Source organism: Salmo salar, chromosome 11 (assembly GCF_965601325.2).
Source record: "Salmo salar chromosome 11, fSalSal1, whole genome shotgun sequence".
In the NCBI taxonomy this organism is placed as follows: domain Eukaryota; kingdom Metazoa; phylum Chordata; class Actinopteri; order Salmoniformes; family Salmonidae; genus Salmo; species Salmo salar.
The window spans coordinates 25,904,168-25,976,256 of NC_138301.1; the positions used below are offsets into that span (position 1 = coordinate 25,904,168).

General features: G+C 41.4%; 4 protein-coding genes and 1 pseudogene across 4 annotated transcripts; all 5 read left to right on the forward strand.

Moving 5' to 3' along the window:
* Positions 1 to 13,005: 13,005 nt before the first annotated feature.
* On the forward strand, positions 13,006 to 16,510 carry LOC106563519 (neurotrophic factor BDNF precursor form). Its single transcript, XM_014129175.3, has 2 exons — positions 13,006 to 13,583; positions 15,105 to 16,510. Exon 2 carries the CDS (start codon positions 15,126 to 15,128, stop codon positions 15,933 to 15,935), a length of 810 nt encoding a protein of 269 aa, XP_013984650.1. The 5' UTR covers positions 13,006 to 13,583; positions 15,105 to 15,125; the 3' UTR covers positions 15,936 to 16,510.
* A 1,542-nt stretch (positions 16,511 to 18,052) lies between these two features.
* LOC106563518 (protein lin-7 homolog C) lies at positions 18,053 to 24,776 on the forward strand. The gene is made up of 5 exons (XM_014129173.3): positions 18,053 to 18,204; positions 19,495 to 19,613; positions 20,123 to 20,194; positions 20,277 to 20,486; positions 22,806 to 24,776. Exons 1-5 carry the CDS (start codon positions 18,168 to 18,170, stop codon positions 22,971 to 22,973), a joined length of 606 nt encoding a protein of 201 aa, XP_013984648.1. The 5' UTR covers positions 18,053 to 18,167; the 3' UTR covers positions 22,974 to 24,776.
* A 1,137-nt stretch (positions 24,777 to 25,913) lies between these two features.
* On the forward strand, positions 25,914 to 28,050 carry LOC106563517 (large ribosomal subunit protein P2). Its single transcript, XM_014129172.3, has 5 exons — positions 25,914 to 26,013; positions 26,765 to 26,888; positions 27,035 to 27,083; positions 27,310 to 27,405; positions 27,935 to 28,050. The coding sequence occupies exons 2-5, from the start codon at positions 26,766 to 26,768 to the stop codon at positions 28,009 to 28,011; spliced, it is 345 nt and encodes a 114-aa protein (XP_013984647.1). The 5' UTR covers positions 25,914 to 26,013; position 26,765; the 3' UTR covers positions 28,012 to 28,050.
* A 20,710-nt stretch (positions 28,051 to 48,760) lies between these two features.
* On the forward strand, positions 48,761 to 53,509 carry LOC100194637 (ferritin, heavy polypeptide 1-1). The gene is made up of 5 exons (NM_001139722.1): positions 48,761 to 48,924; positions 50,790 to 50,895; positions 52,001 to 52,147; positions 52,589 to 52,714; positions 53,093 to 53,509. Exons 2-5 carry the CDS (start codon positions 50,794 to 50,796, stop codon positions 53,249 to 53,251), a joined length of 534 nt encoding a protein of 177 aa, NP_001133194.1. The 5' UTR covers positions 48,761 to 48,924; positions 50,790 to 50,793; the 3' UTR covers positions 53,252 to 53,509.
* Positions 53,510 to 68,955: 15,446 nt separating this feature from the next.
* Positions 68,956 to 72,089, forward strand: part of LOC106563546 (mitochondrial glutamate carrier 1-like) — a 29,809-nt pseudogene continuing 26,675 nt past the window's right edge.

Here is a 72,089-nt window from a genome sequence, read left to right on the forward strand (position 1 = left end):
GGAATTAATATAGGCTAGCTGGATGATGGGATGGACTATGTGGGCTACTTAAGAAACTCTCAACAGAGACCCATGTGTTTGTTAAGAAGGATGATATTGGCAAAGCTTGCGTAAAAATATTGGAAGACATTTCTAAGCTCAAGAAATGCAGGTAAATGATGTATTGGGATATATTGTATCATCTGTGCGCGCAATGAGCGAGTGCGCTGTATTGTCTTTGAGGGCTTTAAGGTTGTGTATATTGCTAACCAGGGTTTTATGGTATGTATTGAATATCTTTTTTTCAAGTGTGGTGCCAATGAAAGCAACATGTGTGTACCTGTCGTTCTGCCCTGTACATGACTTGAAGAGTGCGACAATAACGCAGTAGGATCAGCATTGTTAGGTGTACAGCTATTTGGAGATGCTATTTGATTGAGCCTTTGTGGTGACTAGAGGCTTTTGGTATAGGTGCTGCTTTTCTTAAGGTCCGGCCAACATGTGATCAAATATTAACAGGACGGGCTTGGGGAGAAAAACGTTCACGTGACAAGGCGTTGGGTAGCAGTAGAGTAAAGCAGTATCAAATGGCACTTAACAAAACTATAGATTTTTTTTGCCCCCTTAGTTACCCTCGCTGTGTTATGCTTTCAGCACGTTGGACAGAGGCACCGGAGTCGTTGCATGGACTAAAACACCAAGTGGACATCAACTCTCTTTTGCTGTTCCCTTACCAAAGCTGGGGAATTTTTTGCAACTTTTGGTAAGAGTATGCTGAGGGAGCCCTGTGATCTAAAACGGAAAATAGGAGAAAAGCGCGTATCAATGAAGGGCTTGCGCTTTGAGATTTGTCTCGCCACTTAGAGCATGTGAAAGTTGAAATCTTAGAGCCGCTGTATAGGGCGTGCGTTCTTTTCAAGCTCCAGTCTTGGTATACCGCGTTAACTTTGTGAAATGCAAGTCTTGGTCTTGGAGATCTAACCACTGATAGTGGTTGTCAGCCCTTAAAAAGGTAAGAGTTCCCTCCAATGTGATTCATTGTTATTCATCCGCCATCCTTGTCATTATCGACTATATTGTTTTGTGGTTTCAAATTGAACTTGGATCCTATCAAATGCACCGTCATGGTATTGTGCATTGATTTGCGTGAAATTATATCCAGCTAATTATTTTCCAATTTGAATTACTATTTTGATTTGATTTGATTGATAACAGTCAGCGTTTATGGATTTATGCAGGGTGCTATTTCACCTCATCAAAGTTTCGTTTGAAGGATGTATATTTTTACACAGATTACAATATTTATCATTACTATGAGTACATGATGGAGCCTTAAATGAAACACGCAAAGCACTCGTTTAGGTTTATGCTGTAGACATTTAGCAAACGCTCTTGTTCAGAGTGACTTACCAAGGCTATGCATGAAGGGAAGCTTAATACAACTCGTAAACAGAACCTTTAGAATCACTCAAATATATTTTTTTTACATTTACTGCAACACAATCTAGGCTACGGTATCCTGTCTCCCAATCGAAATGGAACTTTGTAATGCGCAATTCATGAATCATTCTACCCGGCACTAAGCAGAATAATGGTGCATGTCCTAAATAAAATATTAGTCTCAACCCAGGCTACCTCCTTCTCACTGATTCGCTTCATATCTATCTATCTATCTATCTATCTATCTATCTATCTATCTATCTATCTATCTATCTATCTATCTATCTATCTATCTATCTATCTATCTATCTATCTATCTATCTATCTATCTATCTATCTATCTATCTATCTATCTATCTATCTATCTATCTATCTATCTATCTATCTATCTATCTATCTATCTATCTATCTATCTATCTATCTATCTATCTATCTATCTATCTATCTATCTATCTATCTAGGCCTATATGTATTTTTCATATCAAACTATTTTATTCCTCTCTCGACCCTAAGCTGCAAAAAATAGCTTACTCTTATCTGCTTAACATCTTACCATCCTCCGTCATCGCGATCAAATCACTTGTGTTTTTACTACGGCCGCTCCTCGGTTTCATTCATACTGCGCTTTCACTCTAGCGCTAGCATCACCTGCTACCCGTCTTTGTCCGCGCGCAAGTCTGTGCAGCCCACATTCGACCTGTCGGAGACAACTTCCACGTTTACAACAAATAGCAAAACCACAAATTATTGCACAATGATTTAATGAAATATGAATAACACACACATTACAGAAAAATCCTCGCATAGAAATCAGAGGAATTTCAAAGATGCAATCAGAGATATGAAATTACATGAAAGATAGGCGTGGTCAAACTGCCTATTCACAGATGTTAGGCTATGGCTGGCTAAAGGTGGTGCGAGATAAGATGGCTTGATAACAAATTGTCTGAAAGCAGTGTGTTTTTAAGACAGTATAAAATCAGACATGCAAGATTGCGATGATCTTCAAATTGATTAGTCCGCGACAATGTTTTTGCTGACTTAACAGCCAACGGACTTTAGAAATTCGTCTTGCGTGCCAGCGAAGAAACTGTGGATATTGTCTGTATTCAATCTATCTCTTTGTACGGCTTCAGTTCAAATATTCTGATTTCAGGATGATGCTATTGAATGGCAAACAGCTGCGCGAGAAACCCTAAGATATCAACGCCCACAAGCGCTCGCAGCCCTGTTTTAATCAAGAGGCTTCCAGTGGGGTTACATTTCAATGCATTATTGAGCCTATCCTCATTTATAGGCTACGTCTGAATTATTACAGCTTCATTGTGTTTTTAAATGACATGTTTAAGTTCAATTCTAGCTTGCTTTAGAGAACCAAATAAGGCTCTTTAAAACATAGTCCATGCGTGACTCATTATTTAATTAAATAATGTACTTAATAATTTAACGAATTGAGTATACTTATTAGGCTATTGCCTATAGGAAAGCAGGAGACCCGTTAGCTAGGATGACGCTGTGTGTTGTAACATATATCAGCTGCAACAATAAGAACAAGAGGAATCATGTTATTATTATGAATCAAATGTTTTATATAATAGGCCTTATAATAAGATGATAATTACTAGGGCTATGCTTAACGAATCGATCGCCTAAAACGTTTTCGTTTTATTTGTTGCAGTGGGTTTATGAATGAGTAGACCAGCGACAATATGACAAATTGGCTGCATACAAAGCAACGTGTATATTGTTATTTATTCGATTTTTAGGTTATCTGTTATATTTCTTAATTTGGTCAGCTTTTTCTTTTAATAATTTTCCCAGGAATAACATATTTTCTTCAGGAAAGTCGTAGCGAGAGGAGACGTGGGTTTATGTGTAGGCGTGCGGAGGGAGGGAAGAGCGGAGGCGGGATAGGGGGGGTCTGTGGGGTGGCACGACACACTTTGTATGTATGAAGTTTTTTTTTAGAACTTTCTGCAATGTACGTCATCGGATCAGTCCATAAATGGGGTTGTGTTATCTTACTGAGAATCTCCCTCAACCCGCCCCCCTCTCCGCACTCTTAGCGCTGCAGAGTTGGGGTGGGCGTCAATAACAAATCTGAGGATGGTGGGTTTCATTCCAAATAACATGAAATGCTATTGTGGCATCATATTTGACAGAATATGCGTGTTTCATTCTTTATAGATGACTCACAGGGGCGATGAGAGATATTTCTGTTTGCGTTCCTATAAAGGTGTTTAGTTTCCCGAGTCAACCTTTCATGAACTTTAAATGGTGAGGGCTATGAACATGTATAGCTGTAGCTGTAGCCTATAGCTCTCGGAAGTATTTTATTATTTTACCTGGTAGGATCTGAAGTAGGCTAATAGTTGATAACACTCCAGTTGGAACTCTGAGTCTCAACACAACATTTTTACAAAAAAAATCAGTTTTCCATCCTTTTTGTGCGTAATTGGATAGGGGATAGTTTAACATTTCCGTAACAGTAAAAAACAAAAACAACAAAAGGCTAATGATTATCATAATATTGATTGGCTAATGATAATAATATTACAATAACCGGATTATAATTGGCGGTGGCGTCATCATTTTCATTATCAACACCTCCACCCATCTAATTATCATGTCATCATAATGAGTTATGGCGGGTTGAAACGTTTGAATCCAGCTATTTATCTATTCAACGATGCCGAGACACATCTTGGTTAGTTTAAATCATGGGAATACACGATTACAATAGCTGATCCAACACAATATGTCGAGGTTGTTGTTTCCAAAACCAATACCTTGCTGTGCTGCTTGTCCAGTAATTGTAACCAACGAGACAAGAGTCTGACTGGCTGCTGGCATGACGCCACTGCAGGACAATTCGTTGTGTGTATGCGTGTGTTTGTGTGTGTCTAGTGGGTGTGTGTGTGTGTGTGTGTGTGTGTGTGTGTGTGTGTGTGTGTGTGTGTGTGGTGTGTGTGTGTGTGTGTGTGTGTGTGTGTGTGTGTGTGTGTGTGTGTGTGTGTGTGTGTGTGTGTGTGTGTGTGGAACAAAGAGGTCCGATGAATTGCGTCTGTTCAGAAAACAGAAAAGAGGCATAAGGGAATTGTCATATTTACAATCAACTCAATTCTGTTCTTACATGTAATTGATTAAAGAGAGTGCATTGTACTGAATGTGCTCAGAAAAATAGATGTAATTGTTAAAGCATTTGTTGTGCATGCATATTATGCATATGTCTCTGTACAGTAGCCTAATTAATATCTGTATACAGCATAACTTTTAGATGTCTTATGTGGCAAAGTTTGACTCAGGATACCTGCCATGAGTGTTTGAATATGGAATGGTATGCTGAGCTCTGCCACTGGTTGGCTTTCCACACTCTTTTGGTATTGACATCAAGTTGGATCCCTGTGTTATGGACAGGGGCGAGCGACTCATTTACCTTACCTATTGAAATACTTAGGTGTAGTGCTCAAATAAGAGCTCAGCTTAGATCCCCCAGACTTTCTGACAAACATTGTTCTGTGTCTGTACATTTCATTTGTGTGAGTTGGTGCTGCAGTCAATTTGACGAAACAAAGTGTGTGTTTTTGTTTTGTTTTGTTTGTGTTGTGGTGTGTGTGTGAGAGAAAAAGATATATGTGACTTCTTGCAAATTCCCCTGAACTGAGCTTGTTATGCATTATGCATTTTCTCATCCAGGTGTTCCCACAGGGTTTGGGCAGTATATACATAGACAGACTAGAGTTCAGACTTACCACTGGTTCTTAATAACACTATAGCCAGACATTCATTATGTTTCATGGGAAGCAGAGAAAGGGTTAATTGTACCCTGAAGTGTGAATGTTGATATAGACATTTACATTACATTTTAGTCATTTAGCAGATGCTCTTATCCAGAGCGACTTACAGTAGAGAATACATACATTTCATTTTATGCATTTTTTTGTTGTTGTACTGGCCCCCCATGGGAATCGAACCCACAACCCTGGCGTTGCACACACCATGCTCTACCAACTGAGCCACAGGGAGAGTAGCTAATTCTCAGCAGATATGCTTATGATAGCCATGTTGATGCTGCCACAGAGCCTTGTTATTCTATCGTCTGATTACTTCCAAGAGGTATCTTCTGAAGGTGTCTTAATTGAATGTTCATGTCACAGTGTGGATCTTGGCATCGCTGACTTGTCAGAATGATGTCACAGTTGGCAAGAGAAGATGTGAAAGATGTATGCCTGTGTGTAGTGTCATCAGTGTTGTTTTGGGCATCTGGTCAGTGAAGAGCAGGTATAGGGTGCCACAGTGTGTGCTTCTTGTGTTCGCTAAGTGAAGACTATCATGTTGTATGAGCCACACTTTAACTTCAAAACGTTATTCAATATTTCTAAATTATTTGTTTATGGACTTCAGAACCATCTATTTAAAAGTTGATGTCTGTTTTAGTTTTTAAAAGTTTAGTTCACCCAAAATACAAAATGAAGTTCAATGTTCACTTACATTGAAAATGGTGTAAAAGCTGGAGAGAGTGTATATTCCATACTTCAGATTTCTGATTACTGCCACCCTAAGGGAACCTATGGGAGTGAACAGGGCTCCATCGCCGTGCTCTAAATTGCATGCTCAGACCACCTCAAGTAGCCTAACTTTACATGTTTATATACAAATATTTTTTTAAATATCATGCTGCCCTTTTCTGAGTAGAAAATTGTTCAATGGGTAAAAGAAAGCATGAGTATACCGCTTCTGTCCAAGGATTGTAACGTTATGAAAGAGGTGAAACAAGGAAATGTTGGCTTGCCACACCATTCATGGTAAAGCACCCATCACTCTTGAGAACTCCTTTTGCATAGCAATGACACTTTTTGACAAAGATAACCCTAGTAGGAGATGTCCCACACGTAACTTTAAGAATTATGTCTATTTTCTGAAAAAGGATTGGTGATTGTCTGAAATCTTTTATTCTGAAAGTGGCATGATGAAAGCCAGTTTGGTTCACTGCTCAACATAATATAATGGTCTTATGTTAGCATGAGTAAGTGTGTCTGAGTTTTAGTTTAGGGGCAGTAAGTTCTGATCAGGCACCCAATGTAACCTTCATCAGACACATAGTGTACTGTGGGTGCAAGGGCTGATCATTTGCGCTGACACTTATAGTATAGCATAGGATAGCATTGCATAGGATAGCAAAGCATGGTACTCAGTATTGGTTAGCTCTTTCTGACTTTGCTTAATCGTGACCCAACTATGCATTTTAAATTCAGTTGCGATGCACTTTATTTCAGACACGCTGAAAATCATTTTAAAGTTCTACACAAAATGCTAAATAATCTCCTCAAACAAACTCTCATAGGTAACAAGTCTCATGAATTTTCTACTACTTAGAACGCCACCTTGCATTGTGCTGTATTTGCAGATATGAGAGAGAACATGTTGTTGTTCTTCTAATGAGATGCCAAGTGATTTATTTATCAATTACCTTTTTGGAACAGCCCCCGTGCAAGATCCTTTTTTTTGGAGTCATGTCGCTCAGCGATTGCTGATGCAACTCTTTGTCATCCAGAGTTTGCCCTCGCCTACTGTGATCCTTCAGGGAGGGCTATATTCATCTTGGCATGTCCCCAGGTGTGTTGGAGGTGGAGTGAATCACAAAGCAGGTGTGAGCATTCAATCCCATACTGCTATATGCCAAGTAAGAACCATCCACCTCATTAACTTGTACAGAGAAGAATCACGATGGCAATATAGCAAACACATCAAAATAAATCTTTCATTGGAGGAGGTCCAAGCCACAAGGACAATGAGCTGTTTCCTTCATTTGACTGAGGTTGAGCCCAGAACCATTTCCCTTCATAACTTGACTTCTCTAAAGAACACACACTGTGTGCTTAAGTCAAAAACTTTATTAATCTAAGTGAGACCTTTTTTTCCCTTTTCCAAGTTTATTGATTCAAGCCTTATTGAACACTTCTGGGATCTTCAGAATAACGTGTACATTGTCTTGAGTATATACCTTTAATATTGAGAAGCCTTGCATTTAATGATAAGACTTTTGCTTTCGTATGATTAAGTTATGTGTAATGAGAAGTTTACAATTTTATTTTAGGGGAAAAGGGAATGGATACAATTGGTATCATGGCAAAAAGTGTCTACCAGTAGGCTTTCCGCCTGCATAGATCCTAACAACTAGGACATGGAATCTTCTCATTATATAGGCTGCCTGGAAGCGGCGCTGTTCAGTAGCTCTAGTTCGCAATCAGCGATCAGTCCTTCACTTCGCGCAAATCGTGGTGCTGTCTGCGGTTCTGAATGTTTAGTATGCGGCGTGTTGATAGAGGCGCTGTCCGTGGTGCTGAATGTTTTGTTCGTGGTCACGCTGACTGCAACACTGTCAATGGTGTTGTTTTTCTCGCGCTGATTGCGGCGCTGTCCATGTTGCTGAATATTTGTGCACTTGTATAATGGCACAACGAGGGATTACCACAGATAAATTATATGTGCACGCATGATTATATGTCACGTTGGATAAAGGCGTCTGGAAAATGGCTATTTTGTATTGAATCTGCGGCTTCTTCAATTTAAGTTACAACAATTTCGAGAGCTAGCCTATTCGAATGCTTCTTTATCTTAACTTTGGACATTCCCTGAGATAGTTATATCTACTTGTAACCCATCGTTTTGTTGGTATAACATAGCTTACCTATGGGATCTGACGATGAACCATTTCAAAGGCTTAGGAAAACGAGGTCTAGCTAGGCAGGCTTACCTTTTGCATTTATAACACATCTCCTAGTCTATACAGGAACATTTCAGTGTATCCACTGCTAGTCGTAAATCTTCTGTAGACTTAATCAATCCCATACAGAATATACACTTAGTTATAACACGTTAATGAAATAATTATGTAGCAGTGTGTGATGTGTGCTTCTGTCCAATTTCACAACTAAAGTAGCGGTGCTCTCTAAAGAAATGCCATATTTCTGGTAAAATGCATGGAATAAGAATCTCTATTTTTAGGGAGGGTATTGGTTTTCTTATTTTCATGATTTATTTGGGATTTTTTTTATAATATATATATATACATATATAATACATATATATATATATATATATATATATATATGTATATAATATATAATACATTGATATATATATATATGCATAAGCCTTGGACATCTTATCAGATCTAATCACATCTTATCATGACACGCAATGTAGCCGCAGAATCAAATGCGTTATTATTTTTTTATGTACAGTACAGCTACAAAAATATCACATCTGATGTCAGTGAAACACGGAAGAAAGATCCATGGCCAATCCCTTCTTTATCCCACTCCCATCTGTCGACCAAAGGCGTATAATAACCATGATGAGAGCTAGGCCTGCTTTAGGACTCTGGTAACCGTGTTTGGTGGCAAGCAACCAGTCAGCCAGTGGCGAGTCACATGTTGCAACGTCATTATGTAGTAAGTTACTGTAGTTGCAAGGGATGCAGGCGTCATTTCAAGCTCAAGAGGTCTCTCATCGCATAGTGCCGTCGCGGTGCGGCGTATAGCATGCAACCCCTTCGGTTTTAAGCGATCTCCAAAGGAGCCGTGCAGCCATGGGAGTCCATTACCTCGACCATGCAATTTCCACCATCAATAATTTAATCTATTTGCTCCAAAGCTGAAGAGATATCCCGAAGCTGTCGGACAGTACAGGGAAAATATAGCTTAAGTAATTACACAGGGGGTTGTCCAAAACATCCCAGATGACACGGTCCTGTTGAATGGTCTCCTTTACGACTGGGCAGTAAAAGGTATGTTTTTCTAAACTTTTTTGATCATGTTCGCTCTGCTGTGTCGATGCTCGCTTGTTTTGTGAGTGGGGAGATGTTTTAAAAGTATTGTAATCAAGTTGGGGATCATGCAGGCGCACCGACTCGGTCGCAGTTTGAGAGAGGATACGTGTAACTCTATCCTCTTGTTCATTAATAAAAAACGGCGTTATTATACTGATTGAATTTCTAATAGGGACCACGAAAGGGGTCAGTGGAGGTAATCATTTAGTTTTCTGATGTATTTAGCTGATTAATTAATGCGAAGGGTTGTACATTTAGCCATGTTGGCTATTGCCACTGTAAGAAATAGGCGAGTAGGCTACATTGCATACCCACATGGGCTGTAGGCCTATTGTAGATTATTCCTTTTAACCCATAATCCATAAATGCAATGCATCTAAATGTTATGTTACATAATATAACATCGTAATTCAGATAACACATTTTTTAGCTATCTGTAAATTGACTATCTTTTCTAAAAAAAATAGACAGGTTTGTAAGCAAATTATGAAAACAAAAGTTGAATGTAGTCATTAAGACTTTATAGGAAACTTGAGACCTATGGTCAGCTATACCCTGCAGTGTTGGTCTAGCTCTCTCTTAATCCGGATAACCTCACAAGGCAAGGCGAGGATGAATATACACATTTTAAAACGAATCCCTACATGGAGCAGTCGCGCAATTATCAAGGAGCACGCAGAAAATACACAATTATGACATTTTATGCGCTCAAGTTCGAGAACAAACCAACGGCGCCGCGATACTGCTGTTTTACCAAGTAAACCTTGTTAATGTTTGGTGTAGAGATTTTTTTAGCTTTCTGTCTGAGATTGTTGCTGTTTTGTAGTGTAGTCTAGTTTGTCTCGGGACATTGCATCAAATAGTTCTGAAAGTAGGTTCCAAATTTGGCACAGACTTGGAAAACTAACTAAATATGAATTAATACCATACGGTTAACACGATTTTCTTTTTGTTTAGTAACCTTTTGCTTTTTCAGTCTACAAGTGTTCATGTTTTCCTTTTTGACTTTGTTATCGCCTTAAAGTAAGTAAGTAAGTGTGTGTGTGTGTGTGTGTGTGTGTGTTCGAGAGAGAGAGAGAGAGAGAGAGAGAGAGAGAGCAAGGATGTGTCTTAAGAACATTTCATGGTCTAATACGCCATCTAGCGCAAATATATGGAAACAGCTTGACACCAGTTTTAAAGTAGGACTTGGTGTAGGTCTAATGTGCTGCTGTTGACCATTTATCTTATTATTATTAATATACACCACTTGCAATCAAATTCCAATCAACATCGTTTTAAGATACTACTGATTTCTTTAAATATGAGTATGTGCAGTAGGCTAATAAGCTAACTTGAGCACTGTTGATGAAAGTCATTATCCTCAAGACATGTCTTTCATCGCGTTACTAAATGTAATTATCCTAAGGGTTTATAAGGGCTATTTAAGGGTTGTAAAAATCCCAAAGAGAGCATAGAGTACTGGGCTTGTCGACCTATGTGGGGACACTGTCTGACAGTGTCAATAAATTCATTGACATGTAATGTAGACCTTATGTTTATTTATTCATTAAGATGGCCTACACTGGTATTCCAGGCTAGCAATTGGCAACTTGTCATTTTGACAGCCAATGTACACATAATAAAATATTGTTAGGCTGTGGTTTTGAAGCAGTTTTACCTGTGTGACCTGCTTGGCAGTCACGTTGACAGGCTAGCATGCTGCACCACTAATTAGTAGTAAGTGCAACTTGCGGATAGACATACAGGAAATGTTGCACTTATTAGAGTACTACGTTTATCAGGAGGTGGCTTAAGTATGAAGTGGGTAACCTTTGAATATTATGATAGTTATATATATATAGGCTATTGGACCTGTCTTTTGTAAACTGCCACATTAATGACACTCACTGGTTCTTTCCAGAGGAAGTGGTGGAGGACAACGCCCACATTGTCTATCAATGGAAAACATGCCACTTGGGCCTTCATGATCTACTGGAACATATTCCAACAGTCTTAACATGTCTTGTTTTAAGTGGTCATTACATTTATTTTATGATTCTTATCCATTTCAAGATGCTATTGCAAGTGTCAGATGGGGAGCAGAACTCTCAAAACAGGCATCCACGTGGTGTCTTGGTTGGATCTGTTAGCTATTATGGGGAAAAAGGATAATGGTGTAACATTTGTATATTGTGACTGAGTCCTCTAGTATGTTTCCAAAATATATAGTTCATATAAATGAAGCATTATCTTTTAGGTAGGTTTATTTGGAGCACATCCAAAGGTCATATTTGAATGGACTGGATAGGAAAACATGTTGATTGGTGCAGCTATAGCACAAGCTGATGTACAGGGATCTTAGATCATCTGGAGACTGGGTATTTTCCCCCTCGTATTGACTTACTTGACAATGTGTTTTCAAAGTGAAAACATCTGAAAAAGAGAGGCGTGTTAAGACAAGAATCTTGAGAAAATGACTCTTTGAAAAAGAAAGTTAGTATGTATTGCCACAGAAAATTTGCCCACATTCATGACTGTGTAAGTTAAGTGTAAGTGAAATATGAAGTCAATATTGTCATGTGCTGAGTTTTGTACATGGTTGAAACACCATTGTGTTTGTGAATCCACTCCAGCATCTGTCAAAGGGAGATTTTTCATTATAATCCCCACCTGGCACGAAGAGCAAACACTGCAAGGCACCAAGCTATCTCTAAACCCAACCGTATAGCCGTGCCTGCCTCTCTCACAACAATTGAACAGGTGCTCATCTGAATGTGTCATCGCAAAGCCCTGCCACTATGTGGAAATCTGTCACCTTTTATCTATAAACGTTCTGAATGCACCAAATGCAACTGTAAAGGACTGATTTTATTTATGGAATCTTGATATTACGGAATATATGTTATGGCTGGATAGAGTGTGGAAGTTTGCTTGTTCTCTTCCACACACATACTGTACATATACAGTACATGATAATTATATATCACTGCACTGATTACCTGGAGATAAAAAAATCTTGACCGTAAAATCCAATTCAGAGCTGAAGATATTCTCAAATCTAATATATTAAATGAAAACATACCAGCCATGGTGAGAATCACTTTTACTTTGGTTTGAATTAGATAGGTCTCAGAGAGTACTGTTATTCTGAGCCAGTCCCACAGCAATGAAGTGATTCATCGTCTAGATTGCATTTTAACAGGATGTTGATTGAGAGCATAAGCCATATTGATTTTCCTGATGGAAACAGGAAATAGCCGAGTTAGAAATAAAATTATTTGTTGTTCCCGGTGTGAGGAGGCCCAGAGGACTGGCAGGCAATTGCACACTGATGAGTGGCACTGCCCCCAAAACACCTCCCCTCCATCCTGTCCCCTATGGAGACCTGGGAGAGACGTCATCTGTGGTTGTTATGCTGCAAAATGACGCCTGCACTGACTCCCCACCCCCTGTTACTGCAATTTAGCCCCAGTGATCCATCAGGGAAGAAGGACTACTACCTCTGCTGCAGCATCTTCTACATGAAGATGGACCCCCAATCAGTTCATGTATCAATAAGCAGTGTGATGGGATTTCAGTCCATGTATTTGTTTTCCTTGATCATTGGGGCAGCCTAATGACTGGATTTGACAGGTCACAGGAACACTTTATAGGATTATAAAGGATTACCTCATATGAATGATTATTTTCAAATTACAATATTGAGAAAATGTTGGAATGATTTCCTGCTCATCTATGTTTGCTTGGCTGCGTTTTGTCTCCAAGGTTGTTTTGTCGGTAGGAGGAAAGATGTTCCCATCCCCCTGCAAACACGTACAAACCAAGCCCTCCCATCCTCTCCTCCTCCATCCCCTCCCTTCCCTCTAACACACACTCACACTCTGGAGAAACACGTCACTGAGCTTGGGGACTCAGCGGCTCATTAAGGAGAAGGATGTGATATTCTCAATCGAGACTGTGAGACTCCCAGCACGCCTATTTATAGATGCAATATCTCTATGGCAGTCACTGTGGCGTTGGCTAATCGCAGCCGTGGCCCCAGACGCCAATTAAGAATGAAACAAATGCTTTTTAGGTGGAGTCTGCCCCTCCCTTCTGCTAAGGTCCTTCCGTCCGCCACACTGCCTGGTGGGGGAGCGGATCTGCTTGGAGCGTATTCCTGCATCAGGTCGGGACACAAGGAGGGCGGCATGCAGAGTGCAGTCAAAGCCCTGCCGTGGCTATTTTTAAATGCCCCCCTCTGGAGAGAAAGAGCTAGGTTTCTTATTGTGGTTGTTTTCATATGTTTGACTCTGGGTCTGGGATGTCCGTGGATATGTTGAATTGCTGTGACTCATAGGGCATAAAGGTAAGAGAAGCCATTGTGAGCTAGGGGTAAAGGATGAGGATGAGGGGGTGTGTGTATATTGATATATTTTGGCTCTGTTGGGCCCTTTTGGCATTCTTTCCCTTGTAATGTCTGTGTACCAAATTTATGTGAGCAGCTGTACAGAGTATGCATCTGATAGAAGGGGTACGTGAGTGTGTCAGGATGCAAGTACATTACCTCTCTTCACTTTTCTAACCAGTACTTTACTGACTCTCTCTCAGTCTCTGCTAGCGGTAATGCTTACTCTCAGCATTCCTTTATTTAAACATCTCTATGTCCCTTAATAAATCCTGCTCCCAATTTGACCCTATCAAGTTTAGCATATTAATGGTAATATTACAACAAATATTGGTTGCCTTTTACAAAATTACACAAAATAAACAGTCACTTATCTGAACCTAGTCAGAAACATTCATGTATTCAACCAATCAATCGATCAATAAGTTTCTATTAACCCTGTGGGAAATGTGGTGTGAAGTCAGGATAACACATGAAACGTGTTAGGCTACAATACATGACATTGGATTGGAAACATAACTTGCCTGTTCAATAGCTACACTGAAAAAAGTATTCAGGCCACATAGCGTTTATGATACAGTGCATGCCATCCAGGGATTACAACATCAAATATGAGAAAGATAATGATGATGATAATGGTGATGATGATGATTATGATGAAGACATACTGTAGTTTCCTTATCAGTTTAACATAATTGTTTAAAAAAATTGTTGTTATTTGTCGTTGTTGAAGAAGAGAAAATAATGATATATTGGGTTGCACTTCATAGTAGGATGGACCATTAGGAGATAATTGGCAATCTAATGCTTTGGCATTTAAAGCATGATGCCTAGCCACATCCACTCCCAGTCTGAAAAAACTTGGCCTCAGTTGAAAACGCTGGTGTCAGCAGCCCTTAATGTTGCTTCTGGGGCCTTTGTGGGAAATATTGTATGGGAAATATTGTATGGGAAATATTGTATGGGAAATGAGGAAACCGAAAAAATTGAATTCACAAGAACAGCACAATCATGCGCAATTAATTCAACTAGGTCTGGGTTGTTATTTTTAAAGAGGTCCAATCCAGAAAAAAATATCCAATCATGTATGGTAATTACTTATGCTGTTATTTTCAAGTTGGCCAAACAGTAGTGGGCATTCACGGTGGTGTCAGACTGCTGGCTTTCTTTGCAGCTGGAGGAGAAATGTGATACTCTGGTAGGCGTGCATCATCTAATGGTGCTTAGTAATAACTGAAAGGAACACAATTAGATTGTGATCCAACCTTGAAATATTATGGAATACTGTAATAATGAGTGTATTATGTACAGTATTTTGTATAAGCACACAACTCTGATAACTCAATGGAAGAAAAGTGTTGATATATTATATAATACATAATATAGCTACATAAGATTATATACATATAAGTTGCACTAACATTTCATCCTCTCTCCCCTCTCATCCCTCTCTCTCCACTCTCTCTTTCTCTCTCTCTCTAGTTCCACCAGGTTAGAAGAGTGATGACCATCCTGTTCCTTACTATGGTTATTTCATACTTCAGTTGCATGAGAGCTGCTCCCATGAGAGACGCCCCGGGTATGCGGGGCCACCGAACGGAAGGCTACTTGGGTGCTGCAGTGATAGCTGGCCAGGGCCACGGGACTCCACAGAGCGGGGGTGGGCCGGGCCAGCATGGGGGACTGCCCTCACTCACAGACACGTTTGAGCAGGTGATTGAGGAGCTCTTGGAGGTGGAAGGAGAAGCAGCTCAGCTGGGGCCTGGGGCTGACAAGGGCCAGGGAGGAGGGGGTCCTTCCTCTGTGGTCACCACGGAGACCAAGGATGTCGACCTGTATGCATCGCGGGTGATGATCAGCAACCAAGTGCCTTTAGAGCCACCGCTGCTTTTTCTCCTGGAGGAATACAAAAACTACCTGGACGCCGCTAACATGTCCATGAGGGTGCGGCGGCATTCTGACCCGTCGCGGCGTGGAGAGCTGAGTGTGTGTGATAGTATTAGCCAGTGGGTGACAGCTGTGGACAAAAAGACAGCAATAGACATGTCTGGGCAGACCGTTACCGTCCTGGAAAAGGTCCCTGTCCCCAATGGCCAACTGAAGCAATACTTTTATGAGACCAAATGTAACCCTATGGGGTACACAAAGGAGGGCTGCCGTGGAATAGACAAGAGGCATTATAACTCCCAATGCAGGACAACCCAGTCCTACGTGCGAGCGCTCACCATGGATAGCAAAAAGAAGATTGGCTGGCGGTTTATAAGGATAGACACATCATGTGTATGCACATTGACCATTAAAAGAGGAAGATAGTGTATATAATGTATAGATTTTATTGAGAGTTTAAAAAAGAGAGTAAAGAGAAAATATCTATTTGTATATATACATAACAGGGTAAATTATTCCGTCAAATGAAAATTTTATGGACTGCATGTAAAAAAAGATGAAGTTTATACAGTAAAAGTGATACTACAGTCTATTTATTGAACATATTCATGACCTTGTAAACAATTAAAAAAAGATCTGATCAGTCATTTGCGCCCAGTTTAAATTACTATATCACATTCCTCAAGACATTGTGGTTTGTTTACGTTGCCAAGAATGTGAGAAAGAAGGAAAAGAGCGATGAGGATGAGGGCGAGGGTGAGGACGAGTTCCATTAAAAAAAACTTGCATGCTGCTTCAATTGTGAATTGAGAATTTGTCCACCTAAGAAAAAAGGATATGATACCGACCAAAACATTCCGTTTACATACCCAACAGTAAAAGGGTTTTCCTCCTCAGTACTTTATCTGTTTACTGTTCTAAACTTCTCAAGGTAATGTTGGAATTACATACTATGTCAAGGTGCTGTTGTCAAAGCTTTGCTGTTTATTTTTTTATCCCCACCAGAGGACAAAATATAAGAATATATATATATATATATAAAATTTATTCATTGACATATGTTTCTGGATTAATATAATTCATTTTGTATGTTGTGAAGTTGTTTGCAATATTAAATTGAAATATTTGAAGAAATAAAAATGACTATAGGCAACTGAAAAACAAAACCAATGTCAATAAAGTTTGAACCCTACATTTCTAGTTACACTGCATAAACATTAGATGAAAACATGGACGGATGGACGGCCAGAGATCAGCAGACAGATACATAAATACCTATCTTTCCTACATGCATACCTACCATCCTACCTACCTACGTACCTGCCTGTCTGCCTGCATGCATGCAGACCAGAGGAGGCTGGTGGGAAGAGCTAGATGAGGACAGGCTCATTGTAATGGCTGGAATGGAATGGTATCAAAACATATGGAAACCGCATGTTTGACTATGTTCCATTTATACCATTACAGCCTTTACAATGAGCCCATCCTCCTATAGCAGACAGACAGACAGACAAACAGACAGACAAACAAATAGACCAGATAGATTTTATTTTCATCAGCATTAGCTTGGTTATAAAAGCCTCAATATATACTCAATCAACAACACAAAGAATCAGAACAAATAGTAGGCCCATAAGTCCACGTCGTATAGCCTAGGCTACAAGCTGATCCTTGATGACCTCTGAGAGGTTGATGATGAGCACATTCAAAAGTTTTCCATCCTGAAGACAGGATCCTTGACTGGTGAATTCCTTGGATGGGCCATCTCAACCCTGTCCCATCGACACAGGTAGGTGTCCCATGCCTAGAAATGGATGGACAACATTCTCTCACAAAGGATACCAAAACATGCCTAATTGTGATAATAAAAGATAACAATAAAAATGCATTCAAGGTATATTCCGGACGATTTGCACACACAAATAGCACTTAAATTATTGCATATATATCTATAGTACTCAGAAAATTGCATTTTATGATAGAAAAATCACTTTTCTAAACATCATTTGAAGTATCCTTCCAAAGTAGAGGCCTACATAATGTGTTTACAAGTCTCCTATCACAACAAAAACATCAAACTTTGGACAATAGTCTATGTCCTCAGTTTTGCAGTTATTATAAGGTAACACAGTTTAATACATAGTAATGAGTACTAGGCCTATGTAGTGTTTCAGCTTTCAGAAAGGAAAATTCCTTATTGCTGTGAGAAGTGAAAATTAATCAATAGAAATGCATACATTATGCAAGCGCTGACAGAGATCAAAATTATGGTTTTAAACATATTGAATCAACATCGTAGGTTTACAAAGACATTTATAAACAATTCATTTTGGGTTATGAATAATGATCAGATAAGACATTTTAATAACTGTACGTTAAAATCTATCATTTAAATAACCATTGAAAAGCTGTAAATATTGCAGGTTATACATTTAGGACACCACATTTTCTAAAATATCAAATAAAACTTTAGTGATATATGACTTCTCAGTTTTTCCCACATCGTGTATTGGGCACATCGACCGTATATTGCGCCGTTTGCGTGTCCTTGACGCAACAACAATCCCCGTCAATACAGCTCAAATCTGTTGTTTATCGCCGAGTGGAAATTTTGCTAGTCTGATCATTTCTCCTGAACAGTGCCGGATTTAGGCTATTATGGCTTCTTTGGGGGAACCTGTTCGACTGGAAAGAGGTAAAACGTCAAACAAATCAGATTGCTTGATCAATAATAATGGTTAAAATTATGAAAATACACACACTAGCCAAACAGATGGCTAGCTAGTTAACGGTAGCTAATCTGGAATTTAATTTAGTTAGCTAACGTTAGCGCTAGTCATTTAATTTTGAAATAACTAGCCCGAAGTACAATCATCTCTCAAAAGTCAAAAGAAAAATAGATTATTTCAATATAATCGCTTTAGTTTTCAGAAAGACAGATGGGCTGAGTTGCTAATGTTGTAGCCAGCTAACGTTAGCTAATTTAGATAACTATCCTCTAAGGCTGGTAGTTTGCAGTGGTGTAAAGTACTTATGAACAAATACTTTAAAATACTAAAATCGTTTTTGGGGGTATCTGTACTTTACTATTTCTATGTTTGCCAACTTTTACTTCACTACGTTCCTAAAGAAAATAATGTACTTTTTACTCCATACATTTTCCCTGACATCCAAAAGTACTTTTACATTTTGACAGGAAAATGGTCCAATTCACACATTTATCAAGAGAACATACCCTGGTCATCCCTACTGCCTCTAATCTGGCGGACTCACTAAACACAAATGCTTTGATTTTAAATTTATGTCTGAGTGTTGTATTGTGCCCCTGGCTATCCATAAATAAAATTAAAATGGTGCTGTATGTTTTGCATAATGTAAGGAATCTGAAATTATTAATAGGTTTACTTTTGATACTTAAGTATATTTAAAACCAAATACCAAAACCAATAGACTTTTACTCAAGTAGTATTTTACTGGGTGACTTTTACTTGAGTTGTTTTCTATTAAGGTATCTTTACTTTTACTCAAGTATGACGAATGGGTACTTTTACTGCCACTGGAACTTCGTAGCTTCCTAGTAATGTTAGCAGTTGCACCCAAACAAAAGTTCAGCGTCCAGTATGTAGCTAGCTGTAGCTCAGTAGCTAGCTAGGTTAGTTTGAAAATGTTGCGCCGAAAGCCCGGACTATGTTACTTGCAGTCCTGATGATACAAGTCCCTGTCCGTTGAATTCTACCATGTGTTTACAAGCAGTGTGATGAAGATTTGGTAATGATCAGCTATGCCTGCATCATAATACCCTGTGCATGGACAGATTTACTTCATCAATCTACAAAATCAAAAACCAACAGACTCCATTACGCGTGTGCTGGAGTGTTAGATCCTCTGCCTCAAGCAATTATTTCCCAAACTAAAGTCTCTAAATCGATGTCAATTATTGGTAAGGTCTCTGACGGTGTGTGGTCTCCATGTTTTCTCCCCACAGACATTTCCCGGGCCATTGAATTGCTTGACAAGCTCCAGAGGACGGGGGAAGTGCCACCCCAGAAACTGCAGGCACTGCAAAGGGTCTTGCAGAGCGAGTTCTGTAATGCTGTGCGAGAGGTGAGCTGTGACGATGCCATTAAATGCCCATCACACCCTTCAAAGTTCAACTCAAATTATATGGCCAAATCTGGACCTCAAGGCCAGAAGTACTGCTGATTTTCATTCTCCCCCTCCAATCAGTGTGATTGATTCAGACCTGGGGCACCAGGTGAGTGGAAATAAATAATCAGCAGTACTCTGGACCTCCAGGCTCTGATTTGTGTACTTGTGTGACATGGGGCTGATACAGACAGGCCTATAAAAACATGAATTGTTTGATTGCTGCCTATAGACTAGTTATTTGATTTCAGATGTAAGATTTGTCATTCCTTCAATGTCAGTGTATAGTGTTGTGATTACGAAATAAGATATCTAGTTTGAGGATTAATTAATAGATTGGAACCCTGGACAGCAAGAACTACCAGGATCTCCATTTTTAACATGTCAGACTTTTTGAAGGAAGTAATTCAGCTTTGCAGTTTGCATTCGACTAACCTTCTTTCTGCCTTTTCTAAACAACTCTGTAGGTGTATGAACATGTGTATGAGACAGTGGACATTAACAGTAGCCCTGAAGTCAGGGCAAATGCCACAGCCAAGGTATGTCAAAACAACAACAACCAATATTAAACAACTCTGTAGGCAACTCTGGGTTAACAACCTCTCCTCTCTTGCCTTGTAGGCCACTGTTGCAGCGTTTGCGGCCAGTGAGGGGCACTCACACCCTCGCGTGGTGGAGCTGCCTAAGACGGAGGAAGGACTTGGCTTCAATATAATGGGAGGGAAGGAACAGAACTCTCCTATTTACATCTCACGCATCATTCCTGGTGGAATCGCTGACCGCCACGGGGGCCTCAAGAGAGGCGACCAGCTTCTTTCTGTCAATGGGGTGGTACGTGTCGTTTATGCAGTCTCTGGTTGTGTCTGAATACCCGTACTTGCGTTCTAAATAGTAGGCATTTTGGGAAGGCGAAAAAGAAAGTTTCGTAGAATGTGCAATTTCGAAAATTGAGCATGCTTTAAACATTTCAGGATGTCATACTCATTTTGGCTTTTTGTCTAGTAGAATTTGCTGCACACTTGAGGAAGATAATTGTATTTCGAGGCCCACGTGTGTCTGACAACAGCTGAGGGGACAAGCTGTACCAAAATGAATGAACGTAGGGAATCGACACAATTGCGCATTAGATGATGTAGGATGAGCCTAGTATGCTGTTGTATTTTGCTTACTGCATTCGTTTTTACTAAACACAACGTTCTAAATAGTACAGTTGAAGTCGGAAGTTTACATACACTTAGGTTGGAGTAATTCACTTGTTTTTCAACCACTCCACAAATGTCTTGTTATAAACAAACTATAGTTTTGGCAAGTCGGTTAGGACATTATTTGACCCCCCTCAATTCTCAAAAGCGTGTGCTCTCATTATGATAAAACACTGGCTTAGTTAAACAGACCAACAAAAAAAGTGTCCCTTGTTTAGTGGTTTTACGCATCATCATGATGATGTGGCAACAACTTGCTTTTTGAAAAGTTCTATATCTTGAAAACTTGATTGCTGACATGCAACACATTTTGCGACTCTATCAACAGTGGACTAATGCATACTTTTGAGTGGATTATTCCTTTAAGAAATGGTCCAGGACCAGGATGCAGTTGAAGTCAGAAGTTTACATACACTTAGGTTGGAGTCATTTAAAACTCGTTTTTCAACCACTCCACAATTTTTTTTGTTGACAAACTATAGTTTTGGCAAGTCTGTTAGGACATCTACTTTGTGCATGACACAAGTCATTTTTCCAACAATTGTTTACAGACAGATTATTTAACTTATAATTCACTGTATCACAATTCCAGTGGGTCAGAAGTTTACATACACTAAGTTGACTGTGCCTTTAAACAGCTTGGAAAGTTCCACAAAATGATGTCATGGCTCTAGAAGCTTCTGATAGGCTAATTGACATCATTTGAGTCAATTGGAGGTTTACATGTGGATGTATTTCAAGGCCTACCTTCAAACTCAGTGCCTCTTTGCTTTATATCATGGGAAAATCAAAAGAAATCAGCCAAGACCTCAGGGGGAAAAAATGGTAGACCTCCATAAGTCTGGTTCATCCTGGGGAACAATTTCCAAACGCCTGAAGGTACCACGCTCATCTGTACAAACAATAGTACGCAAGTATAAACACCATGGTACCACGCAGCCATCATACCGCACAGGAAGGAGACGCGTTCTGTCTCCTTGAGATGAACGTACTTTGGTGCGAAAAGTGCAAATCAATCCCAGAACAACAGCAAAGGACCTTGTGAAGGTGCTGGAGGAAACCGGTAAAAAAGTATCTATATCCACAGAAAAACGAGTCCTATATCGACATAACCTGAAAGGCCGCTCAGCAAGGAAGAAGCCACTGCTCCAAAACTGCCATGGGGACAAAGATTGTACTTTTTGGAGAAATGTCCTCTGGTCTTATGAAAAAAAAAATATAGAACTGTTTGGCCATAATGACAGTCGTTATGTTTGGAGGAAAAAGGGGGAGGCTTGCAAGCCGAAGAACCATCCCAACCGTGAAGCACGGGGTTGGCAGCATCATGTTGTGGTGATGCTTTGCTGCAGGAGGGACTGTCAAGGTTTTGGAGTGGCCATCACAAAGCCCTGACCTCAATCCTACAGAAAATGTGTGGGCAGAACTGAAAAAGCGTGTGCGAGCAAGGAGGCCTACAAACCTGACTCGCTTACACCAGCTCTGTCAGGATGGAATGGGGCAAAATTCACCTAATTTATTGTGGGAAGCTTGTGGAAGGCTACCCAAAACATTTGACCCAAGTTAAACAATTTAAAGGCAACGCTACCAAATACTAATTGAGTATATGTAAACTTCTTACCCACTGGGAATGTGATGCAAGAAATAAAAGCTAAAATTTCTCTCTACTGTTATTCTGACATTTCACATTCTTAAAATAAAGTGGTGATCCTAACTGACCTAAGACAGGGACTTTTTTACTAGGATTAAATGTCAGGAATTGTGAAAAACCTGAGTTTAAATGTATTTGGCTAAGGTGTATGTAAACTTCGGACTTAGTATGCAGTTTAAGTAAATAGCAGGCAAGCCAGATTTCGGACACGGCTACTATCAATATACATTTATCATATTCAGTCACCTAATTTTGTCTGTTATTTAAATTAATCCTCCTTTTATCTCTTTCTTTCCCCAGAGTGTGGAGGGGGAGCACCATGAGAAAGCTGTGGAGCTTCTCAAAGCTGCCCAGGGCGCTGTGAAGCTGGTGGTCAGGTACACTCCTAAAGTCCTTGAGGAAATGGAATCCCGCTTTGAGAAGATGAGGTCTGCAAAGCGCCGGCAACAGAACAGCTATCCCCAATAGTGTTTTTCATCACTGGCACGCAATTCCCTTATCTTTCACCCTCGTCCAGCCATCTGTCCCAGTCACAATTTTAACCTTCTAAAACTTAGCACACTAAGTTTAGTTTGTATCCACATATATTATATTTCTACCTTTTCTACACCCTACCCCTGCGACTTCTGACACTGTCCTCCACACCACGACTCAAGGCAAACACTAGATTTATCATATTTCTACAAGTAGTTGGTCATTCACGCTTTACATGTGCATTACATTTTGGGCTGACATATTGAATGCCGTTTGAAGACCTGTGAGACCCACCACAGATTGATTGAAGAGATGGTATTTTTATTTATTTTAGTACAGCCTTTATAATGTGCCTCAGGGCAATACAATTGTATTTAGTCTTGTACTGTCATACTGTCATTCAAATTACCCTCATTTTAATTTGGGTATAATACTAAGCTCAGATGATTTAACACTTCAATATCAGGTTTACTAAGCATTTGCAGGAATGCAAACTTCACACCTGCTATTTTTGAGGGCAAAAAGAACTGGTAGTAATAGAATACATTTGGGGTATAGAATATATATATATATATATATATATATATATATATATATATATATATAATCGAAGGAATTGGGAATTGTGTGTAAATTTGATATAGAAATATTGTATTTTGTGTTTACCAGTATATGAAGGCTAAATGGAGACTGTTTCACCATTGTCTCTCTTTTGTTTTTTTTCCTCCTGAAAATAACGTGTGAACGTTTTGGGAGGTCTGTGTTTAGTATTCTAATCTTAAATTGTTAAGGAATTAAATAATACATTCTCTGAATTTATTTTTAACCTCGTGCGGATGTTTTTACTGTCTTACAAGCGTTAAAAATAGATTTTGCTGTCTCATAAAATATTCAGCAACTTCTAGCTTTTGCATCCCATGAATCATTTAGAGCCTTCAAATGTGTAGGTTTTCAGTGGGATGGGAGAAGCCTTACTAAGCACAGCATATGTCTTTTAAAATTCAAATAACCTTTTCTCCTTATGACAGTAAGGGGGGACAGTGTACAATTTTGAGACCTGAGGCAAACCTGACATTTTTAAATATTTCAAGAGAGCAATAAGTCAGAACCTTTCGAAACCAGAGGGGTATTTCACGAACAGGGTCAGTGGATTTTGAGATTCCCCAAGAAAGCTGCATTCCATAGCCATTTTTATAATTTCTTTGAGTTATTTTGCTCTATTCACACTTCAACGGTGTGGCCAACTCATTCGAGGTGGGTTTACAGTAGGTCGGCCAACTTGTCGCAGCGACGACACAAAAATGCCATTGTTGTCGAACACAAACTGACGTTTCCAAAAAGTATAAACGAGAAAAAGACAATTGCACTACCACCAGCATGGTTGTTTGAAATAGTAAACCCATTATTGAATGGCATTCATTAAAAAATGCATGTGATCTACTGGTATGTGAAACCCACCTTCACTAATACAGTTCAAAATAAAGACCAATAATGTTGCTAAGCTTTGTTTGAGTTAACAAAGCCATATTTTTGGTTGCTGACTTTGAATGATTACTTTTGACCTATAAAATTAGGTACATGTCCCATTTGGGTGAACTATCTCTTTAAGCTGTGAACTTAATTTGGCATCACTGATTTCAATTTCAGATGTTATTTTTTCACCTGAATAGTATAGTTTGTAATTTTTATTTTATGATGGTCACTCGTGAATGTACTGTATAATTCCAGTTGTATTGATAAAATAGATTTTAACATTTTTGCTGAATTGAATAAAATGTATTCATCTAAATCATAAAACATTTTGTATTTCCTTCACTCTAAAGTTTTCTTCACTTCATAAAGAAAATATTCTATGTTCTATTCATACTTTTAAACAGATGTGTAAAATAAACAAACGCTTAACAGATTTGGCACCCCATAGCAAGTTGGTTACATGTCGGCTTGCCCCTCAGTATGATTACTGAAATGTTGTCCTTGTCACTGACATTAATGGTTTCAACAGAATGTTCAGGACAGTTACCTTGCCAATTCCTAGAGCTTTGTGAAACACCCCTCAGGTTTCTACCCTCTTATATTTTGGAAGGGTCAATAAAATATTTTTCTAAGTGTTTTCTTTTGATATTTTTATTTTTTACAAGGGATTTTCATGAGAGGAAAAAAATCCTGAAACTATTTGTATTCCTTTTCTGACTGTTATATTCTTGTTTTGAGTACGAAGACCAAACTTGCAACTTTTATGAGAACTATTTGATATCATGTTGAATGTTTGCTTGTTTTGGACTGTTAGGTCTACTTACAAAATGTGCTGCTTTCAGTTTATTCTGTCCATTTGTATTGTGTTACGTTGATGTGGATGTATAGAATTATTTAGATCCAAAAACTGCACAAAATAAATTATACCATGAAAAATGTTTTTATTTGCTTATTTTTATTCTCAACTTACTATTATCATCACTTTTATTGTATATTTCCTTTAACAATTGTAGTTTTAACATCCTTTTTGTTTAGGAGGCCCACGTTTTTTGTTTGATACCAAATTTTGAAGATGCCATATTATGTCATATTGCCAGAGGAAAGAATGGTACTATAGTAAGGGCTCTGTACCGTTTCATAGACTATGGCACTATGTTGGTACTAATGTAGTCCAAATTAGGTGTCTGTTCTACGGTCACAGCACAGTCACAGCTCCATCTGTCCCGTTATTGACCACTGAGAGTCAATGGCACTTTGCTGGACTGAACAGTGGCCCAATCACTTACATGCCGCGTATAATTATCACCATGTAGTGATTCCAGTTTCCCTAAATGTATTTTTTTTCTGACATTTTTCATTGGGTTGAGGCCGCCCGGCCCCCGGACCATCTCCTCACTTCGTCTTGCAAATCAAGTGCACCCTGCATGAATTTTCTCCTCCAATCAAAATTCATTCGATTTCCCCGCCCATCACGCGTTTTTCCGTTTCCCTCCTGCCTTGGAACTTCCTTTCCGCCTGTGTAAATCTCGTCGTGAACACGCATCTGCCTTCTACGTGTCAAGTGAGTGTCTTTTAAAGGCAATTTAGTATATATACACCCAGTGAAAATAAGTCCAACACGGCACCATAACGTAGGCATTCCCTTCAAATATTTGTCTTACCCCTAACCTAAAATTGGACAACAAATAATGTATTGGAGAGGAGCATGCTAGCCAGTTAGCTTGCTACCTAACAGCCATGACATATCACCATGTGTACTCGCTCTCACTATTGTCTCATAGAAACAAGGCCCAAAACTGTAGCTAGTGCAGTGATTGGTAACATTATTCACTAGGGAGTTTTTCAATGCCACATCTTCATGTTCTGATTGAAGAAATAACGGTTATCAGTGACAACCTCACTAACTGGAACTTTGTGCACAGTGTGCTAGCAACCTCGGTTATCTAGCCAACGTTACCGAGTTAGCTAATCAGATGTTTTGAGTAAGGCAATGAGTCCTAGTGTTTGGTAAAGATGCCCAACTAACGTATTTTTTTGTCACTTAGATTCTGGAGGTGTATAAGTATCACTCTTGAAACAAATGCATAATAGGTATTTGTAGGCCTAGTTACTTGATGATCTGTGGGTATGACATGGACAATTGTTATACTTGTTTCTGCAGGTTATAGGGTTATACTGCGACGTTCCCTTTGAGACGCATGTGTACTACTTGTATTTGTCTAAAGTAACTTAACTGTATTGGATATTTTTTTTTTTAATGCCTTGTTTTTTTTGTCATATGATGTATAACTGCATCATGATCTGTATTGCAGAATGCGTTACGTTGCTGCATACTTGCTCTCTGCCCTTGGTGGTAATGCCAGCCCACAGGCTGCGGACATCAAGAAGATCCTGGAAAGTGTTGGCATTGAGGCTGACAACACACGCATGGAGAAGGTATGTTTAATATCACATGTTTTACCTTATCTCAGTGTTGAGTAAAAAAAACGCACAACTTGTGTGTTCTGAAAGTTTAGCTCAAACAGGAAACATGCAATTTCTATGGACCACTAATTTCTGACCCCTTTTTTTTCCCCCTTCAGGTCGTCACTGAACTCCGTGGCAAAAATGTGGAGGAGGTGATTGCCCAAGGTGAGTTGCAGAACTGTCAATGCATAATGAAATGTCACTGAAGAGAACACATCTACTTAAAATGAAAACCTGAATTGGTCATTCTGGACTAAGCACACTGGTGGTTTAATCTGCTAGAGATTTGCTTTGAAACTCTAGCACGGCATTTCTGCCACTGTATTAGTGTTATTGGTATATACAACAATGTAGTTGTAATTAAATCAGTTAACTGTAATTTCTCTGACAGGCTATGGTAAACTGGCCAGTATGCCAGCAGGTGGTGCTGTGGCAGTGGCCAGCTCAGGTGGAACCGCTGCTGCTGGAGCAGCTGCCCCCGCTGCAGGTGAGCATACATCAGAGCCCACATGAGTGTTCTAGATCCTTGTCAAGTTGACCTTTTGGATGTCCATTTTCCATACCAATCTGGGCTCAATGCCTTCTAATGGGCTGTTAAGTTATAGATATTGATGTGCGGGTCAGCTCAATATCGATGGGGCACTTGGTCAGGCAAGCTAAAGCTTATTTGCCTTTACTAAATACATGGGAAATGTTATAGTAATGACCAGAACAGTCTCAATGCAAACAGCATTAAAACAGTTTCATTGCTAAATGCATGGATTTTTTAATTGGTATTACATCAAGGCTGGTAGAATGGGACCGTTTTAAAAACAGCAGGTCAGTTTCGGATTAATAGATGGCTGATCAGCACATTACTAGTTCATAAAGGGCAGTTTATTTTGTTTATTAACATGTATTTTGGTAAACTGTTTATTATATTACTTTCACTATAACTAGCTTTGAATATCTCTGTTTTCAGACAATGTATTTGGTGAAGATGGTATTGTTAATTGATTACTGTGATCTCTTTACAGCTGAGGAGAAGAAGGAAGAGAAGGAGGAGTCTGAAGAGGGATCTGATGACGACATGGGATTCGGCCTGTTCGACTAAACTTGTTAAATCTGAAATAAACTTTGTAAAAAAGGAAAAGGCTAAATGTTCCGTGTATTTTCTGCATTGGGTATTTTGCTTAATGAAAGGAAACTTTTTTTTGTTTCCATCTGGACACAGCCGCTGAAGCAGTTGGGTGCTGCATAGCCCTTGATCATGACTTCCATTACATTACACAAGTCATTGGATGAGGGTGTCTTCTGTACTGGGGAATTTTGTTAAGAGCCCTTGATGCTCACTTTGAACATTACCACACATAACTTGCGGCAGTGTTTTGAAAGCAAAAGGACCTTATCTTTCATATCAGATAGAAATGTAATAAAAAAGGATTAGGGTTCCCACACAAACATCTCCATGTTACAGTGTGTTTACAGAAAACAGATTGAAGTTAGTCTACTTACTACCTGTGCTAATTGGCCATCTGTGTCTCCTAACGTGTGTAAATGGATGCTACAAAAGGGTTGCCACTGGAAAAATACTATTGGCTGCAACTGTTAACTGTACAGCAAGTGTATTTAGCATTTGTGAAATTATTTTGGGATATGAAAGTAGACATTTATGTTTATAGAATTGTACCACAATTGAGAATCGATTCAGGTTTAGATGGAGTATTTGGCTGTTTAGGCTTCCAGAGCCACATCGCCTTTAAACAACATGTAAGGTCCTTGGACTATAAGGGGTAACGTTAGGTACCTTTAATCCATTTTTGGGCTTGGTGCTGCAGTGCAGCCATGTGAAGGTGCAAGGAGTCATTTGCTTGCTATTGTACATTTTAAATCTAGTTCTATTTTGGGAATTATAGTCAAGGTGTGTGACTGGTATTGATTGTCGACTAATTTGACTGCTACTACACTCAAATGATTTCGGTAGTTGCTAGTGTGCTAAAAGGTTAAATTCATGGATAAAACAGCAGATGGCGCCATTTACCCTTCTGCTACTGACCCTGTCCAGAAACAACCCGTCTCCCTCCGCACTTGTCTTAAAGTCTTGAATGGGTACTATAACAAATGTTGAGCTCATGAATCTGCATGTAAACTACCCAAGGTCCATGTAAAACATCACAGGCTAATACATACATTAATAGACAAGGACAGAACTACATACACACATTTCAAATCAAATGTTATTTGTCACATGCGCCGAATACAACAGGTATTACAGTGAAATGCTTACTTACAGGCCCTTAACCAACACTGCAGTTTTAAGAAAATACCTAAAAAAAAGAGAGATAAGAATAACAAAAAATAAAGAGTAGCAGTAAATAACAATAGCGGGCTATATACAGGGGGTACCGGTGTCGAGGTAATTGAGGTAATATGTGCATGTAGGTAGAGTTATTTAAGTGAACATGTTTAGATAATAACAGAGAGTAGCAGCAGCGTGGAGGGGGGTGGGCAATGCAAATAGTCTGGGTAGCCATTTCATTAGCTGTTCAGGAGTCTTATGGCTTGGGGGTAGAAGCTATTTAGAAGCCTCTTGGACCTATACTTGGCGCTCCGGTACCACTTGTCGTACGGTAGCAGAGAGAACAGTCTATGACTAGGGTGGCTGGAGTCTTTCACAATTTTTAGGCCCTTCCTCTGTCACCGCCTGGTTTCGAGGTCCTGGATGGCAGGAAGCTTGGCCCCGGTGATGTACTGGGCCGTACGCACTACCCTCTGTAGTGCCTTGGAGTCGGAGGCCGAGCAGTTGCCATACCAGGCACTGATGCAACCCGTCAGGATGCTCTCGATGGTGCAGCTGTAAAAGTTTTGAGGATCTGAGGACCCATGCCAAATCTTTTCAGTCTCCTGAGGGGGAATAGGTTTTGTCGTGCCCTCTTCACGACTGTCTTGGTGTGCTTGGACCATGTTAGTTTGTTGGTGATGTGGACGCCAAGGAACTTGAAGCTCTCAACCTGCTCCACTGCAGCCCGGTCGATGAGAATGGGGCATGCTCGGTCCTCCTTTTCCTGTAGTCCACAACCATCTCCTTTGTCTTGATCACGTTGAGGGAGAGGTTGTTGTCCTTGCACCACACAGTCAGGTCTCTGACCTCCTCCCTATAGGCTGTCTCATTGTTGTCAGTGATCAAGCCTACCACTGTTGTGTCATCAGAAAACGTAATGATGGTGTTGGAGTCATGCCTGGCCATGCAGTCATGAGTGAACAGGGAGTACAGGAGGGGACTGAGCATGCACCCCTGAGGGGCCCCCGTGTTGAGGATCAGCGTGGCGGATGTGTTGTTACCTACCCTTACCACCTGGGGACAGCCCGTCAGGAAGTCCAGGATCCAGTTGCAGAGGGAGGTGTTTACTCCCAGGGTCCTTAGCTTAGTGATGAGCTTTGAGGGCACTATGGTGTTGAACCCTGAGCTGTAGTCAATGAATAGTATTCTCACATAGGTGTTCCTTTTGTCCATTTAATATAAGTTGTCCATTTAATATAAGTATACACATTTATGCCTTCATAACCATGTGATTCATAGACTACTGAATGCAAGTGAAACACGGAAATCAAAGTACATTAAGATGTGTTACAAATAGGCTGCTGACACTGCTAAATTCCCCTGATGTAAATAATGCTACCATGTTCCTGTAGTTACCACCCTTAATGGGTATCCTGGGTATAGACTTTTACAGTTACCACCCTCAATGGGTTTCCTGAGGTAAGATGTAATCTCTTAAAGGTCCAATGCAGCCGTTATCTCAATATCAAATCATTTCTGGCTAACAATTAAGTACCTTACTGTGATTGTTTTCAATTGAAATGGTCCGAAATAATCATATCTTAATAGCAAAGAGCAATTTCTCAAGAAAATAATTTTGCTACGACTGTCTGGGAGTGGTCTGAGTGGGGAGGGGAAAACGGAAAACTAGCTGTTATTGGCAGAGAGGTTTGGAATGCTTTCTTATTGGTCTATTAACTAATTTGTCAACAGGCAAGCCAAAACTCCATCCCACCAAACAGGCAGAAATTTCAGCCGTATTTCAAACAACTCTTACACTAAAAGGGTATTATCATAATTTTCTACAATTTCACAGTATTATTCCAACCTCATAGTGTGGAAATATATAAAACACAGGAAATCACGTTTTTGACAGCACTGAGCCTTTAAATTTGTACAACTTTTGTTACAGCTACCACCCACTATGGGTTTCATTAGGTAAAATACAACATTGGCACCTCCTCACCACCGATGAAAGGCGTCTGCATGCTTCCCAGCCAAAACAGTTTGTGCAAAAATTATGACAACATTTTGTGACATTTTGGTTCGTTTTGGACTTCGGCAAGGTTTTTTTTGGTTGTTCAGGCACACAACATTTTTTCTTGAGGCAAGCCGAAGTCGGTGTCGGTAGCCAAAGTCAGTAGCCGAATGCAATTGGTTAACAGTAGGGATTCTTCAATTAAATGCCTGTTGTCATTCAAAGGGAGACGACTCCTTCTCATGCACATTTTTTCACTTGAGAAATACTGCACCAAAGATCCTAGTCAGATGCAAAATTATGTGACGAAGATCTCCTCTGCAAAAAAATGTCTAAATTAGTGTATACTGGCTACAACATGTGAAAATGGACAAACAGTACTATTGCTGCTTTTTTCAAATTTTTCAAGCGAAAGTATTTTTTAAGGTAGTATGCGAGCACACTTGTTAGGTTCGGCTAGGCGCCAGGCAAATTGAAGCATGCTGACGCCTTAACACAGGGGCCTCAGCCCTCTGCTGTATTCTCTGTTCTCGCACAACACCAACTCCATTATCAAGTTTGCTGACAACACCACAGTTGTAGGCCTGGAAAACAACAACGACGAGTCAGTCTATAGGAAGGAAAGTGAACTGGCATTGGGGTGCCAGGATACCAACCTCCCCCTCAACATCATCTAAAGAAAGGGGTTGATTGTTGACTTCAGGAAACAGAGGAGGGAACGTGCCCCAATCCACATCAATGGGAGTCAGCAGTTTTAAACTCCTCAACGTCCACATCACAGAGGACTTGACATGGACCAACAACACCAAAACTCTTGTCAAGTGTGCGCAACAGTGTCTCTACTTCCTAAGGCAGCTAAAGAAATTCGGCATGCCACCCCAGGTCCTCTCCAAATACTACCGCTGCACCTTCAGAGCGTCCTGACCGGTTGCATCACAGCCTGGTGCGGGAATTGCTCCATCCATGACCACAAGGTCCTCCAGCAGGTGGTGGAGACAGCCCAGCACAGGACATCTACTTGAAACGGTGCCCGAGGAAGGCCCGCAGCGTCATCACGGACCCCACACATACCAGCTACGAGCTGTTCACTCCTTTACCGTCGGGCAGACAGAATTGGAGCATGAGGTCTGATGCCAACAGGCTCAGAGACAGTTTCTATCTACAAGCCATCAGACTGCTGAACACTTGAACTGGACTGACCACCTGCTCTGATTCTCCACACCTGAGCACAAATGCACTCACGCACACACCAACACACACAGTCGTGTTTAACTAACCTTGTGGGGACACACAATTAATAACCATTCAAAATCCTATTTTCTAGTCATATGCTATTCTCTCTGCTACTACATGGCAAGCGGTACCGGAGCGCCATGTCTAGGTCCAAAAGGCTTCTCAACAGCTTCTACCCCCAAGCCATAAGACTCCTGTAAAGCTAATCAAATGGCTATCCAGACTATTTGCATTGCCTCCCCCCCTTCTTTTACGCTGCTGCTATTCTCTGTTTAATATTTATACATAGTCACTTTAAAAACCTCTTAACTCTTAAGGATCCGCCCCTTTTTTTCAATTTTCTCCTAAAATGACATATCCAAAACGAACTGCCTGTAGCTCAGGACCTGAAGCAAGGATATGCATATTCTTGATACCATTTAAAAGGAAACACTTTGAAGTTTGTGGAATTGTGAAATTAATGTAGGAGAATATAACACATTAGATCTGGTAAAAGATAATACATAGAAAAAAACGTGTTTTTTATTTTTTTTTGTACCATCATATTTGAAATGCAAGAGAAAGGCCATAATGTATTATTCCAGCCCAGGCGCAATTTAGATATTGGCCACTAGATGGCAGCAGTGTATGTGCAACGTTTATACTGATCCAATGAACCATTGCATTTCTGTTCAACATTTTGTATCAAGACTGCCCAAATGTGCCTAATTGGTTTATTAATACATTTTCAAGTTCATAACTGTGCACTCTCCTCAAACAATAGCATGGTATTCTTTCACTGTATTAGCTACTGTAAATTGGACAGTGCAGTTAGATTAACACGAATTTAAGCTTTCTGACAATATCAGATAGGTCTATGTCCTGGGACATTTTCTTGTTACTTCCAACCTCATGCTAATCACATTAGCCTACGTTAGCTCAACTGTCCCGCGGGGGACCCACCGATCCTGTAGAAGGCTTTTAATTTTAACTCTACTTACATGTACATATTACCTCAATTACCTCAACTAACTGGTGCCCCGGCACACTGACTCTGTACCGGTACCCCCTGTACATAGCCTCGCTATTGTTATTTTACTGCTGCTTTTTAATTATTAGTTACTTTTTTTTTTTTTAAATACATCAATTTTTCAATTAACACTTTTTCTTTCTTTTTTTTTTTCTTCTTGAAACTTCTTAAAGCATTGTTGGTTATGGGCTTGTAAGTAAGCATTTCACTGTAATGTCTGTTGTATACGGCCCTTACCCTAAACCAACCCTAACCTTAACCCCAAAACCAAACCTTAACTCCTAACACTAAGTCTTAAACCTAATTCTACCCCTTACATTAATTCTACATTAACACTAAACCCCCTTGAAATAGCATGGGGAATAACAAAATGTCCCCAGTTGGTCAAATTTTGTTTGTTTACTATTCTTGTGGGGTCTTCTGGTCCCTATAAGTAGAGTTCAACACGTCCAGACATACACTACCTGACCAAACCCCCTTGAAATAGCATGGGGAATAACAAAATGTCCCCAGTTGGTCAAATTTTGTTTGTTTACTATTCTTGTGGGGTCTTCTGGTCCCTATAAGTAGAGTTCAACACGTCCAGACATACACTACCTGACCAAAAGTATGTGGACACCTGACATTGCACATGGTGATCTTAGGCTTGTGTGCGCCTTTTCGGCCATTGAAACCCATTTTATGAAACTCCCGATGAACACTTCTTGTGTTAACGTTTCTTCCAGAGGCAGTTTGGAACTCAGTAATTCAGTAATGAGTGTTGCAACTGAGGACCGAAGATTTTTACACGCTACGCGCTTCAGCACTTGGCGCTCCCCTTCTGTGAGCTTGTGTGGCCTACTACTTGCTCCTAGCCATTTCCACTTCACAATAACAGCCCTTACAGTTGACCAACTGACGAACTGACGAACTGACTTGTTGGAATGGTGCCATTGTATGACGGTGCCACGTTGGAAGTCACTGAGCTCTTCAGTAAGGCCATTCTACTGCCAATGTTTGTTTATGGAGATTGCATGACTGTGTACTTGATTTTATACACCTGTCAGCAACGGGTGTGGCTGAAATAGCCGAATCCACTAATTTGAAGGGGTGTCCACATATCTTTGCATATATAGTGTACATACATCCACAAACACATATATATGCATGCTATCACAACTGCAGCTAGCAGACTAGTATTGTTAAATTGTTAAATACTGCACAATTTAAACACTTGCCCCCCAAACCCCCTTCCCCAGAACACGTGTAAATATTAGACTATAAATTGTGCCTTTGTAACGCCCTGGCCATAGAGAGGGGTTTTTGTTCTTTATTTTGGTTTGGCCAGGGTGTTACATTGGGTGGGCGTTCTATGTTCATTTTTCTATGTTTTTGTAACTACAGCTGTAGTTCGTTGTTGCTGATTGGGAGTCACACATAAGTAGCCTGGTTTTCCTTTGGGGTTTTGTGGGTGATTGTTTCTGTTTAGAGTATTTCCTAACAGGACTGTTTTGCTGTCGTCTTTTGTTCATTTTTGTAGTGTTCTCTTTTGTATTAAAATTAATTCAAGATGAACACATCCTCTGCTGCACCTTGGTCTTTCTCTAACGACAACCGTTACAGAATCACTCACCAAAAATGGACCAAGCAGCGGAGGAAGGAGCAGCACAAGGAGGGGATGAAGCAGCGTGCTCGGGAGGTCATGGCATCCTGGTCGCTGGAGGTGTTGGAGTCAAGGATTGACTGGACATGGGATCAATTATTTGACCACTGCAACAACCTGCCGAGGGAGAGCGATGGACACGGGAGGCAGCCCCCAAAACATTTTTTGAGATTGGCGGAGTCAGGCGGTAGACCTGAGCCAACTCCCCGTGCTTACTGGAGGCAACGCAGTACTGGTCAGGCACCGTGTTATGCGGTTAAGCGCACGGTGTCTCCAGTGCGCATTCATAGCCCGGTGTGCTATAGGCCAGCCCCCCGCAAGTGCCATGCGAGTGCAGGCATCGAGCCAGGACGGATTGTGCCGGCTCAGCGCGTCTGGTCTCCAGTGCGCCTTTTCGGTCCAGGTTATCCTGCACCGGCTCTGCGCACTGTGTCTCCAGGGCGCTGGGAGGGTCCAGTTCGCCCAATGCCTGCGCTCCGCCCGTGCCGGGCCAAAGTGGGCATTCAGCCTGGAGTGTGGGTAAAGAGCCTACGTACCAGAACTCCAGTGCTCCCCCACAGCCCGGTTTATCCTGTGCCTCCTCCTCGGACCAGGCCTCCAGTGGGTCCCCCCATCCTGGTCAGTCATGTGCCTCCTCCACGGACCAGGCCTCCAGTGGGTCCCCCCATCCTGGTCAAGCCTGTGCCTCCTCCACAGACCAGGCCTCCAGTGGGTCCCCCCATCCTGGTCAAGCCTGTGCCTCCTCCACGGACCAGGCCTCCAGTGGGTCTCCCCATCCTGGTCAAGCCTGTGCCTCCTCCACGGACCAGGCCTCCAGTGGTTCTCCCCAGCCTGGTGAGTCCAGTGCCTGCGCCCAGAGCCAGGCCTCCTTCATGTCTCCCCAGCCTGGTGAGTCCTGGGCCAGAGCCGCCAGAGCCGCCCGCCAGTCCGGAGCCGGCAGAGCCGCCTGCCAGTCCGGAGCCGCCAGAGTCGCCCGCCAGTCCGGAGCCGCCAGAGCCGCCCGCCTGTCCGGAGCCGCCAGAGCCGCCCGCCTGTCCGGAGCCGCCCACCTGTCCGGAGCTGCCAGAGCCGCCGCCTGTCCGGAGCCGCCAGAGCCGCCCGCCTGTCCGGAGCCGCCAGAGCCGCCCGCCTGTCCAGAGCCGCCCGCCTGTCCAGAGCCGCCAGAGCCGCCCGCCAGCCCGGTGAGTCCTGTGCCCAGGGCCAGGCCTCCTTCATGTCTCCCCAGCCTGGTGAGTCCTGTGCCTGCGCCCAGGGCCAGGCCTCCTTCATGTCTCCCCAGCCTGGTGAATCCTGGGTCAGTGCCGCCGGACCCGCCCGCCAGCCCGGAGCCACCGGAGCCGCCAGGGTTGCCCGCCAGCCGGGCGCAGCCAGGGACGCTCGCCAGCCGGACGAAGCCAGGGTCGCCCGCCAACCGGGCGCAACCAGAATCGCCCGCCAGCCAGGCGCAGTCAGGGTCGCCCACCAGTCCTCCGGCGCGGCCAGGGGCGCCACCTAAGTGGTCGACGCCGAGGGTGGAGCGGAGGCCACGTCCCGCACCTGAGCCGCCGCCGTAACAAGGCCCACCCGGACCCTCCCCTCCAGAGTCAGGTTTTGTGGCCGGAGTCCGCACCTTTGGGGGGGGGGGGGGGGGGGGGGGGTACTGTAACGCCCTGGCCATAGAGAGGGGTTTTTGTTCTTTATTTTGGTTTGGCCAGGGTGTTACATTGGGTGGGTGTTCTATGTTCATTTTTCTATGTTTTTGTATTTCTTTGTTTTGGGCTGTGTGTGGCTCCCAATCAGGCACCGCTGTAGTTCGTTGTTGCTGATTGGGAGTCACACATAAGTAGCCTGGTTTTCCTTTGGGGTTTTGTGGGTGATTGTTTCTGTTTAGAGTATTTCCTAACAGGACTGTTTTGCTGTCGTCTTTTGTTCATTTTCGTAGTGTTCTCTTTTGTATTAAAATTCATTCAAGATGAACACATCCTCCACTGCACCTTGGTTTTTCTCTAACGACGGCCGTTACAGCCTTCCTGTATTATACTTGTTTAAAATGTTTATTCTACTTAGCCATTTACTTTATGTTCATAATCTTATCTTTTAATATTTCTTATTGCAAGTAAGAATTTATTTGGAAGGTGTATACCATGTGTATCCTGTACATACAACTAATAAAACTTGAAACATTCATTAACATGAAATAACCAGGCCTTGAATCTTGAGCCTTGTTACAGTCTATCGCCCTTAATAACGGGTTAGCTGAGATATAGTGTAACGTGTTACAGTACCACCCGCTATGGGTTTCATTGGGTAAAATGCAACATTCATGAACATGAAATAACCAGGCCTTGATCTTGAGCCTTGTTATAGTCCATCACCCTTAATGGGTTAGCTGAGATATAGTGTCATGTGTTACAGTCTACCACCCATGAAGGGTTAGCTGAGGTATTGTGCTGGGCTTTGGCCCTGCTCATAAAATGAACAAGGTCCCTGTGAATCAGTTGTTACGCTCCTGCTCATGTAAAATGAACCAGAATCAGATGGGAGTTTCACCTAAGGTCCTTGGCTCCGCTGAGGCTTTCACCTCAGCCACCGTGATCAGAGTTAACAGACGTGAAAGCAGCAACCTTGAATCATGTAGAGTTTCCTCCCTCTAAAGTTTCAACTTAATGATATACACCTTCATTTCCCTACACCACATTCACACCCAGCAGCATCCACCAGTCACACACATACACACACATCAGTACATACTTCGGTATCATGGACAGAACAAGATTTTTAAAAAGAATGCACACTTTATACACTTATGCCTAACATTCCATACATCAATAATACTTTGCTCTACTGAGGCAGGCCCAGATATCCTAATGTCACCGCACCAATGTTCTTTAAATAACTTGAGAGATTCTCACATCAGTCACCCACTGGGCACAGACGTCAATTCAATGTCTATTCAACATTGGTTCAACATAATTTCATCGAAATGACATGGAAACAATGTTTATTCAACCAGTGTGTGCCCATTGAGTAGTCAGAGAGCTGAACAGAGTATCATATCATACAGAGCATGACTGAAGTCCTTACTCTACTGAGGCGTTGCTTAAAATTGCTTTCTCTAAGCAGGCCCTGATATACCTTTAACCCAAACACCAGACGGGCTCGAGAGGGAGATGCTACAAGCTATTTAGGTCAGAGGCGTTGTGATGTGCTTTTTTTTGCCGGAAAGTTGCTCTCTGATGGTCCAATTACCCTTTGTGTTGAATGAGTGAGAGTTGCAGATAAGTGATAACTAGGTTAATGTCAACTTGTGTAAAGAGTTTGTAAACATAATAAGGATGCAGCTGTCAGCATTGGTGTGCTTTGTCAGCAGCTACTGGTTGTTGGGCAGGTGGTATATTGGCTGTGCCAAATAATCATTTAAGTTTTGTGCCTCCACTAGCCCCAGTAAACACAATTTGCTGAGTCCGAACAATGCAATGTTTCTATCTAGGACACAGGAAGGAATGAAACATAAGCTGCCCTCCCAAACAAAAAGGCAGTAACTGCTCATAGAGTAGAACTGAGATAAATGGCTTCAAAGTTTTTTAATTGTCCAGCCAAATGAATTCTAGGGAGATCATTGGAGATGTATTGATCTGTTGCCTTATGTCATGACGTTGGCCTGTGGGTAAGGTTTATGACCCCCCCATAAATACCTTTCTCCCTTCCCCTCTCTCTCTGACCCTACTGAAGGACTTTTGAATAGCCTTTGTTAAATATAGAGAGTCTGGGAATATCAAACAAGTGGGGGGAAAGGAACCATATTTCGGTAATAGAACCAGTTGGAAATATACCAGGTACTTAATGAGTATGGATGTCAGTTCGGTTGTCATCTGAGACATTATGACTGATGACAGGACGACATAAAGTGTACCTGGGAAAGTCTACACATTCTAGTTATCAGATTCACATGGAATTGTTGTTCAATTTAAATGTTTGATATTGAAACTGTTTGTTAAGAGATTAAATGTAATTTTAGCTTCCAAATGAGAGAATTGGGTTTTCATAAGGAAAGAGCCCTGACCAATCAGTGGCCTGCCCCTGTGAAGAGACAGGGGTTATAAACGATGAAACACACCCTTCTCCCCTCGCCACTATATAAGCCAGTGACAAAATGTAACCAGCCTGTTCCGGGTACGTGAGGTCTGCAGCCTCTGCGTTAAAAGGACTCACATGTCAAGTACAGAACTAAGCCAACCTCAGCGTGAGCTTTGGTTGCGAATGGTATGAACTTTGAACCCTTATTCACTACAGAAGTGATACTTCCTAGCCGTTGAGTTACCAGCGGCCGCTATAGACGTTGGCTAGGAAAGGATGGACGACGTATCCAGTCTAACACACAACGAAGATACTACAACGTATCCATTTTACCACCAGTGACATTCTTCCGAGGACAGGAAGATCTCTGTTGGCCAACACGGCCAGCATCTACAACCAACCTACCGAAGCGCAGCTCAGAGTAAATATTTAGTGCATTTTCCTTTTCCAAATGGGCGGTAATTTAGAATGCATACGATACTGTATTTACGATGGCATAGCTGTTTTCTGGTTCCTCAGTCTTCCCGCTCTTTCATTCAAGCCCAACCCCCTTTCTTTGTGTAACAAGCCGCCATGCCGGTTTAGCCCACTAGGGCACATTCTCCTATAATTTCCTTGTAACCATATCTGTTTGTTATGCATTTCTGTGAATTACTTAGATTAGTAAATAAATGATTTTAAGACAATTGATGTATGGATGACTCATAGTGAAGACTGGGTTCGTGCAGATAACCAACAATTTACAACGTTTGGAATGAGACTGTCGAGGTAAATAACACATGATTAATCAGAGGACTCAGAGATCAGATATTATAATATCTGAAAGTTATATTAGGAAAATTATAACTTTGTAATCTGAATATTTTCCTTGGTGCCCCGACCTCCTAGTTAATTACGTTACACGATTAATCAGTTTAATCGCGTAATAATAATTACAGAGAGTTATTTGATAAACATGTCTTCAGTTTAATGATGCCAAAGACACAACACTTACTATGAGTACATTTTTTATTCATGTTGACCCTGACCTCTGACATGACCTTTGACCCTTAAACGGCAGTTACTGCCTTCTTCCTTGGCATGATATGTTATAAATTGCAGGGTAATACCAAAGCAAAGAGCAGTATCTGCCATTTTCATTTGTTAGTTTACTATACTTCTCATTTATGCTATTAATACAAGAGCAGTGTAATTACTGACAGTGTAATAGAGTTGAAACTGCATCCTTTGTGTGTCTTCCACTAAGATACCAGTTGCATTTACATAGAGATGTAGGGTCTGCGTCAGTCACATTACATACTGTGTTTGACAAATAGCCCATGTCTTGTTATAAGAATAAATGTGAAAAGCAGCACAGCAATTGTTTGAATTACATGAAATGATTACCTGTCTTGTGATATATAATGATGGAACATGATAGAAGTATGACATAGGGTAATAAAAATTATAAAAAATGACCATGAGATTGCTAATAAAAACATTTTATTTGTATTTTTTCAAATGACACTTTTGAATGAATAAATAAATAACAGCTTTAAGAATACATTTTAAACATATTTACATGTTCATATTCATAAGAGGACCCAAATGACATTTAGCTACAATTGATAAAATGCTGAATAGTTACATTTAATTTTTAAGTAACATTTCATTTTTAAGTAAAACTTCTTCAGTGCTCTACCACATCACTCCTCATCCTCAGCAATGCTGTTCACAGCCAAGGCATTCCAGAACTGCCTTCGTTGCAGGCATCAGAGGACACAGCTTGGTGATTATGTCCATCTTCTTGGACTCTTCTATCCCTCTATCCTGTGTACGTAGCGTCGAGGGTGTCTCTAGAGTGACTTTCTTCATGATAAAGTCAAGCTCTGTGAAGTCCTTTTCTTCATGGGAGACTTTGTAGAAGAGGCTCCTGGATCCACGCCTCAACTGGATCTCAGCCATCTCTGCCAGCTTTGGTGCTGCTGCCTTCTTCAGCTTGACGATGGAATGGCCAGCTTTCCATGCCAGGAAGTTTTCCTTTTTCATTTCGACCACCTTGCCTGCATTGGAAGTGGCGACCACATGGAGGAAGTCCCCGAAGTCGTACACCACACCTGCAGGTCGAGCTTTCATTTCCTGTTCCATGCCATGGTGGAAACTGACTGCACTCATGAAGGTGTGTCCTGGCTCGAAGAACTTGAGGGTGATGTCCTCCATCAAAGTTGAGTCAGCATTGACAACACTCACCAGTGATGTTAGAAGGCACCAGTTTTTGTTTTGAGAAGTGCAGTTATCCACCCAATACACTGCATGCTTGACATCTCTCTCCCTCTCCAATGCTGTTACGTAAAATGAAGTAATCTCCTCTGCCTTCTGACCAGCTGTTCCTTCATGCCATACCACTGAGATTGTTTTCTTCTTCTTTTGAGACTTCTTTCCAATGGTGGAGAATGTCTCGTGATAGGCAACGATTCTTCTTGTGAACAATGCTGTTTTCACACCTGGCATGCGAGGGAGCATGATGACTTTTTGCGTATCAACACTCCTCACAGACCAGTCCTCAGGCCAATCTTTCTGCGCATCAGCCTGGTAATGGCTTCTGCTCTGCCCTTTAGACTTGTTATGTTCCTCATATTTCCTACATTGCATGCAGTCGGGGTTGGTGATGGTGAATTCAGGTGCTGCATGACTGTTGTCTTGGCAGGCTTGGGTTTCCATGGCCTCATTCTCCCTGTGTGCCATCTTCAGATGATGACCCTGCACCAAACAGAGCTCGCACTCCTCTTCTCCAAGCTTCACAAAGCTGATGTTCCTTCCCTTTACCGCCTTGCGATAGGTTTCGTAACCGCAGCTGGCATCTTTGTTCTTCTCCTTGTAATCATTATGCATGAACCGAATATTGATGTCACTAGGTAGGTAGAGGCGATGTGGGGCATGCTCTCATCTGTAGTGGCTGATTTGGGGATGGAAGGACTCAATGTGTTGCAGGATTGGATTCATGTTCAATTTCCTCGCTGAAGCTTTCTTTCCCCTCTGATCCTTTGGTGGAATCAGTTTGGTGGTGATTGACTTGCCCATCATCGTGACAATCAGCGTGTCATTTTTGGGGTGGTAGCCCAATGTTGTCAGGAAAAACTCTTTGTACACCTGTTGTGCAGAACCGCTCTGGTTTGGAAGATGGTACAGAAACGACCTGCTGCGTCGACTGTCAGCGCCAACAGTGATATTTTTCTTAGATTGCTGTGCCACCATGTGGAAGATCCATGTCCTCTTCTCCTTATACTTCATCTCCCAATAGTTTTCCCATCTTTCCTTTTGCCTACCCTCTGAAATATTCTGAGTACATTGTCTCTTGCATTTGGGACCACATGGCTTACCCATTGGTGGAATCTTGGATTTCTTGTTTGATAGGTTGTCTGGATGGACTTTACACCCAATTACATTTTATAACCTATGTTTCAGTGCCCTCATTACTTGTTAGCGCATGACATCAATATACACTGAGTGTACAAAAAATATGTGTGTGTTGACACATGGTCATGAGTGTGTCCTTCAATACCACTGGTGACAGTTGGGAGTGCCACCGCATGACATTGTGGCCTCATTGAAAGAGTGTGTGCGTTAGTGGTGCACCTCTCAGCTGTTGGTTCACCCACCCGCAATTGCTAATAACCCCCCCCCCCCTCCCCGAATGTATGTGATAAAGTATGTATGAGATAACAGCCCGCACCCAACCCCTTATGCTTGATCCAAAAATGTGGTCATAGGTATTCTTTGTATGGAGGGTGTGACGCAATTGCGGAGCCGCCGGAGGCATGCAGAGGCCAAATCAAAATCCATACCGCATTGTCGTGCACCTCTCAAATTGTGTAACAATGCGGGGGGCTCCGTATAGCTCCGCATTGACATTATTGGTTGACTATAGGTGGGGGCGGGAGGTCCAGTATAAACACAAACTCACTTCCTTGACAACTTCCTTCACAATAGCTCTGCTCCGCTAAGCGCAAGAAGAATGAAAGTCCTGACGTCTGCGGCGGCTGCATCGCAGGAAATGCTGTACGGCCACTTCAGATGGCGAATTGACCATGCAGAGCCTTTAACAGTGTACAAAACAAAACCTGCTCTTTCCATGACATAGAATGACCAGGTGAATCCAAGTGAAATCTATGATCCGTTATTGATGTCACCTTTAAATATAAAGTCCCTGGTTCTGGTACCGGTTCCGATCGACATTTTTGCTAAAAAATTGTTCTGTGGACACAATAGACCAAATGGCTTGCATTGAGTGATAGCCCTGGTTCCCACGGACATTGTAGGATATTTATTGAGCCTGTATGACATAGGATGTGAAATCTGAATACACTTGAAACTCTTCTGACAGTCCAGCAACACCTTCACTCATGCCGCCAAACATACCCTCGTAAAACTGACTATCCTACCAATCCTCGACTTCGGCGATGTAATTTACAAAATAGCCTCCAACACTCTACTCAGCAAACTGGATGCAGTCTATCACAGTGCCATCCGTTTTGTCACCAAAGCCCCATATACCACCCACTACTGCGACCTGTATGCTCTCATCGGCTGGCCCTCGCTACATATTTGTCGCCAGACCCACTGGCTCCAGGTCATCTATAAGCCTTTGCTAGGTAAAGTTCCGCCTTATCTCAGCTCACTGGTCACGATAACAACACCCACCCGTAGCACACGCTCCAGCAGGTATATCTCACTGGTCATCCCCAAAGCCAACACCTCCTTTGGCCACCTTTCCTTCCAGTTCTCTGCTGCCAATGACTGGAACGAATTGCAAAAATCGCTGAAGTTGGAGACTTATATCTCCCTCACTAACTTTAAACATCAGCTATCTGAGCAGCTAACCGATCGTTGCAGCTGTACTCAGCCCATCTGTAAATAGCCCATCCAATCTACCTACCTCATCCCCATACTGTTTTTATTTACTTTTTTGCTCTTTTGCACACCAGTACATCTACTTGCACATCATCATCTGCACATCTATCGCTCCAGTGTTCATTTGCTAAATTGTAATTACTTTGCCACTATGGCCTATTTATTGCCTTACCTCCTCACGCCATTTGCACAAACTGTATATAAAGTTTTTTCTATTGTATTATTGACTGTACATTTGTTTATTCCATGTGTAACTCTGTGTTGTTGTTTGTGTCGCACTGCTTTGCTTTATCTTGGCCAAATCGCAGTTGTAAATGAGAACTTGTTCTCAACTGGCCTACCTGGTTAAATAAAGGTGAAAGAAAAAAAATAAAAACTCCTGGCTGAACCCTACCTCAGCCACTGACAAAGCACATGCCTGCATCTTAAAAGACTCTACATGGTCAATCCAATGTCTGCAGTGGCCGTACCGCATTTATACCTCTTGCCTTTGCTGAGCAGACCAGAGCTGTTGTCAAGGAAGTTCTTTACAGGACCTCCCGTCCTCAACTTCCGTCAACCAATGTCAATGCGGAGCTATACAAAGCGCTTCGCATTGTTATAACATTTGGAAAGACGCATGGCAATGCGCATTTTGGCCTCTGCATGCCTCCACAGGTAGCTGCAATTGCTTCACGCCATCCATTCCACGTCTCCGACCACATTATTTGATCAAGCATAAATTGGCTTTGAGCCTAGATCGTAGAGTAGCATGAGAGAGTGGTTACATCACTGTAGCACATTCAGAGATCGATTTATAGCCATTAATCTAAAATGATTCATAGATTTTAAACAAAAAACACTTTCTGTTTGTCATAAATGGACAAGATTTAACGAGTTCAGGAAGCCAAGCTAGATGGGGGCAGACGTTTTGATCAAGAGAGACCTTTGGAAAATATGCACATTTTCTCTAACACTAAACATACAAATATGTATTTTACAGTTATAAAGAAGGTGACATTTATAGTTAGTCATTTTATTTCATTATGCAAAGCATATAAGTCTAGTCTTATTCGTACAGTTTTGTTGAATAGGAAATACATTATACATTTTTTTATATTTTTATCATATTTGTACTATTTACTTGAGCTTGTGTCCTTAAAAGTGACTACACCTCAGCAATTTATAATTATTTTTACCAGAAAGTTAAGATTTGAACCTGTCTTAGAGTATGTATGTAACGCCCTGGCCATAGAGAGGGGTTTTTTGTTCTTTATTTTGGTTAGGCCAGGGTGTTACATTGGGTGGGCGTTCTATGTTCGTTTTCTAGGTTTTTTGTATTTCTTTGTTTTGGGCCGTGTGTGGCTCCCAATCAGGCACAGCTGAAGTTCATTGTTGCTGATTGGGAGTCACACATAAGGAGCATGTTTTTCCTTTGGGTTTTGTGGGTAATTGTTTCTGTTAGCGTTTTGCACCTGACAGGACTGTTTGGCTGGCGGTTTTCTTATTTTTGTATAGTGTTCTTTCTTCTATTAAATATTTCATGATGAACACTAACTCCGCTGCACCTTGGTCTACTCTCTCTCACGACAGCCGTTACAATGCAGCATTACTAGCTATTGTTTATGGACCTCTCATGATAAACAATTACTTTTGGGGATTACATAGATTACAATTTGTTACATCTAACTGGTTAAATCCGCTTCAATCGGTGTAGATGAAGGGAAGGAGACAGATTAAAGGATTTTAAAGTCTTGAGACATGGATTGTGTATGTATGCCATTCAGAGGGTGAATGGGCAAAACAACAGTTTACTCACAGACATTATTTTAACAGTTTTCGAAACTTCAGAGTGTTTTCTATCCAATGCTACCAATTATATGCATATCCTAGCTTCTGGGCCTGAGTAACAGGCAGTTTACTTTGGGCATGTCAGTCATCCGAACTTCCGAATACTGCCCCCTAGCCTTAAGAAGTTTTTCAACCACTTCACAAATTTCTTGTTAACAAACTATAGTTTTGGCAAGTCAGTTAGGACATCTACTTTGTGCATGACACAAGTAATTTTTCCAACAATTGTTAACAGACAGATTATTTCACTTATAATTCACTGTATCACAATTCCAATAGGTCAGAAGTTTACATACACTAAGTTGACTATGCCTTTAAACAGCTTGGAAAATTCCAGAAAATTATGTCATGCCTTTAGAAGCTTCTGATAGGCTAATTGACATAATTTGAGTCAATTGGAATTGTACCTGTGGATGTATTTCAAGGCCTACCTTCAAACTCAGTGCCTCTTTGCTTGACATCATGGGAAAATCAAAAAAATCAGCCATGACCACAGTAAAATCAGTCCTATATTGACATAACCTGAAAGGCCGCTCAGCAAGGAAGAAGCCACTGCTCCAAAACTGCCATAAAAAAAGCCAGACTACGGTTTGCAACTGCACATGGGAACAAAGATCGTACTTTTTGGAGAAATGTCCTCTGGTCTGATGAAACAAAAATAGAACTGTTTGGCCATAATGACCATCGTTATGTTTGGAGGAAAAAGGGGGAGGCTTGCAAGCCGAAGATCACTATCCCAACCGTGAATCACGGGGGTGGCAGCATCATGCTGTGGGGGTGCTTTGCTGCAGGAGGGACTGGTGCACTTCACAAAATAGATGGCATCATGAGGCAGGAAAATGATGTGGATACATTTAAGCAACATCTCAAAACATCAGTCAGGAAGTTAAAGCTTGATCGCAAATGGGTCTTCCAAATGGACAATGACCCCAAGCATACTTCCAAAGTTGTGGCAAAATGGCTTAAGGACAACAAAGTCAAGGTATTGGAGTGGACATCACAAAGCCCTTCAATCCTATAGAAAATGTGTGGGCAGAACTGAAAAAGCCTGTGCGAGCAAGGAGGCCTACAAACCTGACTCAGTTACACCAGCTCTGTCAGGAGGAATGGGCCAAAATTCACCCAACTTATTGTGGGAAGCTTGTGGAAGGCTACCCAAAACGTTTGACCCAAGTTAAACAATTTAAATGCATTTCTACCAAATACTAATTGAGTGTATGTAAACTTCTGGCTGACTGGGAATGTGATGAAAGAAATAAAAGCTGAAATAAATCTCTCTCTCTGCTATTATTCTGACATTTTACATTCTTAAAATAAAGTGGTGATCCTAACTGACCTAAAACAGGGAATTTGTACCTGGATTAAATGTCAGGAATTGTGAAACACTGAGTTTAAATGTATTTGGCTAAGGTGTATGTAAACTCTGACTTCAACTGTATAGCACATAATATGCTTCCTAGCATTGGGAAGAAGTGTATGATGAATGACATTACTTGGAAGGTGCAAATGAGAGATTGTGAGACCTAGCGGCAAAGGAAACGAGACAGTTTTATTCATGGGTTGGATTTTCAACCAGTGTTTATGGCATTATGTTGCAGCATTTTCTGTTGTGAGTATATGATACACTGTATGACAATGACCCGACAGTCCTCTGCTCTGGGTGGCTGACTGTCTGGTACATACAGTGGTTATTAACTGTGTGTAGCATACCAGACAGACAGAGAGAACTGTGGTGATGATAGTACTGTTTATCTGCTACAGCTGTTCAGTGTCATGTAGTGTCAGTATTTAGTCACATGGTGATGGTTCTTCCCATTATTTAAAATCAGTCTAGCCTGAAACTTGTAGCCACACAACTGTAATTAAAGAATTTATCATGGTTTTGTATACTTATCTGAATTTGCCCTATTTTTCCACAATGATAATGCCAATCAACTTAGTAGGACAACACCATAAATAAGTAATTTCACTGATGGTATCTCATTCATGTGGCCACAGTTAGACTCTCATAACTTATTTTAATGTGATTTTAATGTGTGGCACCCATTGTGTTTGCGATTCTGAGATATTTTGTGTCGATCAGACTATGACATCTGTTCTGCTGTTGTCACTTCTGGGAAATTCAAATACCCTCTTCAAAATACCTGTTATGTAATATCATGAATTGTCAGCATCTCTGCTAAGAAAAGGTGGTCTACGTGACTGTTAAGTGTATTGTTTAATTCCTTATTTGATTAATCCTGTTAATTGTGTAAGGCCAGCAGTTTTTAAAGTGTGACCTGACCAGGGAAAAACTCTGGGTCCATCCTTGGGAGCCTTAGCCTAGTATTTCTTTGGTTTTGTCTGTTGGTCTGGAAAAACTCTAGGCGAGGGATCATCAACTAGATTCAGCCGCGGGCCGATTTCTTCTTGAGCGGGGCCGGAACATAGACTACAAATTGACTGCAAGAAGCCCAAGCAGATATAATATTTGACTAGAACATAATAATTTCAAACCTTGCTTGCATATGATCTCTCTATTATGCGTGAAAATAAATTTGAGTCATTCAGCAGACACTTATCCAGAGCGACTTACAGGCGCAATTAGGGTTAAGTGCCTTGCTCAAGGGCACACACATCATTTTCACCTAGTTGGCTCGGGGAACCCTGCTCTAGGCTCTACTCATGCGATACCATTTTCATCTGTTTGCTATGTCTCACTTAGTAAGAAAGGATTTCAAACAAGTGTCTTGCTTTACCATATAGTTTACAAAAGTTTGACGAAATAGAGTAATATTTTATATGAAAAAAGGATGTGCTTTGACAGTCCCTCGTTGCGCCAGTCTCCTCCCCTTACTGCTTTTGACGACGTCATTCCCTATTTAACCACTGCGCAACGCTCACGATTATCAGTTTGCAGAGGAGAGTAGTGGTTACCTGCTTCAACAGTGCTTGAACGGCAACCTTCTACTCTTTCGAAGCAATTTATTTTTGATTCAATTCATCCCTTTTTAAGAACCAAATTAGATCAAGCTATCCATAATACTTCGAATCACTCACACCACCACTTCGGACCAGAAAAACCACAAGGTAAGAAAATAACATCTAGCTAAGAATAAATTATTTAACTAATGTTAGCTGGTTGGCATAATAGTTGGATGGATGATGTAACTTATCGTAGTTAGCTAGCCACTGCCGCCCAAGGCCGTACTAGTGAGGGTGGCTAGCTACGTTAGGTAAGAAGCTACGCTACCTACTGTAGCCAGCTAACGTTAACAAGCTTGCGACGATGTGAAATGCGTTGTAACGTTAGCGTAATAACGCGGAGTAATTTTACAATGCTGAAATAGCTACTGGTAACTAGCTAACAGTTGTCAATGTTATAATGGCGGTGTTTTTCGATATCATGGTGTTATACTTCATATGTCCTTGTTTTGCCAAATAATGGCGTCCAGTATTGGCAACTATTTTTCCATGATCGTCTCCTTGATTTGCCGTTGCGTCGTCACAGCACCAATTTCTCGCTGCGGTTCCAGACGTAGCGTTTTCGCCATCTCCTACGCACACCGCGCCCTTTGTTCTTCTCTGCCTGTATGCGCGCGGTTGCTGTGACTTCTGTTTCAGTGAGCGCTTCTCGTTTGCGGCAGAATTAAGTGGCTAAATGCTATGAACTAAACATTGTCACTCTGAACTCGCTAAATATTAATTGGTAACACTGACGGCCTTGGTCGGTCAAGTGCAACGATCTGTTATATTGGCTAGATGGTTGATTTAACAATGGAAATGCATGCCTTCAGAGGCGAGATACATCTAGCCAATCTTTTGTAGAAAATATCAATTCCCTAGTTAACAACCTAAACATTTTATATTCGCTCAAATAAACTTCACCTATCAAAATAGCAATTTCGTTTTTTTAAACCTTTTATTTAATTGGTAAGTCCGTTAAGGCCAAACCTGGACGACGCTAGGCCAAACCTGGACGACGCTAGGCCAAACCTGGACGACGCCGGGCCAAAGGTTGGTTTTGTATCAATCCTGGCCACACCGGGCAGCTCACATGTAATCAATTCGGAGTGCAGTTGCATTCAACCGTTCTAAATATTGGTTTACTTTGAATATCCCTACAGGGTTAGTTGGGACCATCGATACGTTGGTGTACTATATATGGGACTGTTTCCACATTTCAATGACTTAACCTCAAACTAACTAAAATGTGTACACATATTGAAAGTATTTCACTAGAACTAAGGTCTGCAAAATGATAACGTTGTCCCCATTTACACTAATTTATAGATGGTTCCGAAGTAGCCCCAGAGGTTTATCCAAAGACCAACCAAAATAATAATTAGGTTAACTCTTCCCACCTATCGAACCAATTCTTGTTTGAGTTCAGTCATAGCCACTAGCATTTCTTAATGAACCAAATCTAAAGGCTGTATCAGGAAGTGCAGTTGCCCATAAAGCAGACCGTCTGCTAATCTGCGTGTACATATTTTGGGCGGTGTCAATCCTCTTGCTGCCTCTGGGTGCGATGCGCATAGATAAGGTCTGAGTATCTAGCTAAATAGAGGAATATATTTGTTTCACTATTTAGTGGCAGCTGGATTTGCAATGACAATGACCTACCCATTGTGTTGAAATGCATCAGTTTTGATGTTAGTTGAGCACTGGAGAGGTGCACGCTTCATAAAGTCCAAATACTTACGAGACTCATGCTCTTAGCCAACTAAAGGGCTACACTGATGCATCTCTCATAACCAAACAAACCATTTATCTATTGAATGGACTATGACCTGATGGCACCAACCTTCTGTGACGTTAGACTGTCTGACTCTTCAATATTGAAATCTTCACTTTGGCATCAGGGCTCTCCATGCTGTTTTAAAAGTGCCTGACTTCATTGAACCAAAGTGTGCCCTCCTTTCCTCTTGACAGTTAATGCATTTCCATTTCAGAAACATGACTTCTCAGGTGAGACAGAACTTCCATCAGGACTGTGAGGCTGCCATCAACCGGCAGATCAACCTGGAGCTGTACGCTTCCTATGTCTACCTGTCCATGGTAAGAGCAAGAGACTGGAATGGAGATGAAGGGTTGGGCAAGCGCAGTCAAGGACACTAGTATGACAAATTAAATGACTGATTAGATTACAGGTACACGGAGTAATGTGATGTAGAGTTTACACCCCATGATGGTGCAGATGGGGGTGTTCAACACGCTGGCCTCTGGCATCCCATTTAATACTAGGGCTGGGTGGTAGGGCCTAAATCACCTTTGTTTTCAACCTTGTCAGTGATTCACTATTTTATTTAGTTATATCACACTCTGAATAAGCTATGTTGTAAAATTCACTGCATTTCAGAAGTTGGCAATAATCTCATGAATTCAGGCTTGTGAAATTATATCTAGGCTAAATATAAGCCTTCCACAACCATAAGACTCACTAATAATTTAATCAAAGTAGTTTCAAGTGCTTTGTTTAAGTAATCACTGATAACAAGGGATGCTAGCATGTTTATGCCGCTAACTTTCGAGTCATTCAGCACTATCTGTAATCATGGTAGTGTAGATGTGTTTAACATTCTACTCTTATTTAGTGACTCCAGAATGATGATGCATTATTTACCATTCATTTCTATTGGATGCAAAATAATCAGAAACAAACAAATGCATCCAACAAATTTGTGTAGTCACAAGCTTGATGTAGTCATTGAGCGCTAGGAATATGGGACCAAATGCGTAAACTTTAATACACGTTAATTTGTCTCAATAATTTTGGTCCCCTAAAATGGTTGGACTATGTATAAAAAGGGCTCTACTTTCTAAATGGTTGACCTGATATGGGTGAAAATGCCCTTAAATTAAAGCTGATCGTCTGCACTTGAACCCCATAGTCATTGTATCATTTCAAGTGCTGGAGTACAGATCCAAAACAGTCCCAATACTTGTGGAGCTCATTTTATCTGCTTACTGATCTCAGTGATCACTGTGAACACACATTGAGTCCACTGATAGCCAGTCACTACTTATGTCAAGATGATCATTTTGATATTGTGCTTTTGATTTGGCAAACCAAGTTAAGGTCTAGTGATCAGCTTTTTATAGTAGAACTGGAACCAGCCTGGTAGCTTTGAACTAAAGGTCGTTACTTTTCTCTCCGTCTCAGGCGTATTACTTTGATCGTGATGACCAGGCCCTGCACAACTTTGCCAAGTTTTTCAAGAACCAGTCCCACGAAGAGCGTGAGCATGCTGAGAAGCTGTTGACAGTTCAGAACCAGAGGGGAGGGAGAATCTTCCTGCAGGACGTCAAGGTGATTGTGTGTGCGCTAAGTGCTTGTGTGTACGTCCATGTTTCGCCTGTTAGGAAATGCATGCTTTCAACGGGAGTTTAGTATGGGGATATGGTAGTGCCCATCTAGGGAGGGCCAACAGGAGATTGAGGGTGTGGACCACTTATCTTTCACAGACATTTAAACCGCTGTGAGTCATTGAAACTGTCAGGGATAAATGTACGGTTGCAATGAGAGAACATTAAACAGCAGCCCTACTGGATCCTAGAGAAAGACTTTGCTTACAGAGTAAAGCAATGAGAGGTTCAGGAAACAGACCGAACTGATATTTTAAACTTGACTGATTGGCTACCTAGCTGCTTAATAACTGTGTACTCCAGTTTGTCTGCTCTAAGCCAGTGGGTGGTGGCTTGTGTAGAAGCTCAACTGCTGCTCTAACAGCATATGTATGGCTTGTTCTAGAAACCAGAGAAGGATGAGTGGGGTAGTGGTGTGGAGGCCCTTGAGAGTGCCCTGCAGCTGGAGAAGATTGTGAACCAGTCCCTGCTGGACCTGCACAAGGTCTGCTCTGAACACAACGACCCACACGTGAGTATATGGAGACAAGAACTATACACAGGCAAAATACCATGTTATTTTTAACAGCACGATGTTAAGGATTTGTCTGAATATTTTAAATCCTAATCTAATCCACCCACATTTCACATATAATTCAGGATATCATAAACAGGGCCCCAAATATGAAAAACCGGTGTACTTCAGGTCTTTGCCGTGTACACTTTCGTCAGTACCAAGTCCAGTGGGTCACATGAAGGGCTTACTACTCTGGGGTTGTAAAAACCCTTTTCCTCCAGGTTCTAGAACACTAGAGATTATTCATCCCTGTTCTGTTTGAGGCATCACTCCACTGACTTTTGCTTAACCGTTTTCCTTGTGCTCTCATTTGTCCTTTCCTCTCTTTCTCAGCTGTGTGACTTCATTGAGACCCACTACCTGGACGAGCAGGTGAAGTCCATAAAGGAGCTGGGTGACTGGGTGACCAACCTCCGCCGCATGGGTGCCCCCCAGAACGGCATGGCCGAGTACCTGTTTGACAAACACACTTTGGGGAAGGAGAGCACATAGATAGACCCTCCATCTTCTTGCTATATCTTATAGCTGTAGTTCTGTCTTGCTTGATAGATCTGACTCGTCTGTTTCTGTCAGGGACTGGCATCAATAAAGTTTATCCTTGAATCCTTAGTTTGCGCTAATCTTCAACCAGTTCCTATAAGCCATTTCCCCAAGCCTATGGCTGTTTTCCCCTCTTCAAATTGACGGTCTTGCCTGCTTTTGTTTTGATGGCAGTTGTCATCAAACTGAATAAAACCCTCTGGATTCTGATTTCTGCAGATGTGTCATGATTAGTCTAAATGGTCTCATCAGTCAGACATGGTTAAACAAACTGATCAAAACTGGTCTGACACACAATGGATGGCATAAGGACCATTCAAGAAGTTCTAGTGGATGCTAGAGAATTGAGTGACTGTAAATTGATTAAAATGGCACTATTTAAAAGAAAATATTAGAACCTATTGCAAATTCAGCTGATCACACTGCAATAATATGAATGCATGTGCAGAGCTCCAGTGATTCAATGCTCTTAAACTTCAACACCTGAGTAGCTCTGAAAGGATTTGATACTGTGTGTATCACTGAGTACACCAAACATTAGGAACACCTTCCTAATATTGAGTTACTCTGTGTATATTCCAATATATTAGTTTCATTCCAAAATGCTTTATCCACTAACTTCATGTTTTTCATTCAAGAGTGCTTATGGATACCTTTGAGTAAAATGTTACTGTTCTCAGGTTTCCATCCAACATTTCTATGCACGTGAAGTACATGTCGGATGAAAAATGTCATCACCGTCCTGATGGAAACACAAGATTTGTCGTAAACTTTCTAAATGTTGACATGACTAAATGCAATAGACAAGGTGGGATCCTTTTGTCTGTAAAATGTTATGCGAGATGGAAAGGCTTTTGTGCAAATATTGATTTAATAACCATATCAAAGTAGTCATGAGATGCCGTGTGGTCCTACCACTTCGACTTTGGGAAGCGTACAGTTTATTAGGCTACAGATAATGAACTTCACAGCATGGTGAAAGTGCAAAGATGAGCTTGATGCTCCTTTCCAAAAATATTGAGGGTCTTATTCTGGAGATGAAATGAACAACCAATGCTTGGCTGCCATTTGACAATTAATAATCTTGCTCCTTTGTCAAACTCATGTAGGCCAGGGATGCGAATCTGGTGGCCCATGTGTGCTGCCCCCCCCCCCCCCAAAAAAAAATGTGGGGGATTCAATTTACTGTTGAGATAGACTACACAAGGTGCAATTTTGAAAGTTGGTTCTGCATCAATGGTTTTTCTGTCAGTCACTGACAGTCACTCAATTAGCCCATGTCAGCTTTTCTTTTCAATTGGTAAGTTAGTCTAGTGGCCAGCTATCTAAACTTGTATTCATGGTCGAATTACCGAGTGGGGGACCCTCATTGATTTTGTTAGTCACTCATATTTTAACATCTCTACACTGTCAAAATGTGTAGAAATGTTGCTTAGGACCGGCTCTGGCTTAATTTGTGGGTATGGATGTGGGTACTCAGTTCTGCGAGCCACTGCAGCTCCCCATGATAAATTCCGATTTTTTTTTTTTTTCGTGACCCCCACAATTTAAGTTGCCCATCCCTGATGTAGGCTATACCCGCACTGTATCTACGAGCTGTTGGCTAGAGTGCATGTGCCAATACCAGAGTGGGCACATTCGCTATATTAACTCAATATTTGATGTAACAAAACCATCAGTTGAGAATGTGATGGAAACCAATTTTACGTTTAACCGCAAACATTTTTTTATGCGCACTACGTCATCACGCACAGACTTATACGCAAAAAGTTAATTTGGTGGAAACGCATCTGGTTGGGAAATCCAGATATTTATGCGGATTTGAGAATATTCACATGAAAATCTGGTGCAAATGGGATGGAAACCTTGCTATAGATTAAGATTTGAGATGTATATTAAAAAGGTTTTGTGGCAAAATGCTATATATCCATTGTTTAGCTGGAATGGAATGTTCGTATCCTGTAGATTTGACATACAGATATATTACTTTATTGATACATTTTTAAATATTGATGTCACAGACAGACATATCAGTAGACAGGAATTCTAATAATTTCTAGTTTATGTACACCAGTGGAGGCTGCTGAGGGGCGGACAACTCATAATAATGGCTGGAATGGAGTAAATGGAATGGTACCAAACGTGGTTTCCATTGACTCCATTCCAGCCATTACTGTGAGCCGTCCTCTCCTCAGCAGCCTTCACTGATGTGCACAAAAAATTAAGAACACCTTCCTAATATTGAGTTGCACCCCCTCCCCCCTTTGCCGTCAGAACAGCCTCAATTCGTCGGGTCACGGACTCTACAAGGTGTCGAAAGTGTTCCACTGGGATGCTGGCCCATGTTGACTCTAATGCTCCTTCAGTTGTTTCAAGTTGGCTGGATGTCCTTTGGGTGGTGGACCATTCTTGATACACACATGGAAGTGTTAAGCTTGAAAAACCCAGCAATGTTGTAGTTCTTGACACAAAACGGTGTGCAGGGCTCATGCTACCATACCCTGTTCAATGGCGCTTAAATCATTGGTCTTGTTTCAATTGTCTCAAGGCTTAACAATACTTGTTTAACCTGTTTCCTTGTATTCATCTACACTGATTGAAGTGGATTTAACAAGTGACATCAATGAGTGATCATAGACTGACCAGGTAAAATATATGTCATGGAAAGAGCAGGTATTCATTTAAGTGATAATTCCCTCGAAACGGGTGTTGATAGGCCCGAGATGAAGTCGAGGGCCGGCAAACCGTGCCAATATATCCTCTAAACACCTGCTTCGAGTGCATTATCACTTTTATACAACGGGTTACCAACATATTCAAATAATGATTGACATATTTTAATAAAAATGTTATTTTGATAAATTTATTCGTACTATTTCAGCCTTCCACGAGATATAGTCCCAACACACATCTAAAGTTGCTACCCAAGCCGGCTGGTCATTCGTTCTATCGGTTCGGTTGCCAGTGACGCGACTCCGTCGTTAAGTCTTTTTGTTCTGTATCTACGGACGCGACCCAGTCGCTAATGATGAGCTAATGATGCACAATTTCCCCTGGCATAGCTCTTTCGTAAGGACACTGTTGTTCAGAGGAGCTAGCCAACAACACAGCTAACAAAATCACTTCAAATTGAAGCTGGAAAGACTGCAAACTAGCTGCATTTCATTTTGTTTGACCTGTTTTCTATTGACATTTTTTGTATATATCCATACAAATTATGCCAGCTGATTTATGATTTTGACTGGCTGAGAAAAAATGTATTTCTGCCCACCTCGACCCCTACACGTTCATTACTATGGGACTGCTGGAGAACAAATTTCAATATTGAAACAATGTTGATAATGTCGGAGAGACAGACAGCAAGGTTTATACAAATCTCCGCTGTTGAAAACCAAATGCTAGTCTAAAAGAAATGGGATATAATGTCTAGATGCTTTTTTATAGTGGAGATCACATTTATAAATTGCCTGGCTGGGTTGATGAGACAGGATTGCGCAGTGAGATGGAACAGAGTAAATAGGCATTTCAACAACATAGCTTTAGCCGGTGGTAACTTGTGGATTATAAACTGGGTGATTAGAGCCCTGAATGGTGATTGGCTGACACCCAGGGTATATCAGACCGTATACCAGGGGTATGACAAAACATTTAGTTGGTAACCAGTTTATAATAGCAATAAGGCATCTCTGGGTTTTGTGGTATATGATCATGGCTAAGGGCTGTATCCAGGCACTCTGCGTTGCGTCATGTTAAGAACAGCCCTTAGCCGTGGAATATTGTCCATATACCACACCCCCCTGGGCCTTATTTCTTAAATAGACACAGGCTGGAATGCGGTTTTAACCAATTAGCATCCAGGATTAGACCCACCCGTTGTACAATATGTTTTGTACACTTAGGGTGTGTTCGTAAATTCACTCTGGCTATCTACTCCGATTTCAGAGCACATCTGAGTATGCCAGAGCGCAGAATAACTGATGAATTTACGAACGCTCAACACCCATTGAATGTGGCTGGTGTCAGTAAACGTTGGCAAAAAAGCGTAATTCAATTGTTGACAGCGCAACAGTTACAGTCACCAACGCTCTGGATAACATGAAAACAGCCTAACCAGCTCTGCTAGAGTGACAATGGGGCCAGCACAGTAAAATGATGAGAGTGAGGTGTTTACGAATGGACAATCTGACAACGCTCTGAATTTAGGAACGCCCAGAGTGCCCTCTGAGTGCACTCTGGCACCCCAGAGTGAATTTATAAACACACCCTTATCAGGGTTGGGTAGGTTACTTTCTAAATGTAATCCGTTACAGTTACCTGTCCAAAATTGTAATCAGTAAAGTAACTTTTGGATTACCCAAACTCAGTAACGTGATCTGATTACATTTGGTTACTTTTAGATTACTTTTCCCGTAAGAGGCATTAGAAGAAGACAAAAATGTATGTTACCTATTGAATGACATCTATTGCAGGATAAATCAATGTTAAAGTTTACATAGCTGACCATATATGGATGTTACGTTTTACTTGGGTTGGTTAAGTAGGCTTCTAACCCATCACTTTCTACTACATATAATAATAGGATTAAATGATATCTTTATATTAATTATATAATGTATAAATCACAATATGGATGTTGCAACTACAGATTGCCCCTTTAAGTCTATCAAACGTGTGCGAGTTTGAGCATGTGTCCATTAGGCCTATGGATGTATTTTATTTATCAGTTTGAATTAGATTGAGCAATAAAAAAAAACATTTTTATTCCATAGGCTGGGATCCGCACTATGCAGATGTTGAAAAAGTGCATTTTTCAATGGCTGTCCACTGGTTTCACAAACAATGATTGATAGGCAGCTTAAATTTCTTGAATTCAACCATTATTGGCTTCAAATACACATTTAGATTTGTGAACAGCCATCCACAACAATCACAATCCATAAGGCGCAAATAGCTAAATGAGAGAGCAGCGGTGTGATCAATGCGCTATGTAGATATCAATAATAACTTATATCCATATCGCCGTAGACTACACAACTGCTGTCATCCTTACCTCCAAGCGTTAATTCAAGTTGGATAGTCTTTGGATGCCGACAGCAGTCGCACAATTGGAAGACATAGCTTGAACTGTAGCCTAAAAAAACCCTATTCCTATTCCTTCCCACGATCTATCAAACACATTTACATTTACATTTAAGTCATTTAGCAGACGCTCTTATCCAGAGCGACTTACAAATTGGTGCATTCACCTTATAATATCCAGTGGAACAACCACTTTACAATAGTGCATCTAAATCTTTTACATTTGGTGTGTCATACTGGTCTCTGACTTGTGGTCAGACTCGCTCGTGTGGAACCACCTTAAACTTGCGCCTTTTTTCAATTCTGATTTGAATGTCATTGAGAAAACAGAGAAGTGTCAAAGATTTTATTCGCAAACATCCTTTCTGAATTTAAAAGTAATCCTCGAAGTAATCATCTAGTTTTTCAAAAGTATCTGTAATCTGATTACAATATTTTTGCTGCTAACGAAATGAATTACAGTTACCGTTTTTTGTAATCCTTTACATGTAACGGATTAGATGTAGTCCATTACTCCCCAACCCTGCCCTTAGGGGGACCGAGGTAAAGACAGTTTCAGGTTGGATATATGACCGATATTCGCATGTAGTTTTCCTTACATCCACCAACAGCAGTTAGGTACCGTCAACAAAGTGACAAATCACATTTTTCAAATTTCAATAGCTCTTTAACCATTACTCCTAATAATTTCAAAACTGGTTGTAGCTAACCCGATGGCATAGACACACATTGCACACAATTATTTTTTGTCGATTTACATCTCACACAATGCAAAAAATATAAAAAATACTAATTACTGTCCATGAGTAACCTCAATCTTGTGGATGTTTGGGCCAATAAAGTGCCAACTCAATTCTACCATTGACTAGTCTCTTATGCCCCTATTAACGGGGACACAGGGCAATAGTTTTTAATCTAAACCAGCCCTTTTTTACTGGAGTACACTAACCCCTAATTGGGGCTCTTTTCTTGACACACAGTAGCAGTTTACCAGATAAGAAGTGAAGAAGATCAAAAAGTAGACTGTTGTAAGGGTGTATTACGTTCTGAGCTGGCCCCATTGTCATATCCATTCTGGATTCTGAGTGGTAAAATCATGAAAAATACCTCTATGTATGTGTATACTGTATGTGGGAATGTCTTATGTCCGTCCTACATGTAGTGTTGATACTGCATATATCATTAATTACTATTGCAAAGAGAAGTATTATGTTCAACAACTGACATTTTCTGATATTATTTTGACAAACACACTTTAACACACTTTGGTGCTTACAATTCATTCTCTATTGTCATAGACTTGATGGGCACTGTCATCTGTGATCTTTGTGATATGACTTTCTTTAAGCACGTACTGATGAAACTGTCACTTCATATTTTTTTCTTAAAGTCTACAAACAGTATTCACTCTGTGATAGGGTTGGATCCTATATGCTACTTTTATTATTGTCCTGTAAATGGTTCAGTGCCTATAATTTAGGCTGTGTGTAGAATGGGGCATAAAGGAAATGACCTCTACTAGATTATAGTGATAAGGAAAACCGTATACAGTTTTGGCCTGTGTATTCATTTGCCTATAACTGATCAGAATTCATTTATGTTTACATAAAAAAATATAATACTTCAAAATGAGAAGATCCTGCCATGGAAAAGATGACTGGGTGGACATAAAGTGGAAAGGAGGGGAAATAACTCACACCATGCAGCAGGACACCTTCAGCTGCGGGGTCTTTGCAATGCGGGTTTGATAGATATATTTTCAATAATGAATGGTTTGCTGTTATGTGACAATTAGGTCAAAAACTCTAACAAAAACAAAAAGTAAATGTAAATTCTTTATTTTTATGTAGTTGTGTCAGACAGCCATATGTTCAGTTCATGCCTATGATTTCAGAGTTCAACAAAGCCAACAACTGCTTCATGTGTGCCACTGATAAAGAACCTGGATGTGGCCCAAAGACTGACTGGGTTAGTAACTTTATTTAACATGTTTATAATCTTTTGACAACAGTGACGGCATGTAAGACAATTGATGATATAACACAATGGATGGCTAATTCGTCATTCAGCATTGATATTTGATATTGTTTATAACGTGTTACGCTTTGTTTTGTTTTAGATTGAATGTTTTGCATGCCAACGGTGGTTCCATGTGCTGTGCTAGGAATGAAGACAAAAGAGTTCAGAGTGAAGAACACAAACCGGAAGTGCTGTCTTTGTTGTTGAAAATGTATGCTATACCCCATCCACACTGAAGAGGCTCTGAAATGTACATCAACCAGGGATAAAGAGAAAGTTAACACTGTGAAATGTTTTGTACTTATTTGAAGTAAAGTGTCTGTTGACATGTTGGAAAAGATTAAAGGTCTACAATTTCTGTTTAGTTTGTCAATATTCAATTTTTATTCATTGATTTTCTGGTGGTTACATGATAAGTATATGTATTGACCAGCAAACCCACTGCAGCCTACCTCACTAGTTCACTCTCCATCCCTGCTTTGGACAATTAATAACATGGCTCTCGTACTTGCACTTTTCCTTTATGGTTGATATTAACGATGAAAGGAGATACTGTCTGTCTCTCTCCTATTGTGTACCGCTTATAAATACTGTGGAAAAATACAAAACAGGGACAATAAGTACTTAGAACTACCAATTATTATAGATAAATATTAAAGAAAAGGGTAAACACAACACTGGACTGAACCCCCTAATTGTCAAACTAATATTAATGTACAACAGTATAAAAGATACATAACTAGAGGTTATGCAATATGAGTGTATATCCACTGCACACTTCTTAGGTGTGTAATTGACATGACCAAGGAGCTTTAAAACTATGAAAAATGTACGTTACGCTGCTTGATTTTACAGAACACAAACAAGAGTGTGCAATATATATGGCTAGTCCGTGGACATTCTGAAGTTTGTTTGAGACCAGTAGGTCACATGACCAAGGAGCTATTGAAGTTTTTAAGTTTTAAAAATTAATGTGAAATCTTGTGAGATGAAAATGGACAAACTAAAGGGTGTGAAATGTGTAGGCCCACGAGTGAACATTCTGAACCTTGTTTGAAGTCAGTAGGTTACATGACCAAGGAGCTATTGACATTTTTCTGTTGGAAAAATTAATGTAAAAATGTGTGAGATGAAAATGATCAAACCAAAGTGTGTGCAATATAGAAGGGTAGTCAGTGGAAATTCTGAACCTTGTTTGAGTCAAGTAGGTCACATTACCAAGGAGCTATTGACATTTGAATGTTAAAAAAGTTTGTACTTTGTTTACGCTCCCTAACTAATTCAACGAGGAACTTAAAATGCTGCTCACATTTCCACATTTGTTAGCTTTGGAAAGCGAATTAATGTGTAAATCGTGAAAATAAGACCTGTGCAATGTTGTGCGCAATTTTTCCACATCATGACACTTATTTGGAGTCTATGGCTCAAGTGGTTTGAAAGCTATTGAGGTTTGAAAGGGTGAATATCCGTTAAATATCCATCTTCAAACTGTCTTTTCATTGGTACAGGGGGGTCTATGACATCATCCTATCTAGGGTTCTATATCTATGATCACCAATGTGTCATTTGTACAGTTCTTAAATATATATGTGACATTTGACTGTAAAACTTGGCAGTGCTACTGCTTTCTCTGTGAGTGAGGGTGGATATATGGCATTTTTCAACAGAATATGATAGTCTCTTTGCAATGAAACTATCTAATGATAGACTTCAAACAAATACATGACTGTCATTTAATAACCATGCCCTGATGGGGAAAAACACACACATCTCTGTCTTTATTTCATCATGTCAACTGTCTATTTGGGGCTACGGTTTGTTTTGGGCAGGACAATGGTAACTCTGTCAAAAACAGGATGTGATGCTGAGGAAATTCCGAAGTTTCATTTCCAGTCAGAACTGTTAGTCAGGAAAGGAGAACTGGCATCTCAGCTGGCTTCCACTACCAACAAACATTACTGTGCTGCAAGTTTATAATGTTAAACTAAAACGAAAACTGAAACGAAAACGAATATTAATCATGAAAAACAATTGCTCATACATTTATACTGACTCTACAAACAATCATCATATACGCTGCTGCTACTCTGTTTATCATATCCTGATGCCTAGTCATCTTAACCTTATACATATCTACCTCTATCACTCCAGTGTCTCTGCACATTGTTAATATGGTACTGACCCTGTATATAGTCACCTTACCCCTATACATATCTACCTCTATCACTCCAGTATCTCTGCACATTGTTAATATGGTACTGACCCTGTATATAGTCACCTTACCCCTATACATATCTACCTCTATCACTCCAGTATCTCTGCACATTGTAAATATGGTACTGACCCTGTATATAGTCACCTTACCCCTATACATATCTACCTCTATCACTTCAGTATCTCTGCACATTGTAAGTATGGTACTGGAACTGACTCTGTATATAGCATGCCTACTTAATCATGTTCTTCTTATTTTTATATCTTGTGTGTTTTTGTTTTACCTTGTTGGGGTTAGAGCTTGCAAAAAAGGCATTTCACTGTTTTTTTATTTAACAAGGCAAGTCAGTTAAGATTAAATTCTTATTTACAATGACGGCCTACCCCAGACAAACCCGGATGATGCTTGGCCAATTGTGCGCCACCCTGTGGGACTTCCAATCACAGCCAGAGACGATGCCGCCTGGATTTGAACCAAGGACACCTTTTGCGCTGAGATGGAGTGCCTTAGATGTAAGAAGGGCTATATAAATAGCCCTGTGTGATGGGTAGCAACAGGGTTCAGCTTCACCAAGTAGAAATAAGTAGCCTCAGCAGCTGCACTCAGCATCTATGTGATGAGCCCTGAAATGCAGCTTGGAAAACATAAGCATCATGTCTTGATCCCCCAATCTGTGTATACATTTATGTGGAAGGTTCACCGGGTGAGCAATGATGTGTAGTTAATGGGTGAACTATGTTAAGTCAGGTTTACCTGACAATCATAACATTCAAATCTGAACGTGCATGGCAGATATGTGGTGGAATGGGTATAGTGTTATGTGGATGTATTTATTCATGATGTATTAACAAACTAGATGTGGTAATTCTCTCCAATACCACATGTAATCCATTCCTGGCAATGAAAAATACATGAGCTCATACTGTACATATAAATGAAAGCAGACATTGAGTAGACAGACCACTCAAATCATATCAAATCAAATCAAATTTTATTTGTCACATACACATGGTTAGCAGATGTTAATGCGAGTGTAGCGAAATGCTTGTGCTTCTAGTTCCGACCATGCAGTAATATCTAACAAGTAATCTAACCTAACAATTTCACAACAACTACCTTATACACACAAGTGTAAAGGAATTAATAAGAATATGTACATAAAATATTTGAATGAGCGATTGCCGAATGGCATAGGCAAGATGCAGTAGATGGTATAGAGTATAGTATATACATATGAGATGAGTAATGTAGGGTATGTAAACATTATATAAAGTGGCATTGTTTAAAGTGGCTAGTGATACATTTATTACATACATTTTTCATTATTAAAGTGGCTAGAGATGAGTCAGTATGTTGGCAGCAGCCACTCAATGTTAGTGATGGCTGTTTAACAGTCTGATGGCCTGATCCCCGCTTTGATGCACCTGTACTGACCTCACCTTCTGGATGATAGCGGGGTGAACAGGCAGTAGCTCGGGTGGTTGTTGTCCATTATTATCTTTTTGGCCTTCCTGTGACATTGGGTGGTGTGGGTGTCCTGGAGGGCAGGTAGTTTGGAATTTGTATTTGTGGTCCTGGCGACTGGACCTTTTTTGGAACACAATTATTTTGGTCTTACTGAGATTTACTGTCAGGGCCCAGGTTTGACAGAATCTGTGCAGAAGATGCAGTAGGCCCTCCTTGGTTGGTGACAGAAGGACCAGATCATCAGCAAACAGTAGACATTTGACTTTAGATTCTAGTAGGGTGAGGCCGGGTGCTGCAGACTGTTCTAGTGCCCTCGTCAATTCGTTGATAGATATATATATATATATAGCTCTGTGGAAAGAAATGTGTGTGTTTTTTGCCTATTTTAACCGCACGCTTGTTGTTTGTGTACATGGATTTTATAATGTCGTATGTTTTCCCCCAACACCACTTTCCATCAATTTGTATAGCAGACTCTCATACCAAATTGAGTCAAAGGCTTTTTTGAAATCAACAAAGCATGAGAAGACTTTGCCTTTGTTTTTGTTTGTTTGTTTGTCAATTAGGGTGTGCAGGGTGAATACGTGGCCTGTCGTACAATAATTTGGTAAAAAGCCAATTTGACGTTTGCTCAGTACATTGTTTTCACTGAGGAAATGTAAGTGTCTGATGTTAATGATAATGCAGAGGATTTTCCCAAGGTTGCTGCTGACGCATATCACACGACAGCTATTGGGGTCAAATTTGTCTCCACTTTTGTGGATTGGGGTGATCAGTCCTTGATTCCAAATATTGGAGAAGATGCCAGAGCTAAGGATGATGTTAAAGAGCTTTAGAATAACCAATTGGAATTTGTTGTCTGTATATTTCATCATTTCATTGAGGATACCATCAACACCACAGGCCTTTTTGGGTTGGAGGATTTTTATTTTGTGCTGTAGTTCATTCAAGGTAATTGGAGAATCCAGTGGGTTCTGGTAGTCTTTAATAGTTGATTCTAAGATTTGTATTTGATCATGTTATATGTTTTCGCTGTTTGTTCTTTGTTATAGAGCCAAAAAGATTGGAGTAGTGGTTTACCCACACATCTCCATTTTGGATAGATAATTCTTTGTGTTGTTGTTTGTTTAGTGTTTTCCAATTTTCCCAGAATGGGTTAGAGTCTATGGATTCTTCAATTACATTGAGCTGATTTCTGACGTGTTTGTCCCGCAGGTCTGGGAGAGTGTCTCGCTGGTCTGGGCGGGGTGTCTATTGATCTGTGGCTCCTGTGTGAAGTGTTGGGGCTGCGTTTGAGAGCGATGTCCTTTAGGGTCCGAGCGAAGATGGGCACTGCTGCCTTGTATGGGTGGACCTGGTCATAAAGGCTGTTCAAGTCCATGGTGGGGTCACGGGAAAAACTTGCTTTTACCTGCTGTATGGTAGCAGGGTGGAAGTCTTTTTGGTGTAGCAGGGTGGATATAACCACTTGTGCATTAGGGAAAGTAGAAGAAGCTTTTTCAATCACTCCCTTGAGTGCTGTGGCCACCCTTTCCTGCTGTGTTCTCAGGTCGTTTGTGCTGTGTGTATTATTATGTGGCTAGGTGACCCTAGTTGGTCCTCAGACAGAAGGTCTAGGGCGCGTTGGGTGTTTGGACACCAGGGTTTAAACACACTGTGTTTGGGAAAAAGTTTTTTTTCTTGTATATATTTCCTTTTTGAGTCCATAAGGAGTACAATCTATGTCTTGTGTATGTCCTCCGTGGGTGTGGGGCTGTTGTCAGGAGGGCTATAAGGGTGGCTGAAAGGGGGGGGTGCTCAGAGGTGGTATGATCCCCTGGGCTTGGGGTTCTTCATTTGTCTGTCCCGCTGTGATGTTGACGTGGTCAGGGTCTGGGGTGGACTGTTCTGCTGTGGTGTCGAGACTTTTGTTGGGAGCTGAGGTGGGTTGTTCTGCCTGCTTCTCTGCGGGGGTGGCCACCTCTCTAGTGGGTTGTTCTCTGTCACACGACATCCCCCTCACCCTCTCCTCCAGCAGTCTGATCCTCTCCTCCATCCCCCTCACCCTCTCCTCCAGTAGTCTGATCCTCTCCACCATCCCCCCCACCCTCTCCTCCAACAGTCTGATTCTCTCCTCCATCCCCCTCACCCTCTCCTCCAGCAGTCTGATTCTCTCCTCCATCCCCCTCACCCTCTCCTCCAGCAGTCTGATTCTCTCCTCCATCCCCCTCACCCTCTCCTCCAGCAGTCTGATCCTCTCCTCCATCCCCCTCACCCTCTCCTCCAGTAGTCTGATCCTCTCCACCATCCCCCTCACCCTCTCCTTCAGCAGTCTGATCCTCTCCTCCATCCCCCTCACCCTCTCCTCCAGCAGTCTGATCCTCTCCTCCATCCCCCTCACCCTCTCCTCCAGTAGTCTGATCCTCTCCTCCATCCTCCTCACCCTCTCCCCCAGCAGTCTGATCCTCTCCCTCCATCCCCCTCACCCTCTCCCCCAGCAGTCTGATCCTCTCCCTCCATCCTCCTCACCCTCTCCCCCAGCAGTCTGATCCTCTCCTCCATCCCCCTCACCCTCTCCTCCAGCAGTCTGATCATCCCCCTCCATCCCCCTCACCCTCTCCTCCAGCAGTCTGATCCTCTCCCTCCATCCCCCTCACCCTCTCCTCCAGCAGTCTGATTCTCTCCACCATCCCCCTCACCCTCTCCTCCAGCAGTCTGATCCTCTACCTCCATCCCCCTCTCCCTTTCTTCCAGCAGTCTAATCCTCTCCACCATCCCCCTCACCCTCTCCTCCAGCAGTCTGATCCTCTCCTCCATCCCCCTCACCCTCTCCTCCAGCAGTCTGATCCTCTACCTCCATCCCCCTCTCCCTTTCTTCCAGCAGTCTAATCCTCTCCACCATCCCCCTCACCCTCTCCTCCAGCAGTCTGATCCTCTCCTCCATCCCCCTCACCCTCTCCCCCAGCAGTCTAATCCTCTCCGCCATCCCCCTCTCCCTCTCCTCCAGCAGTCTGATCCTCTCCTCCATCCCCCTCACCCTCTCCCCCAGCAGTCTAATCCTCTCCGCCATCCCCCTCTCCCTCTCCTCCAGCAGTCTGATCCTCTCCTCCATCCCCCTCACCCTCTCCTCCAGCAATCTGATCCTCTCCTCCATCCCCCTCACCCTCTCCTCCAGCAATCTAATCCTCTCCTCCATCCCCCTCCCCCTCTCCTCCAGCAGTCTAATCCTCTCCGCCATCCCCCTCTCCCTCTCCTCCAGCAGTCTGATCCTCTCCTCTAGTGCTCTGTTCTTCTCCTGCTCCTGCTTTTTCTCCTGTTGAAGTTGTCTCATCACAGTCCAGAGTGCAGATATATCTCTCTCCACCTCCAGCTCTTCGGGTCTGGTTAAGGGGGTGTTGTTGTACTGGACTGTTGTCTGGGTCTGTGCTGACTGGAGTGTAATCACCTGCTGTTCCAGCTCCACCTGCTTTACCTCCAGCTGGGTAAATGTATCCTTCATTTCAATGAGGGAGTAGTACTCTGTGCTGGGAGGTTGACTTTCCGCTTGGAGTTGCTCGTCTGTGGGGTTATATAATGAAGAGGTCTGGTCTGACCCGCTCGGGGTGGGGGTATCTTTCTCAAGGGAGAGCTTCTCCTACTGAGCTAATTCTTTGATTAGGTGAAAGTCCAGCTGAAACTGTTTGGGGTTGCCCTGTACCAATACTGTTCCAGAATTATAGAGATTTATTTTAGCTGACTCAGAGTCCTCGTTGTCTAGTATCCTGAGTTTCTCAACAGAGAGGTAGTGTACTAATATAGCACTGTGCCATGCCAGGGGATGGTCTGGTTAATATAGCACTGTGCCAGCCAGGGGATGGTCTGTGTGGAAGATGAGGTTGCTGATGTTCCCATTTTTATAATAGTCAGGAAAAAGTGTCTCTTGATTTTCCATAAGGAGCTTCATTTTGTGCTCTTTTCGTGTCTTATCATTCTTTACATACACAAGGTACTGTATTTTAATTACCTCTGAACAGCAAGAGGCAGCTTCTAAGGCCTCTCCATTTGGTTGAAGTAGACTGTGCGACTCTCCTGCCATTGTTGGGCTAAAGGGCTTTGACACCTCTCAGTTGACACGTCAGTGCTAATTGAAGTTGTATCAAGCATGGCAGCCTTTATTTAGCATTCAGTCCTTATAAAGGGATGTAATGTATTTTTCTTTTTGGCTTTTGGAAATAAATATAGCTTCAGACTAAACATTACTCACTCAATTCCAGGTTGGAAGGTGTTTTCAAGTTTCTGTTGTTTTCCAGAGCATTTGCTGTATAGCTTTGGAATAATACTCTTTGGTAGCTGTAAACCTTCCAGGTGATTACGTAATTCCGTCCAAAGTCAGGTTGTAGGTTTTGAGTTTTGAGTTGGAGTGAAGGTTATGTTGTAGAGAGTTGTATCCTGTATTTGTCCCTGACAAAATATCCAAGTTTATTTAACTCTTAATCTATATATTTTTAAGAACGTGCTGAAAAATGCAGGAACTGTAAGGGGTTTCGTGACTGGCTGCAGGGAAGTCAGGCGCAGGAGAGCAGAACTGGGTAAAAACCGGAGCAGTTTAATGAGCAAATCCAACGGCACCCAGAACAACAAAATATTGGTACAAAATAACCCATTGCGAACCAGCCAGAGTGCACAAACACTTACAACACACAATTTCACATACAGACATGGGGGGAACAGAGGGTTATATACACGACAAGTAATGAGGAAATGAAAACCAGGTGTGTGGGAAAACAAGACAAAACAAATGGAAAATGAAAGGTGCATCGGCGATGGCTAGAAGACCGTTGGTGTCGACCGCAGAAAGATGCCCGAACAAGGAGAGGCACCGATTTCGGCGGAAGTCGTGACAGGAGCTCATCTGCTCATGACCTCTCCTCTCTGTCTTTTCCTTTTCCTTTTCTCTCTCCCTCTCCCTCTCAGTTTGCCTGCCAAATTGATCAATGGGGGAATTGATTGGTGTGACTGATTGGTGTGACATGTGTATTTCCTATTGACCTAGCCAATACCCATCTCCAGAACCAGCAAAATGGTTACCGTCTCTACACCAGCATGTATGTACAATGCTGGTCAACACACACTTTTAACCAGTCTCATTTAGAAATTCTAAAACAAACTTGTAGTTTGCTTGTAGCATCTGCTTACCTCTGCTTGATTCTCTGAGGTCTTTGCACAGTAATCCTTAATGTTCACTACACAGGTCAGATTGCCTTATCAAGACCATTCGATCCGAGGGATACTTTGGCATGTACAAAGGTAGGACAAAATTGTGTGTTTGTGTGTATGTGTGTGTGTGTGTGTGCGTGTGTTCATGCGTGCGTGTGTGCACACAGGTTTGAGCATGTTCTTTGTTTATGACTCTGTGAATCTCTATTTCTTTGGCCATTAGGTGCTGCTGTGAACCTGACTCTGGTCACTCCAGAGAAAGCCGTCAAACTAGCTGCCAATGACTTCTTTAGACAGCACCTGTCCAAGGATGGGTGTGTAGTGCTCAGAGGCCACTTTCAAATACCTGCCTGTCAAATACAGTCATACACCAGTCGTAACTGACTGGTTCACCAACCTCTTGCCCACTCTGATCTCTTTGAATAGATGTACTTGAAAGATGTAGTGTATACTATATCAGCTTTAACTAACTTCTTGTTTGGATTTGATATACATATCACAAATAGGATTCTAATAATATCTTCACTATGTGCTGGGGTCTACTGGTAATACATTAGAGGTATAAATATTTTGTAAACATACAGCATGGATGATAGGACCGATCCCCTAGGCCCTGCAGCATTATCCGCATGACATACCTGGGCTATCTTTAGCGTCCCTCAACATTTCCATGGGGACCAAAAACATGGCTGATAAATTATTGAGTGACCTGCGCTAGTGAACTGGTGAATTATTAACATGTTTCTAAGACTGTGTGAGTGCGTGTGTGTGTGTGTACATGTGTGTGTGCGCATGTATGTTTCTTTATGTGTATCACTAATGGTATGTTTATTGATTTATGCGTGTTTATGGTCATGTCCTTTGTGTATAGAAACAGGCAGTTTTAAGTTGTATGCATTTTGTTTAATGTATGTAAAACACTTGAGATAGCACCAGACCATCCAGAGAAATTAGCAAAGTCATTGAACTAAAATAATTATGACATTTGTTTTCTCTCTCTGTCAGAAGCTCACCCTGCTGAGGGAGATGCTAGTGGGTTGTGGTGCTGGTACATGTCAGGTAAACTCAGCCTCAGACAGCTTTCTACTACCATCTTGTGGCTCAACAGTAATTATGCACACTAGTTGTGTGTCTGCCTGGGTGTTTGAACTCTTTTGAAACAGTCACACTGTCTCTCCATCTCTCTGTCTCTCCATCTCTCTGTCTCTCCATCTCTTTGTCTCTCCATCTCTCTGTCTCTCCATCTCTCTGTCTCTCCATCTCTTTGTCTCTCCATCTCTCTGTCTCTCCATCTCTCTCTCTCCATCTCTCTGTCTCTCCATCTCTCTGTCTCTCCATCTCTTTGTCTCTCCATCTCTCTGTCTCTCCATCTCTCTGTCTCTCAATCTCTCTGTCTTTCCATCTCTTTGTCTCTCCATCTCTTTGTCTCTCCATCTCTCCATCTCTTGGTGCAGATCATCATCACTACTCCCATGGAGATGCTAAAGATCCAGTTACAGGATGCAGGGTGGATAGGTGAGAGATGGGTAGAAGAAGGAGAGAGGAGGTTGTATGTTCCCCTGTTCCCAGTCAATGTTTCATGACTAACCAATATCTTGTCAGCCAAACAAACACAAACAGATCACAGAGATCTGATCAGTTAGAACCAGTAACAACCAGCATTGTTATTGTATCAATGTAAAATTGTTATTTTATTGCTTGACCACATTTGTGACTCTTCTTTGTGTTCCTGTGATTCCCCAAATGTATTTTTGTTTGCCAACTTTTCCTGAGGCATTCCTGCTTCTCTGTCCCTGGTTGATGATGTCACACTGATGATACTGATGATGTTGTGTGTGTTATGACACATGTACAGGCTCAGAGGAAGCTGATGTCCAAGGCTGCAGGTGGGGCCCCTGGGGGTCCAGTGGAGTTGAGGTCCCATACAGCAATGCAGCTCACCCGGGAGATGGTAAGGACATCTCCATACAGCAATGCAGCTTACCTGTGGATGGTAAGGACAGTCGTGTGTGTTTATACAGGTATGAGTGTGTATACAGTTGTAAGGTTTTTCCGTGCATCGGCAAGACTTAACAGCTGCCTCCGTTAAGACAAGGAGTGGAGGTCTGTGTCTATTTGTCAATAACAGCTGGTGAGCAAAATCAAAAATGAATGTAGTCTCGAGGTCTTGCTCACCTAGAATATCTCATGATAAGCTCTGTAGACCACGCTATTTACCAAGAGAGTTTTCATCTATATTTTTCGTAGCTGTCTATTTACCACCACAAACCAATGCTGGCACTAAGACCACCCTCAACGTGCTGTATAAAGCCATAAGCAAACAAGAAAATGCTCATCCAGAGGTGGATCTCCTAGTGGCTGAGGACTTTAATGCAGAGAAACTTAAATCCGTTTTACCTGTTACATGTGCAAAAAGAGGGGACAAAACTACCTTTACTCCAAACACAAAGACGCGTACAAAGCTCTCCCCCGCCCTCCATTTGGCAAATCTGACCATAATTCTATCCTCCTGATTCCTAGCAAAAACTAAAGCAGGAAGTGCCAGTGACTTGCTCAATACGGAGGTGGTCCGATGACGCAGATGTGAAGCTACAGGACTGTTTTGTTATCACAGACTGGAATATGTTCCGGGACTCATCCAATTTCATTGAGGAGTATACCACATCAGTCACCGGCTTCATCAATAAGTGCATCAATGACGTTGTCCCCACAGTGACCGTACGTATATACCCCAACCAGAAGCCATGAATTGTAGGCAACATCCGCACTGAGCTAAAGGGTAGAGCTGCCACTTTCAAGGAGTGGGACTCTAACCCAGACGCTTATAAGAAATCC

Bases quoted from the DNA above. Each gene is read 5' to 3' on its own strand.
- LOC106563519 (XM_014129175.3), top strand. From the start codon at position 15,126: ATGACCATCCTGTTCCTTACTATGGTTATTTCATACTTCAGTTGCATG.
- LOC106563518 (XM_014129173.3), top strand. From the start codon at position 18,168: ATGGCTTCTTTGGGGGAACCTGTTCGACTGGAAAGAG. The intron at 20,195-20,276 runs GTATGTCAAAAC...CTTGCCTTGTAG, and splicing joins GGGCAAATGCCACAGCCAAG to GCCACTGTTGCAGCGTTTGC. The intron at 20,487-22,805 runs GTACGTGTCGTT...TTCTTTCCCCAG, and splicing joins TTCTTTCTGTCAATGGGGTG to AGTGTGGAGGGGGAGCACCA.
- LOC106563517 (XM_014129172.3), top strand. From the start codon at position 26,766: ATGCGTTACGTTGCTGCATACTTGCTCTCTGCCCTTGGTGGTAATGCC. The intron at 26,889-27,034 runs GTATGTTTAATA...TTCCCCCTTCAG, and splicing joins ACAACACACGCATGGAGAAG to GTCGTCACTGAACTCCGTGG. The intron at 27,406-27,934 runs GTGAGCATACAT...ATCTCTTTACAG, and splicing joins AGCAGCTGCCCCCGCTGCAG to CTGAGGAGAAGAAGGAAGAG.
- LOC100194637 (NM_001139722.1), top strand. From the start codon at position 50,794: ATGACTTCTCAGGTGAGACAGAACTTCCATCAGGACTGTGAGGCTGCC. The intron at 50,896-52,000 runs GTAAGAGCAAGA...TCTCCGTCTCAG, and splicing joins CCTATGTCTACCTGTCCATG to GCGTATTACTTTGATCGTGA. The intron at 52,148-52,588 runs GTGATTGTGTGT...GGCTTGTTCTAG, and splicing joins TCTTCCTGCAGGACGTCAAG to AAACCAGAGAAGGATGAGTG.